This window comes from Rhipicephalus sanguineus, chromosome 3 (assembly GCF_013339695.2).
Source record: "Rhipicephalus sanguineus isolate Rsan-2018 chromosome 3, BIME_Rsan_1.4, whole genome shotgun sequence".
In the NCBI taxonomy this organism is placed as follows: Eukaryota; Metazoa; Arthropoda; class Arachnida; order Ixodida; family Ixodidae; genus Rhipicephalus; species Rhipicephalus sanguineus.
In genome coordinates, this window is record NC_051178.1 from 184,928,296 (window position 1) to 184,996,990 (window position 68,695).

At 46.3% G+C, this 68,695-nt stretch overlaps 3 protein-coding genes across 4 annotated transcripts in view; 1 reads left to right on the forward strand and 2 right to left on the reverse strand.

Annotated features, from left to right (window-relative positions):
• Positions 1–4,642: 4,642 nt before the first annotated feature.
• On the forward strand, positions 4,643–14,983 carry LOC119386171 (ornithine decarboxylase-like). 2 transcript variants are annotated; one of them, XR_007415613.1, is made up of 2 exons: positions 4,643–4,792; positions 9,125–9,229. XR_007415613.1 is itself a non-coding variant. In XM_049414364.1 (2 exons), exons 1-2 carry the CDS (start codon positions 4,790–4,792, stop codon positions 14,582–14,584), a joined length of 378 nt encoding a protein of 125 aa, XP_049270321.1. In that variant the 5' UTR covers positions 4,643–4,789; the 3' UTR covers positions 14,585–14,983. The 2 variants fall into 2 exon arrangements, 1 of the variants encoding a protein (XP_049270321.1); XM_049414364.1 differs by lacking the exon at positions 9,125–9,229 and adding an exon at positions 14,210–14,983.
• Positions 14,984–21,571: 6,588 nt separating this feature from the next.
• On the reverse strand, positions 21,572–35,309 carry LOC119386172 (ornithine decarboxylase-like). The gene is made up of 9 exons (XM_037653513.1): positions 35,226–35,309; positions 33,825–33,921; positions 33,573–33,649; positions 32,495–32,661; positions 31,226–31,360; positions 29,871–30,036; positions 28,899–29,052; positions 22,502–22,605; positions 21,572–21,919 (listed from the first exon to the last, which is right to left on the reverse strand). The coding sequence occupies exons 1-9, from the start codon at positions 35,307–35,309 to the stop codon at positions 21,572–21,574; spliced, it is 1,332 nt and encodes a 443-aa protein (XP_037509441.1).
• Positions 35,310–52,398: 17,089 nt separating this feature from the next.
• LOC119386173 (ornithine decarboxylase-like) overlaps positions 52,399–68,695 on the reverse strand; it is a 23,220-nt gene continuing 6,923 nt past the window's right edge. Inside the window, exons 3-6 of the mRNA XM_049414239.1 lie at positions 61,735–61,901; positions 60,769–60,903; positions 54,489–54,654; positions 52,399–52,578 (exon numbers count right to left, since the gene is read on the reverse strand). Of these exons, the coding sequence (XP_049270196.1) occupies positions 52,399–52,578; positions 54,489–54,654; positions 60,769–60,903; positions 61,735–61,877 (624 nt within the window). The 5' untranslated portion in view covers positions 61,878–61,901. The remainder of the gene's footprint in view (positions 52,579–54,488; positions 54,655–60,768; positions 60,904–61,734; positions 61,902–68,695) is intronic.

Genomic DNA, 68,695 nt, shown 5'->3' on the forward strand with positions numbered 1-68,695 from the left:
CTGCAGTCGAATAGCAAAAAGAAGCTTGGGGATGCCTGTAAAGCATTCCGTATAGAAGGAAGTGCCTGCAAGTTGTTAATAAAGGAAATATAAACAAAGTGTCCCTAATGGAAAATTTGAGTGCTGCTGTACGTGTGTTTTCATTTCGCTATATGTTGTTACACCGAAGGAAAAAAATGCACAAAGGAAGCAAGCACCGATACCTGCTTTTTGCGATACTGCTTCCAAACGGACTGCTTCCGTCGCAGGCCTTAAATCTAGCTTACAACATTATCAAAATATCTACTGTGGGCTCGGGGCCAGTGGTCGGCCAAAGCCCTCAGAGAACACATAGGCGACAAGAAAAACGCGTTTAATTTACGGAGGCCCGGCAACGATTTAGCGGCAGGGCGAGCGCGAGCCCCGGGCGTCATCACGCCCAGACTCATCATGGTTCTTTTTTTTTTTCTTCTCCTTCGCTAGCGTGCCCATACTATACAGCCCGCAAATTTCGAGGTATAGTAGGTTTCTAGCACATGCGGATCTCTTGCAGAGGCATCGTTTTTCTAAGTGCTCTAATAAAGGCGGCGTAAATCTACAGCAAAAAAAAAAAGCCCATTTTGAGAATCGATAGGCCCCGGCATTTACTTGGCCTCTCGCACACCTTGACCAGACATTTCCAAATCAGCGCGAGGTTAATAAAAGCGCAAAACCATTTTTTCCTCGCCACATGCAAGCTGCGCCAACAGCGCGGCAGCGTTTCCGATCCCAAGAAAGAGCGCCGCGGTGCGGAGAAAAGAGCGCGCCACGCCCACCTCGGGAAATACGCTCTCTCCGTGCGATTGGAACGGCCGGAGAAAAAACCCGCCGCGCGTCCGCCATCTCGGAGGCCATGGTTAAAGCGTCTCGATACCAGAGAGGTAGAGTGGCCGCGCTGGCGTCGCCGAGGTACAGTGTACTAGAAGGGGGCAGTGGAACGAACGAAGCGGCCGCGCCGCATCTCGGGTGATGCTCCGACGGGCGACCGTAGCGGCGGCGCTGTAGTCACTTTGTACTGAAGCTGTGGAGAGCGTCTGCATTTGGCGCGCGCTCGTCGCAGGCTACGAAAGCGTGTAATTGCGCGTATTGAGCGCGTTTAATGCATTACTGAGCTTCAATCGGTGTCTCAACGCCTGCTACGCGTCATGGTGCATGAGTGAATATGCAGGCGTGCCAAAATTGCGCCGAGATATTTCCTGTTCTTGGAGCCTGCCGACCCCCAAAGAAGGTGACAATCGGATTTTGCGCACATGCATCTAGCTGCTCACTGATTGCTGTGCGGTTTGCAAGCAGCACTTCGAGCCGCGCTACACTATAAGTGACTACGAACACTGACTACGAAGAACTAACGAACCAGCGACTAAAGCCTACAATTCTTCTGCCGGCAGTCTGTATACGATATATCCAGAGCATTGATCTCTGTATGAGCTCCAATGCGCTCGACTGTTTCATGAGTATAACCGGAGTACAAAGGACTCTATCGCAACATTTATATTAGTGACGGCTGAGTTCTGCCAGTTTTGCACTGTTTCTTAAATGCTGAAAGGCTATCTTGTTTTAACAGCATGCTTCCGCGGTTACGATGCATCGGTTATGCGACCTCTGAGGGCTTAACATACCAGGAAGCCGAGCCGAAGGCGCGTGTTCACCTCCTAGAAACAAACTTCATGCATCAGGGCTTATCTCAAGCGTATTCAAATTCGCAAATGTAAATATAGCCCGTCGGTATTCTGCCTAAATTCATTACAGCCAGTTCTCATTTTCAATGGACACCTTATATTGCACTTTTCCTGATCTTCTATCGATGCCATTAGAAAAACTTCTTTTTGACAACGTTTTGTATTATAATTTCATTGCTTTATCTGTAAAGTGTCAAAAGTGAAGCCAGGAGGGGCGGTGGTGCTCTATGCTTTGCGAGATTATGTTATATATATATCTATATATATATATATATATATATATATATATATATTTACACGCACAAATACGGATAGAAGTATCCCCTCCCCAACCGGCGCCTAGCAGTTAATAACAATATCCGTGCAAGGCACCTGAGGACGACCGTTATTTGTACCGGTCGAGTTAACTTTGAGTTCCAATACTTTTGAGACCTCGTAATGTCTAAGTCATATTTATACCGCATTTGTAAAGATACGCACCGTACACGCATGCAGCTTCACCAACGCGCGGTAAATGATCGGTGTGCTTTCGGCACAATATCAGCTCACAGCTTTCTGAGCACAGTTAAATTCCATTAGAGCAGCTCAGTTACTCTGAATAAGCTAGACGCCGAATCAGCACCAAAGAAAGCATTAGGGCAGAAGAAATCAGAATAAGACACGCCCTTTTTGTTTCCTCTGTCCTCTTTCTTCTGGCGGTCGTTCGGCGTCTAGTTAATTGAGAGTAATAAGTTCGGCTCAATTACACTGAGATCGTGAATATTCACGGTCGGTGTCAGCCCGTTTTCATTTTTATATTTTGCGTACTTTCCAGCAGTCACTTCGGCTACAACAACTGATTTGCAGTATCTCTCAAAGGCATATATGAAGCAAGCATCCATTAAAAGCTTTGAAGTTTCGTCCATCAAGGCTTACGACGACAATTCCTACGCTTAATAATGATAGACACGCAACGAAAGCCACATTAGTGCCGATTAGCCGGGTGCCGCCGACGCGTCCAGCAGTTCTAGCGGCCCGTTCTAGCGCGCCGCGCCGCGCGCCTTCAGTACCGAGCGACTGCAGCGCCGCCGCTACGGTCGACGCGGAAGGCATCAGGCGGCGAGGCGCGTTCACGCCACTCAACAGTTCTAGTACACTCTAGCCGAGGCACCCTTGACGCAGTTACGTTCTTTGTCTTTGGCTTCGTGTTAGCGTGCGTCGGCTCACCGGAGTAGTGCAGCTTCCACGTGCACGACGTGCACCAACGGGATTTCTCCGGCGCCGACTGCTTCAATTGCGAGAGCACCGACTAACAAAACTACTGCAATATGCGTTGCAGAAAGGACGCGATTTCGACGGGCGAATCTCGTGCCTTGGAGCGAGAGCAGCGCCTGCGAGACAGAGGCCAGCGGGACGCACGCGTTTGCGGCTCAGGCTACGAATCTCTACCTCCCGTGTTGCTGAAGCGCAGTGTGTGTTATGTATGCATGAGCACAGGCGTCGGCTACCCATTACTAGAAAGCGCACACCGTGCCGTTTCTCTCCTTAATTGACGCCGCTTTGAAGAAGTGCATACCGGGTACCAGTGTTGATTATGAGCTTGTTGATATCATCCTTACGCGGGATTCACGATTCGCTGTGTCCAAATATATGTTCACACCGTCAGCTACCACAACGGTTTAATCATGATCATGAGCGTTAGTCGTCGCGATAGAGACATGCTGTCAACATGGGTGCATCCACGTCAAACGGTGCTATAGCTGCCAAACACGAATAGACGTTGTACAAGCTCTCATATATCATTACACAATAAGCACTACTTCTGTGAAGACACATTTCACTTTCGTGTTATACCGATTCCTATGACGGAGGGATCAGCCATGTTTTTCTTTTACATTTGGGCAAAGTGTTTGTGGTGTCCCGACTTCTTTCTTGTGTCCGTGTTTGCACGCCCTGTCTTTTTTTTTTTTTTTTAGAATGAATACTTACCAACTAGCTCAGCTCTCTGTTACTCTAAGCTGTGTAACGAAGTACTTTTGAAGATCCCGAACACACGGTTACAAAGGCGTTCCACTCGCAGCTGTCACGTAATTGATATTATGCGCAGATGTTTGGTATATTCATATCAGGGAAAGTAATACTTCGAACGATGTAATTCCTATTGCAGCACAAATGGTGAAATGGTTACGGTTTGAACAATCACCGGGCGTAATTGTTGACGCGGCAAAAATAAATAAATAAAAATAATGAGCCCATGCTCTCACCAAAAGAACCACCAATAGATTTTCTTTATATAACACAAAACTTGCAAATGGTTCATATGCTTCTTTGGCGAGCAGGATCCTAAATAAATTCAGAAATTTCATGCGACGAAGCCACGGCATAATTATGAGGCACACCGTAGATTTATTTTTGATACGTGGGGTTTTTCCACGTGCACCTAAATCAATATTAACTCATGTTTGTTGCATTTCGCTGACTGGCCGGGAATGAAACCCATATCATCATTCTTAGCAGCGCATACCCCTTGCTGCTAAGCTAACATGACGTCTGGGATTAGGATACACTTAGGCGACCACATTCAAGTTTGTCCATTCTTTTACTTTACACTTTGACATACGCAAAAAATTGATTTATCCCCCCCCCCCCTACCGTCATCTTTATTTTTAATTCTGCGGATACTTTAGGGGCTGATTCATGTACTGAAGTTCCTCCATCGTTAAACATGAAGTTTCTTAACACATGCCAGTCATACTTCTTTATAGGAGAGGGTAATATTGCCTAATAAACAAATCTCTCGCGCTTTGAACACCGCTAAATTTCTGGGCAAACTATGCACGACAAAAGCCGGTCCTCACATTTGACGGAAAAATATGTGTCCAGTTCGAACGGACTTTCGCAGATGGTGACGTTCTGCTGGAAATGAAAAACTAACCTTAGGGTTGGCTTCATTTGTGTGCAGGTGTGCGAAAATATTCGTTCGGCGACTGATCTTCACTTCCCGGCATCGAGTGGTGTAAAGCTTATCGCAGAGCCAGGACAGTTTTTCGTCACCTCGTGCTACGCGCTTGTGGTGCGGGTCATTGGCAAAAGACGCAGAGATCTCATTGTCGATGGTATGTACATTCTCGTTCGCTGGTTCTTCCGTCTAGCTGCACGCTCTGATTACCTGAGCGTTCTCCTGACAAGCATATTCAATATATACAGTGAAACCTCTGTGATACGATCACAGCTCATACGAATTTCGGGGTGATACGAATTTTTCGTTGGTCCCGGCCAATACCTTTTGGACTGCAATGTAATGAAGTACGGTTGTTGCGAACCGATTTTCACACAGCGACGTTTGATACGAACGTACGCTACGGCCCAGGTGCAGGTGCTGTCCGCGCTGTCGCAGAAGACGCGCCAAGCACGTGCGAGCGCGGGAACGCAAGCGTGGGCATGCGCGCCGCACCGCCAAATCGTCAGAATCACGGTGTAAGAAAAGCACTTTTCTTACGGTCAGAATAAACCTTCAGAGACGCGTCACGGCCTCCGAGATTGTGTGCGCGAATCTTTGAGGCTCTTATGTGCCTGTGCCTCCGTGTGCCTTCGCGTTTAAGTTACGGAGGACATTAGCGCCATGTTTTCTTTTTTTCTAACGCGTCGACGCGGGCTGCTGTTGTTTTACTGTGTTTACACGTGCCTGCCTCGTGTATCGGATATCCTCTGAAAGGTGGACGAGGATCGAAAGAAGGCGAGGACGGTATTGGCGAAGGAGTCAGGCCTCACAACGTCAACATGCGCGACCGTTGATGTCACACTTGTGCGGGAACAGCCATAAATCTCCCAAAAAACATCCCCAACATCTCCGCGATAACAAAATCATAACGCAGGACCGTGGTTCTGTAATATTGTGGCCTTGATCCATCGCGTCAAAGCGCTTCTTTTGTTACTTTCGCTGCAGTACTCCAGTGTCATGAAAAAAAGCATACTAAAATTTGGAAGGGGCTATTGCTGTCGCCGGTCACAACGCACCTGGTTCATTAATTAAGTACGCGCGTACGGGCCGTATATTTATGAGTGCTGGTATGATTACCGATATCTAAAAACTTAACTGACAATCATTCAGGGTTCTTTCTGACGTTGCTGCGGCCTTGAAAAACAATAAATGAAAATGTACGCCAGCTCTTTTTTGTCGCATTCTAATTTTCTATGCTTTCTGGTGATAGGAATTTCCGATGATACGAACATTTCTCGTGGTCCCGTGAGATTCGTATCACCGAGGTTTCACTGCAGGATGTTTTACGATGAATTTATAACTGCTGTCTCATCTGACTTCACAAGAACAAGACAACAAGCCCTCAAAGCCACCCTCAAAATTTCATTTCGCTAAGGAAGTCATGAGCGGAGGAAAGGGGTCTGACACTGGCCGAGACCGTCTTCAGCACGGAAGACTTTGAGAGCGTTGTTGCGTCTCTTGCGGACTACTAGTCTTAGAGAGAGACTTTAAGCAGTGTCCTGTTCTTCTCTCTACCTTTTTTGTCATTCTTTACTTTTTTAACATCTCTTTTCTATTATCTTTTATCGCCCTTACCCTTTTCCCCAGCACAGGGTAGCCAGCCGGTCTGCGAGCTCGCTAACCTACCTGTCCTTCCGTCTATTTCTTCCTTCCTTCCTATTCATTTGATAAGGAAAGATAATAATTCGAGTTGTATATATCGTGGTGGCATAATAACCACTCTTCAAGTATCGACGGCCCAGATCATCTTTTCGCCAAATATTGAAAAGCACCATAAAGTGGAGCACTATATCATTTTCAAATTTGGGGAAGGTTTCTATCGGTGAAACTGGGGTGAAGAATACGATAAGTAAAAGGCAGGAAGGTTATCCAGGAATGAGCCCCATTAGCTGAACTGTACTGAGAGCGGTGAGTACAAGGCGGTGAGAGAAAAACAAAAATAAGCTCCACATTTTATGCCGATGTAGTGACAACACTGTGTTACATTTCACACACGGTCAGTCAGTCCGCTACTCTTCAAAGACCCCAGCAGCGCTTTCGCGGCGTTTTCTAGCAGCGAGGGGCACCGTATAGCCTCGAGATTTTGTTCAAGGTGAACGCTTTTACAGCGAAGCTGTTCACCTCTAGCACAAGCGCTCCAAGGGGGAGTATTCTGGGCAGCTCGCGTCCGTATGTAGACACTGTACGTAGAAATAAAGGATATAGATAAAAAACGGAGACAGCGCAGCTGGCGAAGCGCGCTGATGCGGCAGCGCTAGCCTCGGCGTTGTGTGGTGGCGCTGCAGTAGTGTGACAAAGCACTGCGAGAAACCGGAGAAGGCGAGACGCCGGGACAGCGCAGCGCGTTCACGCTGCAGAAAAGCAACTAATAAGATGGTTGATCTCTCTGTCATAGGAATCGGTATAACACGAAAGTGAAAACGTGCCGTCACAGAAGTAGTTCATTGCTTTAGTCCATTGGTATATCAGAGATGTGTATAATGTCTATCGTTGTTTGGCAGATACAGCACAGCCTGATGTGGACGCATTCACGTTGACACCTAGTGGCACATCTCCGACATCTCCGTACCGACGACTAACGCCCATGATCACGATTTAACCCTTGCGGTAGCTGAAGTTCTTAACATATACGTGGACACCGCCTATGGGGGGGGGGGGGTGAATCCCGCGCATATACGACATCAACAAGCACATAATAAACACTGATACTCGGTATGCACTTCTCCAAAGCGTCGTGAAACGCGAGAAGAAATGTTACGCGCGTTGTGTCCTCCCTATAGCCTGGCAATTAATTCTCACAGGGCGAGCGGGGAACGCGGTGCGACAGCCAGGGGAGCGTCAGAGAGCTATTCTTCTATATGGATGGACGCTATGAGTAAGGCTTGGGCTGAAGCCACCACCTCGTGGTGTGTTAAACGAAATTACACTTATATTGGAAACGCGACGAATGGGACGGTCGCAGCAACGGGGTGCTTTTTTGTTTTGTTTTTCGAGCCTGGTGGAACACATGGCACCACCCCGTTTTAAAGGGGACGCTCATAGCATCCATCCATTCATCCATGATAGATCACTGTGAGAGGAAAGTGTGAAAGATAAAAGGCGCGTACATGTAACCTCCGTTATGTGTTCGGCGGTAGCTCAATAAAGAAAAAAAGAAAGTTCGGCGGTAGCTCAGTGGGCTAAACGCCAGCCAGCTATCGTCGCGGGCCGTAAGGTCATGGGTTCGACTCCTGTGATCGGAACTTTTTCATATAGTCTTTTCTTTGCCATTTGATTGCGTTCATTTTGCTGACGTATTTCCGTGACGAAAATACGTCATGAAATTCTTGGTGGACCCCGGCATAAAACACTCTCATGTTAAAAAGTAAAGATGCGTCTACAGCAGCAACGCGAGCGGGACTATGAAAAAGGGGAGAATGCGTCGAAAGACCATGAGTCCGAGGAATATTGTCACCTTCTACAGTCGTCCACGCCGGAGAAACGAGTGGACAGGCGCCTACAGCAGAAACACGTGTACGTCTCCACTGGTTATCCGTTCCCATATGAATGTTGCGGCCCAACCCCACGAAATTTTCCGTTTGTATGGTCTGGAGGTGTGCGTAGATCAGGTATATTTTCAAAGAAGAGTTGTAAGCACAGGGGTGTTCTAGTCTCCGCGACACCGCATTTTGCACTGGGCGCTATAGGCCATTCCTAACAAAAACGAGTACGCATTGATGAATCACAAGTATAGGCTTAGACTGCATTCACTCTATTCTCACATCGGTGAAAAAGAAACGGATAACAGCCACAATTTTGAAATCGTAAAGTCAACTGGGTGCGAGCGCAATGTACTTCGTTATTTGCTCACACAGACAATGCCCCGCCATTAGCTTGAGCAGCACTGTTACTTGCCCATATAGGATCAAGCAATATGCCTAAAAGATGAACTTCCATTCACGACATCGCTATGCCTAGGACCTGTCTATTCCACCATCCTTACCCAAGTTGTCTGCTAATAAATCCTATCTCATATACTAAAAGACGTGTCTCTAAGGCACTTGAAATATCGTGATATGTCGTTGAGTTGTACTTATATGCTGAGGAATCGTAAAACTACTAAGATAAAGCTATAGATTTAGTTAGCAGTAGATGGCGGCGTATGTAGCCCTGACGAGCGAATGTGTCGCAGCAAGGATATTACGAATGTTAGCTCATATGCCCGGCTTGTAGTGTCAGTATTCGCTAGAAACGGGGCCCAAGCTATTAACATATAACGTGAACGACGCGGACACTTGCGTGCTGCGAAACATTATGGGAATACCGAAGATTCCCACGTTTTAATGAAAGTAATTCGTAAGGTTGTATCACATTTTCTTTATCGCATCCCGTATTGTCGAAGAATGATGTCTGTAAAATTCTCAGAGGTAAGATTTTCTTACCGCTGAAGCACTGAAATTCTGCGTAGGAGTCAGCCAACCTCACCAAGACGTGTTCATCAACGAGTCCAAGAACAACTGCGTATCGCGCCATCTTTACGACTTCTTGGACGTCAAATACTGGCCATTGGAGGTGAGCTTGCCGCGCTACTTATTAAAGACGATAGTCTTTCTTGTGATACTTAAGCGGAGAAATTTTGGTTTGTCTTTCTGTCTTTCTGTTTGTCGGCACGTCACTCGATTCAGCCACTCGGCCAAAGTTTAACCACTTGCCCAAGGGCCAGCCATCTTGAACGGCTGACTAGGTTCATGCTTGTGTACATTGTCGATCAAAAAGCAAACATTACGCATATCTGAGGCGCAACATCACTAGGTAAGTATTAGATGGTGTGTTCCTTTAATAGAAAATGCATACATACATAATTTTAAAGACCCTAGTTTCTTAAAGGGACCCTGAAACGGTATTGACGATTTTGTGCGAACACATTGAGCCGATAGAGCAAGTCCCAAGGATCATTTACAGACCGATTTAAGCTCTGTGCGTAAACTGTGTAATTTATTACAAGGCTTTAAAGCTGCGAATCGCCACCGATCACAGCGGCTCAGCCAAACGCGTTTTCAAACCACCCACTTCCAGTGCGCGTCGTATTGGAAGCGCGACGTCACGCAGGCGGCTGATCTGATTGGATATGTCCAGTACTCGTCACTGAACCTGCTGTGGGCAGCGAGCGTCGTCTGCCTGTGTTACAACGTACTCCGTGTTGACGTGAGCTGAGCGACATTATTTATCTCGAGGTTTCTTTTCTTGGACATATTTAATTGCCCTAGCCGTGTTGTGTACCACATATCTAGCAATTGGTGACTTGTAAAGCTGCGACATCGTGCAATGTTCGTGAGGCATCTGGCGAGCGGAATCCCTTCAGCTTGTCGCTGCAATGAGCGTCGTGCTCTCGCTATCCGTTCAACGCCACGATCCACGTTTTTGTGGCTGTAACTTCACCCCTTAAGACACAACCACATTGCCCGAGTTTACGCTTATCGGTGATCGTTCTCGAATTATTTTTGTCCGCATGCTTTTGCAGATTGTCGCCGTACAGGAGAATAAAATAAGATCTGCTGGTAGTGTGGCGGCACCTGTCGGAGCAGATATCAACCACTCCGCGAGCTTCGTCTTTGTTGGGCCTCCGAGATTGCGCGCAACCAGTCGGCGCACAATATTTGAGGCCATGACTGGGCGAAGCTCAAACCGTCGAGTGCGCTCATGAGAGCGCTGCGGTCGCCGACGATGTCAGGGTGTCTGTGAGTTGAGGGCGCAAGGCAGTGTAGACAGTGCGTCGCTTAATTTCTGATGCGAATGATTTGGGGATGCTCCTGCATAAACGCTGACAAAACTTCAAAAAACCGTTTCAGGGTCCCTTTAAGCTACGCTGAAAATGCGACTGCGCTGAAACTTACCTTCCTCCGTGCCCTCTGCACGAGCTCATTGTTGTGTTTCGGTTTCGGTTCTGTATTGCACTGTATGAAGGCCATGGGGCGCCGCTCTGGCATTCCTGTTTTACCCAGGCGACGTGTAAATAAAAGAGTGTGTGGAGAGCACTCGTTGAGTGCGGACGTTTCTTCTGCTTCAGCGCTTCGCGCCAAACCGCGTGTTCGGGCTGGCTGGCGTCCCCGGCGGTCGCGTTGGTCACCGGCGGTCTTCGCCTGCTGCTGCGCCGGGACTACCAGCCCGCAACACAGCCCTCATGTTTCCCGACGTATTGCCAGATGGCGTCCGTATCTCACGCAGCGCCTCTTCTATCGTCTTCAGACGACATTTGCAGCGAAGCACGCAGATACGCGGCCACTTTTTCAGAAATAAAACTTCAGAACACGATAAATTATAAAGACTGTTGGGCTGACGCTTCATTAGAATGTCCACAACGAAAATGTGGAAATAGAAAAAAGTCACAGTTTCGCCGCAACGGCGAAGCAATGAATGCGATAGCAACAAATTGGAATGTAACGAGAAGAACGGAAAGCAGCTCGAAATTGTCAGCGCGTCGCTCGAGCCCAAAGAACGCACCAAAAGAACGCGCACAGGACGAGCCCGAGCTATCATGCGTCACAGCTCGATACTTGAAGCGCACTGCTGAAACATAAAGCAGGACGCACGAAACGAACGAACAGGTATACACAGGACGAGCGCGAAATAAACGTCGCAGTTGTTACTTATTTCTGTTTGAACAGCGCGCTCCATTCGCAAACGCGGCGCTGTAGCGAGCGAAGTGACCGTCGTACGCTCTGTGACTTCAGCGTGGACATCGCGGGGAAAGCACAAGACATACAACCCCCCGCTCTAACCCGCGCTCGCCCCCCTTCTTTCCTTGAGATAAGCGCACGAAGGCGACCACGCCCTGTAGGGCAATGAGCATCGGCGTGCTCCTCGCCCAGCGCGCTCCTCTCTCCATATCGCTGGTAATGAAGAAACGCTTATAGGCGCCTGCCGTCTCAGGGTCCGGCCAGCGGTAAAGGGTGTGTATATAACGCCCGCCGTTAGCTACGTGGACGATCTGCGTTTTGTGGCGTAGTGGCTAGCGCAACGCGCTGCCGAGCGAGAGGTCCCTGGTTCGATTCCGCGCTTCAGAAGCATTTTTCTGAATTATTTTTCTTTGGGACGTTTATATATATATATATATATATATATATATATATATACATACTTATACATATACGGTGCATGACGGCGGCGGCGACGGGGACGGACAAAAACCAGCCGAGACTGTCCATATAATTGCTATCGCAATAAAATCACAACATTGGTTCTGTGGCGCGCCGACCACACACTGCATACTTCAGGTGTACCGCGCAGCGTAAGCAATGTGTTGACGCAAACGAAGCGCCGGATGTTCAGAGGCCTGTTTTATATTTTGCAAAACACAAAAGGAGGCATGCCAGTCGCAGAGCTAAACGGCCGTCGACCGGTCGTAAAGCTAAGCCTAATTGCTCGAGTAGCCCATGCACCACCGGCACGAAGCGCCGCCTTTTACGCGCATCAAAGCTCTCGCTGCGCGTTTTGATTACAAAACCGACATATATCAGTGGCAAATCACCGTGTTTGAAAACTGTACCATGAATAAAGCGCCGAGGTGCCCGTTAATGTCGTTTGAACTAGTTTCAACGCTGACGAGCATGAATTACCAGCGCTCCGCGCGTTCTGTCACAACGGGTCCGCAAATCGTGCAAATTTCATGGCGCGGGTCTTTAGTGCTGCTACCACGTGGGTCTCTCGCTACCAGCAGACACCCGCAGGCGTGCGATGGCTTTGTTCAATGCAAAACACAATGCAAATTTGCTTGTCTAAATAAATAAATTAGTTACTTATGGGGGGTAAAACTGGAGCGGGTTCAAGGAACCACTGGCTTCCGCGGAACCCAGTTTGAGAACCCATGCTTTAACCAGTCGAATACATGTGATGTAAAGAACTATAGCCGTTTTATCTCAATTGATGAAAGTTCGAAATCAAAAATCTTGTTTTGAGAAAATGTTGTACGGTCAATGAATTTGCTTATACCGTAACGAAGAGTAATTTAATCATACTTGTACGTTTTTCTTTCTTTCCGTAATGATTTACAAAGCAACTACCCAGTTCAGTCAGCATAAAGCGAGACTACTGTGTAAACGGTGGTTCGCATTAATTATCCAAGTAAAACAAAAAAATGAAATGGCAGCGCGAAGATTTCGCGAAGGGTGACAAATCCGCAAGTTACGTAACTTTTGATGGCTTTGCATGTAGTACATGTTGCGTTTGGAACTGAATTGTGTGATACATGTCATAGCGAATGTGGCTCTCGAGGAGCTAACGACGATGTCACGTAGAGGGATGAGCACCGCAGGATGTTTACGCATTGCAAGGGACACGTTTTTTACAGCGAAAGCTGTTATGAGATCATTTCACCGGCCGTTTTTGGCGCCGTGGTTGTCCGCCGCCGCCGCCGCCGCCGCCGCCGGTGTCCGTAACCAGTATCGCTCGAAATAAAAAAAAAACGAAATAAGAAAAAAATTCCATGGATGGAACGAGGTTCGAACCTGGGCCCTCTGCGTGGGAGCCCAGTATTCAACCTCCGAGCCATGCCGGTGCGTGAACCTGCTTTGCAAAAAGGTCCTATACAGGCTTCATGTCGGGAAGGAACCACATTAGCATATGCAATATAGCGTGGTAGAAGAGTAAAATAAGCACCAAGCGTCGCACAACGCGAATTCTGTAACTAGGCGTCACACAATGCGAATTGCGCAACGAGTAGGTTGTTGAATGCTTCCAACCCATTACAAAGGGCTCTGCCATAATTCTTCATCGTCATCAGACACAGCATCAACAAAGTGCGCATAATGCCTTACATGCGTTAGCAGCTACCAACGCTCTCCGTAGAATGACGAAAAATGGCACAGTGCCTGCTGCCCTACATCTCAAAAATTACAATGATTTATAGCGTAGTGGGTTCCTCGCAAGTGCACTTGTATTGGTTGCCAAGGAAGCCCATAAGCGCATGATCCACTTCCTCGTGGTCTCAGTAAAATACAATGATTTATAGCGTAGTGGGTTCCTCCCAAATGCACTTGTATTGGTTGCCAAGGAAGCCTATAAGCGCATGAGCCATTTGCGCATGTCGTCGCTTCAACAAAGTGCACATAATGCCTTACAGACGTGTAGCTGGTGCCTCGGTTCTCCGCAGAATGACGAATAATGGCTTAGTAGGTGCTTCGCAACTTGACAAAAATTGTGATTTATGGCGTAGTGGGTACCTTGCTAGTGTACTTTTATTAGTAGCCGCAAGAGAGCATGCAACGGGCTCTAGAAACGCCGCTCTTCCAGCTTTCGCTGTGACTGTGCTGCGGTTTCAGCGCAGGTCTGGCAATTTTTTACTGAATGACACTCTCTTTACCTGGCAGGGAAGTTCCGAACATTTCATGGAGCATTTAGAAGAGTAAAGTGAGAGAGAAGTCCCTGATCCTTTGCCTCTGTGTAGGGTCGCATACCGTTTATTCTAAACTGGTTAACACCCCTGCATTTACTCTCTCCCCTGTTTTCCTTTTTCTGAGAAACAGAGTGCGCGTTGAAATGACACTTTGTTACGCAGGAGCCACTGAACAGGCCGCATGGCATTCTGACTACTGTGTGGGGAGGCACCTGCGACCCCGTGGACTGCATGGAGATCACCAAGCCCTTTTTCGACGTCAACGTTGGCGAGTGGTTGCTAATGGACAACGTCGGCGCATACGCTCTCAACAACGCAACGGGCTTCAACGGCTCGCCGTTCCCGGCTGTGCATTACATCGCGCCGCAAGACCGCGTCAGCTTTGTGCGTCACATCATCGACGCCTCGCCTTTGCGTAGTGGCTACAGTCAGCCCGAAGGCGCGGTGAAGAAAGCCCTCCTGGATCTATGGAAAGAAGAAAAGGAAAGGCGTAACTCGTGGATTATTACGCCGTCCGCCCAGGCCAAGCCTTGTTAGCGTTAATATTGAATTAGTAATCTTTGTTTAAATTAGGAAGGCATCACTTCCAATGACTGCGGTCGTGGTGTGACCTGCTAATTTGAGGCCCTACGACTGCGGAAGGGTGATATGGGGAATAATATTTTTAATGTACTTGTCGGCGCGAAAGAATAAGAAACAAAAGTGTCCGGGATATCACGTTTTACCAGCCAAAGAGGTCAGGTATGCCGCCCTGTTATTGAATTCACATGCATGTTTTTTGTGTCGGGTGAAGCAGTAGTTCATAAAGTAATGATAGGGTGCAGACAAGTTATATCCATATCTGCTGTCGTATATTTCTATCCCTAGCTCACGGTCTATCTCAAGATTTTAAGCACCGCGGTCAATGGTGTTTCTTTGTGCAGTAATAAAAAGAACATGTGGTATGGAAGTGATTCGTTGGTTGGTATGTGAGGTTGAACGTGTCACAGTCACTCGGGCTATGAGATACGCCGTAGTGTATGTCTACGGATATTTTCGTGCACTGGGGGTTCTCTACAATGCACTGAAATCGCGCAGTACACGGGTCTCTAGCATTTCACCTCTATCGAAATGCGACCACAGCGGCCTGGATGGGACCCCCGCCTTTCGGGTCAGCAGCCGAGCACCGTAACCACCAGGCCACCGCGGCCGCAATTTGGCATGGAAATGAGATAGGACGAAGACAGAGAAAGTGCGACGCTAGTGATAAATCGGATTGCACGTTATCTAGCAAGTATCCTCGCAAGTTTCCTTACGGGTTTTTTCCTATTCAGTAATACCGGATTTTATTTGAGTTGTCCATTCACGAAGTCTGAGAATATGACGCTTACATAAGTGGACCTTAATTTTTTATTCCATCTATAATAGCTTACGTATAGATAAACATTTCCTGAGTTTACATAGCTCCTTCTATGCTCAAATTATTTTAAGGTCGTCGTAGGATATTAGGAAAAAAAAAACTGATTGTTTCCAAAACCTACAGATGCATTCGCCAGTGAATTTCGCTTGTGGCGTTGCACGTAAAATACTCTAGTCTTTCTGTACCGTACATCGCGCACCTGCCATGCTCGCAAAGTTACTGGCAAATAGCAACAATTAACACGCACATACGCAGCAGCGCACGAAACCAGAATTCGACATACGGATGTCTGCCAGCAAACTACGAAGCGATCCCTACTGAGTCTATCGTTGACTATATTTGTACCCAGGCGTCATGCCATGCAACTGCATTGACTTTCTACCACTGATCCTGTATTTTTTCTCGCATTATTGAGCATAGAAAATGTTAAGCAATAAAATTAAAAAAAAAGAACTTGTGAAGCTTGCACCGGAGGCGCAATGCTAAAGAGAGAGCGGAGCTTACGGGCACCTATGTAGTCCTGGCTTATTCTGTTTTGCTTAGTTTTGCAAATTTTCTCTTTCTTTCTTCCTCTATCTCTCCCCTCTTCTTATTCTATATATTTATTTCTCTCTCTCTCTCTATTTATATTTCATGCTCTTTCGATCTTTCATCTTTCGTCCCTTTCTTTCTCTCTCTCTCTCTCACCATTTCTCGCTTGCTTCCTCCTTCTTTCCATCCTTTCCTCTCCCTATCTTTCACTTTATTTCTTACTCTCTCTTTCTCTTTTTTTTTTGCCTTTCTGCATTTCTTTTTCTCTATTTCTCTATTTTTCTATTCGTCATTCTCTCTATGCTATGTTTTACTCTCTTCCCTCGCTTCCTTCCTCCTCATCACATCTCTGATTCTAACGCTCACTTCCCTTTTTCACCCCCTTTCTACGCTCTACTATACAAGGCTCTGCTAGCGTGCCTGGATAGCCGAGTGGTTAGGACGCTCGCCTTCGGATCGAGGGTACGCGAGTTTGAGTCCCGTCTCCTGAAGAATTTTTTCGCGAATAATCTCTCTCTTTCTTTTTTTCTATCTCTTTCTTTCTTTTTTTCTCTCTCTTTCTTTCTCTCTCTGTACTCGTCCTCGCACACGTCAGGGTTATTACAGGCCACGCCGGAAAAATCGGCGCACGTGTTCTGGGAGCGATGCAGAAGAGGACGAAGATGAAGAGGAGTTTGATAGCGCGTGCCGATTCGTGATGATGTTCATTTCTATCTCCGACAGACAAATTACGGCGAGCTTAAACAGTTTCGTTGTGAAGAACTCCGAAAGAAATGACTGCGTTGAGTTTTTCACTCGGCGCGCGGTTAATGTCCCAGCACAGGAGCCGATCCCTACGTGGGACTAGCCGGGTGGCGCGGGGTCTCCCCTGCGTCTTCTCTGGACCCCAATAAAGTTTGCATCATCATCATCATCATCATCATCATCATCATCATCATCATCACAGGAGCCGATGCTCTCCTTTACAAACGTCGTAAGATTAACAAAACTGGCGCGCATTAATTTAATGACAGTTAGAACTCGATCTAACAAAACCAGATTTTACGAATTTCCCTATCTAAAGAAGATAGCTAGATTCCCCAGCAGGTCCCCATAGGATTCAGTGTTTTCATCGTCTCGAAATAACGGTGTCATGGCAATAAACTGAATTTAAGGAAGTTTTTCCCGAAATAAGTCAGTAAAAATGCAGCGATTTCTTTCTAGTTTTGACACAGACGGGCTCTTCTTCGGGCGTGCGCGGTAACGCTATCGCTTTCAAACGTCTAGCCGCCCTAGTCACGACCGTAGATTTATTTTTAAGAGGCCATGCACGGAACAACGGACCTAACAGTCGGTAGCGCTTTTACGTACAAAACAGCGCAGGTGGTGGTGGTTTGTTGTCCCTCTAAATGCTCCCATAGAAACGCGGTGGTTGATTTCGTTATTTAAGCGGCGGATGGCACTTATCGTCTAACTTTCTTGCTCTCCTGCTCGCACAGTCACTGCATTCGTTCGCTCTGTCTTTACATATCGGCACCTTGCAATAGCTTCACCTCAGTCTCCCTCGCCTGTATTGCCCGGACATGGGAGGCTCCATGTTCGGGCTACCTTCGCGAACTCTTCACATGCGCAGGCCTGTGTCAGTGGCAAATTAATTGCCTTGGTAGCTTTTGGGTGTCGCTACGTTTCAGTTGCATATTTCGAAGAAGTAGAAAATCTCGTTCGCGATTCTACAAACTTGTCAATTTTAACAAAGTAATTTGAGTGCCCTAAATCGAGTTTCAACTGTAGTTGCATGACATAACATGGACACTGAAATTTGGCTATTAAGGCGAAAGCCCTAGATGCCCCATCAAACGCGAAAATAAACCTTCGGCGTCAACACGTGTGATGCAAAAGACCATGACGTGGTGACGTCACTATGCGACGTCATGATGACGTCCCGAATCGCCAGAATTTGCGACGCCACTATGACGTCACTATGGCCTCACTACGGCGTCACAATGACGTCACCACATGACATACTCGCTTGTTCAAAGGTGGGGAGATTACGGAGGCAGTGCAAAACTGTGTTAGGTGCAGAAAGCTTTCGGAAGGGGGCGGGGGAGGACCAATACATCTACTGAGAAGGAAAAGACCAAGAAGATGGTTTTCGCCTTCGAGTCGTCTTAGTCGAATGCATGACCCTGTGAGCTTTTTTTCAGACGTGAATGCAATATTGATTCACTGAAAATTTACAGACATTATACCCTAAAGGCAAGCGCTAGAAGACGTTAGCTGTGGCTTCATCAGGTCAGTCTCACTCCAGTTTTTATCAAATTCAAGTTCCGTGAAAAATGTTGAGAACATTCGAACTTGTGCCAGAAAGTGGAGCCTGCCTTTTAAATGTGAAAATTACTGTTTTAAATCCTTAAATAAATAATACGGCGTTTAGAATGCAATCGAATATGCACCCTGGTGGCCATCTCATTGCGTTGAAGTGTCTGAAATATGATCTCCGCGTCGTCATTATCTGCAGGCACGAGTGCAAAACACTAAATCTTTCTGTGTAAAAACAGAAAGCATCTACGTTTGTTTTCATGCATTGTGTTTCGAGCACCAATTGTAATGTGGGGTAGAGAGCACACATGTTATAACAAGATTTTTCTTCTTTACGATACGGTAAAATTCCTTTGTTGTAACCAGTCCAAAAGAGGCGTAAAAAGCGACCTAGATGACACGTTTCATGCTCGGAAGTCAAGGTCTTATTTGCGCGTTAGATTTTACCTTCAATTTCAACTTTCAATAGCTCCTTTCGAGCAATTTCGTTCATGGGGTCGCATATTATAAAGACGTATTTCAGAGTGGTACTTTTAAAACATTATATGCCATGTGTGTTTGTTCCAGTTAAATACTGTAGTTTTGTGTTAATGATGTGCTGCATACGGCTGCTGGATGTGTTCAACACAAAGCAACTAAAAAATGTCTTGGCACAGAGTATCAGCACGAGCGCAAAGTGAGATGGTATTTATGCAAACATAAAAGTGAGAGTTTTACCGCAAGGACGAAGCAATGAAGGCGATAGCAACAAATTGGAATGTTATACGAAGTAAGCCTAGCAGCTCACTTCTTTAGCATCCGATGTGACGTAACTAAAGAAAGCGCTGGTGTAAGGAGACGTGGTCGGTGCAGCTAGCGAAACAACCTTAGCGCTGTTTGTCGCTCCAACGGAAACTCAGCCGTGAGAACGCAGCATGTACAGCCATCGCTAATACCTGTCAAAATAAAATAAATAAAGCGCGCACGCACGCACGCACACACACATGCGCGCGCACGCACACGCACACACACATAATACCCGGGAACCGTCATGGGCATTTGTCGCGACGGAAGACGGCCGGCTCGTTTCCTCTTCGCTTGAGTCGCGACCGTCGTCTGTCCTCGTGCGCTTTCACTCGCACATAGATCATAAGACGCGCGGGGCGATGTGATCGCCCTTGAACTTTATGTGGAACGCCACTGCGACGGCGGCGAAAAGAATACGCATGGAGCGACCATATAATTGCTATCGCAGCAAGAATGATTTAAAGGGGTCATGAAGCACCCCTTGGGCTTGTTGAAAAAAATGCTGCAGTGGCTTAGCTCCGCTATGCCAGGACAACGTAGCGTTAGCAAAGGTTCAGCTAATTATTCTTAGCTTTGATGATTGCCTAGGATTAGCTTGATTATCATGCTTACTGCTGCTCCGATGACACACACACGGTATACGTATTATGTGGCACATGTATATTTATTTTGCCAGGCAACTACTTCGGGATGCGTTGAGTTAAGTTTCTCCGCTCTTCGGCGCCGTTAAACAGCACTTGCGCTCTCCTTCTCCATGGCTATACCACATTGGCAAACGCCAGACAGAGGCGCTATCAAGCGGCTCCAGCGCAGTGTCAGACGGCGACTGCTCAGCGAAGGAGAGCAGTCGCCGTCTGCGCGCGCTCCGGCACCCTATATATGGGCACCTGCGCGGGAATGTAACTTTCTTCTTTAGATCGTGAAATTCGTAACATCGGGTTTCGTTAGATCGAGTTCTAACTGTCGTTATATTAATGAGTCTGCGCGCGCTCCGGCGCCAATACGTCTGCCAAGGCTACGACGTCACTCCTCTGGAAAGCGCAGACCGGTGGCGGCGAGTCGCGCGCGGCGTCGGCGGAGTGCGAGGGAGGTGCCGGCTTCGGTGCGTGACATCACTGATGATCGCGCATGCGCAGCACGCCTGTTGAGGATCCGCGCGAAACTGGCTCGGCTAGGCCAGTGTAGCTAACGCTGCAAAGCACATCCTGCGGAAAGCTGACACGGCTATGAGCAGCTCAGCCAAATATTGCAGTCGTGTGCGCCGCATAAAGGCTGCAAGCGGAGCGCGAGGTTGCTGTTTTCTCAGGCGCCCTTTTTTCAAACAGAGGCCGGTTCTCACTCTCATCGGTGGGCGGAGCGCCTGCCGTTTGACGTCGCGTATCTGCTTCTTCGCGTCGCAAAATACATAGCATCCTCATTGGCCGATAGCCGATATAAATCGAGAGCGGCGTGCAGACCAGATGCGCTTCTTGGCACGGGTTGCCGCCACGTGCCGGCGCCGCACTCCTCAGTCTGCTAACTTTACATGGTAGCCACACTCACACAAGCGAATCACAGCGGGAAAGCGATCTCGTTTCACGACGCGCGCTGACGTAACTTCTTTCCCCTGTGCCATCGCTCCCTGTGTAGCTTCCAGCGCGCTTGTTGTGATGAGAAAAGAGAGAAAACGCTGAGAGCGTGCGCCGAACCCCTGTAACTCCGCTCGTTCTTGACGGATTCGAGAAATTTTGCGGCAATCGATTCGGGAGGCAGTAAACTCTGATACTGAGGTCATTAGATCATTACTTGGAAAAGTGGTTTATGGCCCCTTTAATGAAATTAGGAACTTGCCCTTCCATAATATATATAAACACATTTCTTGCCGCGAGAAGACGCGTGCTAAACCAGGAAAGGCACAAAGCACAAACCTCACGGCGACGATTACAGCAAAAATGCGACTGGAGTTTCCATATATAGTTTCCGGACTATGGCCATTGTTTGACGCACGAAATGCTCCTGACCTCTCACAGAGGTGTTTTACAGCCAGTAATATTAAATTCAACACGAGCTGTTTGAAATCCTATTGCAGGTAATCATGGAAAATATAATGAAGATCATTTGGAATCTATAAGGGTGTTCCAGCTAACGTCAGCCGATCTGTTTCTTTTTATGATTTCCTTCTTCTACATGGGGCCGAGCGAGTTTGCAAAAAATCAGTTCTGCGGAATCCTGCAACGTTCAGCACTGTTCACGGAAAAAAAAAACATCAATCCATTCGTAGCCCGAAGCTAGAAGGGAATCCGTACGAATTTCTCAAAAAAAAAAAAAAAACACAGCTTCTTTGTTGACCCAAAATTTCATTCATGATGAAGGACCACACCTGATGGAAACCAAAAAGACCCTGACGTGCGTCGGTAGTCGAAATTAGTTAAGATCAAGTGTGTTTTGTGGTCTGATGATTTTTATTGCAAGTGTTTGATGCGAGGAAATAAGTGCTTGCTGTTACTTGTAACGGCTATGACGTCACAAAGTCACAAAGCTGTATAAATTTTCGCGTTGACGAGTTCTTGTTTGTCGCGCGACAGCCTGACCTTGAGAGATTCCTGTGGCTGGAGGTAGCCACTGCGTACGGGAGAACGTTCGACTGTTCGGCGTACCAGATCAATGGTCGACGGTGACGCTATGTAGTGAACAGTTGGGAAACCGGTTCCGTTGAAGCCGCAAACAAAGCTGAACGTGTAGGCGCCCATGTTGTCCATAACAAGCCACTCGTCGACATCCACGTCGAAGAAGGGCTTCATAGAATCGATGCGGTCGAGGGGATTGCACGTGCCACCCCACAGTGTGGTCAGCACGTCCATGGGCCTCTCCCGTGGTTCCTGCAGTGCCATCATTGAGTAGAATAATATGACGAAAAAATAGTTTGAAACAGTTTCTTATCATATCGAAAGTCAGTCACGACTATACACTCTCGTGCAAGAGGAATTTTGATCGTAGCATGTGTGCGAAATTTTCATTAGTATTCGTTGAAGGCACAGGCAAAGAGTACGAAGGGGGTATTCTCTTTATGCTACATCAGGTGAAATCGTTAATGGAACTTTACAAATATAAGTATTGCTGATCCTAATGTGAAGTAAACCTTTTTATTTACAGGCCGTGAATATCTTTAGAGATCGCTCGTTATATTCAACCTTCAATGCGCAACACTGCATCGTATTTACTCGGAATCTTGTTGCGCGCCTTACTTGTTACTGTATGTTCTGGTACCTGAAGTTCTAGCCGATTTAACCAGAGACAGTTTTTGTTGTTTACTCAAGTGAACAGATTTTAAAGGTGTGTTGACCTTCAAAATTTGCTGTCGGAAATCAACCAGCGAGAAAACTTGCCATTGTTTTGGAGCCTACTGAGCAGACTAATTGTTAGATCTGTCGGGACACACGATTTTGGGATGGTAGACGTACCTCTAACGGCGTTATCCTCATGTCGAAGAAGTCGTACATGTAGCGGGAAATGCAGTTGTCCTTGCTCTCATTCAGAAAAACGTCCTCGTGTCGACGAGATACTCCTGGTTAAAATATAATCAAAGAAACATGAGCATATAGTAAAAAAAAAAATTACATTGTCTGCTGAACCGTTGCCGCCACGATTAGCTCCAGCATCACGCCGTAGCTACGGCGCGCTGCCGGAGCTGGTCGCGGAGGCCGCGGATGAACTGTTGCAATCGAAACCTAGCAGAAATTAGCAGCAGCAAAACGTTTCAAGGCTCTTCGAATGCGGCTGTGCACTCCGCGAAATGGGACGTGCACTGCGTTTTAGAAGCACGCAAAAAGAGTAGCGAACGTTCTACTGAATTTTAGGTTGCCGGCTACGTTACAAAGTTTGAAAATTGATGACGCTCTCCGAACTCTTGCTCGGGATCTGCATAGAATACGTTTCGTTTTTATGTCAATGTGCGCCATGCCGCTTTGTAATCAGGGTTGTGGATATATTTATAAAAAAAATTAGGAGCCCTTCCATCGGGAAAATGGGAGCAAGCGAAGCATGGCCCCATTATCTTTCCTAATGATAATTTTATTTCCTCCTTTCTTTCTTTCCCCGGCAGAAAGAAAAACAGAAAGACAGACAGACCAAAATTTCTCCGTCTAAGTATCCCAAGAAAGACTATCGTCCCCACGTGGGAGCGGCCCGCGGTGTCAGCCTAAGGGGTGTCACTTCTCCGGATCTTTAAATAAAGTTCTCCGTACCGTACCGTACCTCACCGTGAGGGAGGACGAAAAAGTTGACGTTTGTTGGGAAACGCCACTTTCAAACGCGCCGTGCATCACAGATGCCCGACATAGAGCGCCATCTCGTCGAGCTCGAGTAAAGTAATGCTCTCCACGCGAGAAATTCAAGTTGAAGGTAAAAAATATTTGCTTCAGAATAAGTTTCGCTTGCTCGAACCAGTGGCCCCAAATGGTGTCACCGGGACTGAAGAGGACATAGGCCAAGGTTAAAGGCTTTACACGTGCCGCAATACAATGCTCGTTTTTCTGTTTGCTCAGCCTTGACATAGTTCAAAGTGCTGCGGAGGATAGAAAAGAGGGTGGCCGTGCTTGACGACATGTGTGAAGCCTAGTTTGAATTTAATTGTGACCTGTTGAGCTCGGATGACCGCAACAGCTGCGCAGCGGGAAATCGCGTTGTAACCGTGCGTAAATAGACACATGACCTCTGTACTTATGGGCCGACAGGAGGGGATCGCTTTACAAACACGGCTGCGACACATCAAGAAAAATGAACATCCCACTTAGTCCGAAACAACGAAGAACTGCTAAGGGTAACTTGTCGAGAACCTGACGGCCTTAAATATGTTCTTTGGGAATATCGTTTCTTTAAACCTGTGCATTTTCTCACGCCGACCATGAGAGATTTACCAAGAATCGGATGGATTTAGATAATCAGACATATGTAGAATGCACCGTCAATGGCAAATTTCACTTAGATCAAATGAACAGAACGGGTTAGCAAAATTAGCGCGGAAATCCAGTGCTGGGCAGTATCGAAGATACATGTATCTTAGATAACATCTTAGATACTCTTTGGGTATGTTGTATCTGTATCGCGATATGTTTCGCAAGACGTGTATCAGTATCTGTATTTCCGATACATTCAATAATGTATCGTGTATCTTAATATACAAGATACTGCATCGCAACACCCCCGTGCGAAACAATAAACGCTGGCTGAAGTCAGTTTCTCATGGTGATACTGCTGCCGCTAAAACAGCTGAATAAAACTAAACGCAGTAACAGTCTATGATCTTTCCGCCAGAGTCTTCTAGCGAGACCAGACGAAGGTGTCTCCGCGTCCCTATTGGTGGAGCACAGTCACATGGTGGCGATCGCGCCGTCTCGGAAAAAACCAAGTGCGCGAACGTCTACGCCCTGCTGACCTTTTGTTTTCCAGATTTTATTCCTATTTAGTTTTGTCAGTGCCATGACACTTGCTGTGCTGCGTACTCCGATGCGTGCGGCGTCTTTCACGCAAATCTTGTTGCCGCTGTAGAGTCGTTATCGAAGTTTCTCTTACGTGGTGCTTCGTTACGATGTCTTACGAATCGAAGAATGGGGTTGGTCTGCGTCTCGTGGCTTTCACACATCAGCGATCTGAAGGATCTCGTGATCTAATTTTGACTTATACATTAGATGAGATTGACTTATACGAAAAAGAGATTTTAACAATTATCGTACCCGATGCTAGATGTAATAAAAATGATTTACCTAAGAGATAACATCTTGGCGTACCGTATCTTTTTCTTCCCGCTATCTTATTCAAATACTTTCTAAAATCATTAGTGCTTTCTTTGCTGTCCTTCTTTTGAATGACATACATTACTCAGGTCTCTCTATTCTTCACTGTCTGTTTACAGGAATATGTCTTGTAACGTGCTGCCGAAATAAGCTATTGGCTATATTCTTAGTTTTAACTGTCTGCGCCATTTCTGCTGCTGTTTGATTATTTACATTCTATCGAGTTTACTTATATGTCAAGGCGATGTTGAAAACAGATATATAATAACACGGGGGTGCCTGGAGTGTACAGTAACAAAACTTCTGCTCACCACATCGTAAAATAGCGAAATTGAGTTTCAGGTACTATGGAAATCATTATAAACCATCTTGAAAACGTTGGGAAGAAGATTCGAGAAGCATTGTTATACCAAATGCACCCTTTTTTAACATAAGCGTCCTAACGAGCTGTGTTATGATATTTTCCATAGTCAATGAGTTTTCTCTTGTCTAGCCTGGGCAGGTAAGTTGACGATAATTGATGCCTAATTGTCATGGCTAGTAGGTGTGCCACCTGTATCGTGTCTCTGTTCTTATTCTCTCTGATAGTTTGGCAACAGCCTTTCTATTTTACTTAGATATATATTTGTTTTCCTTTTTTAGGTCTTCTCAATTTCTTTTTTTTTTGTTTCCTGTTATTAATCATCAAGTGATGGGAGCTTTAAGTGACAAGAGTGTGAATAGCGGTGGTGTCCTGTGATTCTTTGTGCAACTATACAACGCGTCTGCAACGTTTCTAGCTCAGCACATGCTGTGTCGTAGAAGAATAAATGTTAAAAGACTGCACGTTAGTGAGTATGTCGTTAACCGCCCTGGCTGCTGTGCCCCTGTCCGGTGATCCGGTACAGCGAATGCGGTAATGCGTTTACGGACAAGGTACAGCACATCGGTATTTGCGCCATCGTGTGGAGGCTTCCTATTGAAGTGCTTATAATAATATGGTAGCCCCCTAGCTGGTCGGCAAGCACAGCAGCGACTCCCATGAGTTATGAAAGCGACAAGCAAAAACCACTGACAGCGCAGTGTATAAACAGATGCCACGTTAAGATCCTAAAACAACCCCAATAAGTTGTTTCGGAAGGAAACTAATATACTTTGAGCAAGAAATACAGAACTTTTGAGATATCAATAGACATTTCGTTCAAATGAAACAAAGTTGGTCGCAGTTAAGAAATTTTCAATGCAAATATTTTGTGCACATACATTTGATGCAACGATATAGATGGTGATCAGAATTAAGCTTTATGGTTTTCCTAAAATTCACCACGGGGAGGCACGTGAAGATTACATTTCCACAAAAGTTACGTGTCTAGGGGGACACAAAATGGGATGATAATTATCGCCGACAGCCGCCCAGTTATCTAAGATTACTCAATGAACTTTTTAGTGGCTGCAGTAAGTGGGCACGTTTGTATTGAAAAGTTAGAGTAAGTTGTGTTTTCACTCAGTTCCACTTGGCAGAATTCTTCTAGCATGTCCGTGCCCCTAGATATCCAGCCGCGAAGTTTAATTGCGGTTCGCACGATTACGCACGCAAGACAGTATACAGACTGGCGCAAAGCAACGCCCCAAGGTGCCGCGGAAGTTTCGTGCGGCGTTTATGCAAAGATGACAGTTACCCTTTTATTACCAACTGGCGATATGAAAGAATGACTGCGCGTCACATAACTTAGAAACCTTGCGCCAATCCTCGTTGTATTGCATGCGTAGTCATTCGAACCACAATTTGAACTTTGGATATGTCGGAGCACCCATGTACTAGAACAATCTTTTCACCTTGATCTGTGTAGAAGAGCGACTGCCTCTAAATTTTCCATACAAACATGCATGCTCCCTGCACCAAATAAAAAGTCCGTCGTTGCATGTAAGCTGGGCGGCTGACAGCGATAATTCCCATCTCATTTTCTGTCCACCTGACCACACAACTTATATGCAGAGGTTGCATTGTAAGAAAATCATCAAGGTTAAATTTGATTGCCCCGTATTGATCTATAATAGCAAATTTGCGAATGTATCGAAGTATCTTAAGATACAATTACAAAGTATCGTATCGCGATACAATTTCAAAGTATCTTTGCGCAGCGCTGCGGAAATCGAATCATGTTTAATTATTACCTTTTCAACAGCTGCGCAGTGATCCGTTGGGCGATATTTTAGCGAATAACATGTATCTCAAAACTCCCTTGCGATCCCCTCAGTTCGTAGTCCGAGATACATGCTCAATTGCCACCACTATCAGAGCCTGAAATACACACCAGGCACAAGAAACCGCACACTGGCTAGCGCGAACGCGGCGCGGTGGCGCGGTGTCTATGGCGTGCAGCTTGCGACTGCATTGCCATGGATTCCGAAGGTTCTAGTTCTAGCGGTAGACAGAGTAGTTTGGCATTATTTCGCTCTATGGCAACGGTGGAGCTAAAAACACGAGAACATCGCCTGACGAAAGCGACACCGACGACGACTGCTGTTGTCGGCGTAAGAGAATTAGGGAACGGATTTATGGGTACATAAACCTTGTTCGTTGCTTTCGTGTGTTGCGGCATACAGAAAAATGACGCTATAAAACAGTATGAACTTGCCACATCTTTATTAAAGGGAGCCTAAAACGGTTTTTGAACTTTTGTCAGCGTTTAGTCTACAGCATTGTCAAATCATTCTCATCACAAATTAAGCGACACACCGTGTACGAAGGCAGCTACGGCCAATTATATATATTTATGCCCTCCTTCTCACCACTGCATCGCCCCCTCACCTTATCGAACACCCAGACGTCGCTGGCGACTGTAGCGCACTCAACGGGAAGAGACCCGTCCAGTGCGCCCGACAGCGCGCCTGGCGCGCGCCGTCTCACAACAGAAACGAAGCTCCCGGAGTGGTTGCGATCTGCTTTGCCAGGTGCCGCTATACTACCAGTCGTTATTTTATGCAGAAGCATGCGGACAAACAAAACGTGTTTGAGAACGACCACCGATACGCGTAAACTCGGAGAATGTGGTTGTGTCTTCAGGGGTGAAGTTCCAGCCGCAGAAGCGTGGATTCTGGCGTTGATCAGATAGCGAGAGCCCGACGCTCAGTGCAGCAACGAGCTAAAGCGACACGGCTCGCCAGATGCCCTACAAGCCTTACATGATATTGCAGCTTTACAAGTCGGAAACCGCTAGACTTGCAGAACAAGACTCAGCTAGAGCCATTCATGGTGTCCAAGAAAAGAAACCTCGATATAAGCACTGTCGCGCAGCTCACGTCGACACGGAGCACATTGTAACAGACAGATGATGCTCGCTGTCCATAGGAGGTTCAGTGAAGTCTACTGAACATACCCACTCAGATCGGTCACCGGGCACTAAGTAGAGAGGAATAATGCTACGCAAGGAGTACGCGGGAAGTTGAAAACTCGTTCTGCGGAGCCGCTGCGATGTGTAGTGATTCGCATGTTTAGTCTCCTAATATATTACACACCTGACGCAGTTAGCTTAAATGATTCTTAGGGCTTGCTTTACCTGCTCAATGCGGTCACACAAAATCGTCAAAGACGTTTCAAGATCCTCCTTTAATGCAAATACCGGAGAAGCAAAGGCATGCCTTATAAAGGGTGATGGCTTGAATTCACTCGGGATGTTTCCGTACATATATATAGCGCGGAGGCTTGCTCCAATGAAGGCTCCATGCCGATAAATGTGGAATCACATGACAGACCGAATTCCGGTTAATATAATGGGGCGACTGAGCCACCGCGAACTCCGGGAGTTCAGTGGAATGCACTGAGTCACGTCACGTTCGTCCGTGTGAACCAAACTTCGGCATCTATGACTGGACCTTGACTTTTTTTTCTGATTTGTATTTTTCCGTAATGTTAAATACGCCCACGATACTACGAACTTCTACGTGTTTGAGACGCTGTTCTTTGTGGGAAATATATCGCATGTTCTTGTCGCCTGCTTCATCTCTAGCTTTCACTGCAAGCTAACGAGCCCGCTTTAGACAGTAATAATTCGAATAATTCAGAACAAAGAACTCTCCCACTCACCATCGATAAGCACGTCGCTGCGTCTCTTGCCGACTACCCTGACGACGAGGGAGTACGCTGATGTGCAAAAAAATTGGCCTGGCTCCGCAATGATCTGCACGCCGCTCGTGACCGGGAAGTGTTCATCTACTGCCCGCTGGATAATCTCGCAGGCCTGTTTCAGAAGAAGAGATGAGAAGTCAGCATACAAACCGAACGAAGCTTGTTCGACGTGTTGAGACCATTTGTGGGGTCATTTGTAGGTAGTTCGCTTTAGCATAGAACAAATTCCAACAGATCCCACGCACTGTGGGATAGAGAGAGAGAGAGATAATAATCTTTAATGAAACTCCCGGAGAGGTTAGCCTGGTTTGTGGCCTGACTTGCTACTCCGGGTGTCAGGTGATGACTACGGTACATACAATGAATCACATGTACAAACAAACGGTGCGTACGTTATGCGAATCAGTCAGCAAGGATCTGGCTAAGCTTGACTTGGAGCCAGCTGTTACGAGGCGCACGCACGACTTTGTGCAAATGGAGTAGTTTCTGGCGTACGCCGCTCGTCACCAGGCGCGGCGGGACAATATTCCGTAAGGCCGTCGCTACAGAGGTACTTCATCAAGGAGTTCAGTGCTAGCATGAGGCTTGGTTGCGCCAATGCAACCTCTCCTCCATATGTGCACTGTCTGTTTTAGAGGACTGCCCTTTGCGACCTCTGTCACCACGTTTCTTATTCAATTCAACTCTTAAGCGCTAGCAACATTTTATGCATTGGTGTGAGAAGAAAACTGAAATATTCTGATGGTACACATAGCCGGATATGTTTACGGCAATACCTTTCCACCGTTCTTCCCTTAACGTTGGGTAATACTTTACCGCTGGAGGTCACTGAAAGAGAACTAAGTAGCAAATATATATAGGTTGCATAATTTACTCTTCGCACATCAGTAAGGAAATGCGATGTCATACGAAAGATACTTTAATATTAACCTGTATAATCTTATGGTGGCTGCGCACTCCGCCCGGAAATCCACCTCCGAGGTCCAACACCGTCATGGGTTTTCCTATGTCTGCCGCTATGTCGAACACAATCCTGGCCATCTCTATTGTGCGGCGAAATATATCCGGGTGTTCATAGACAGATCCCACGTGAAACCTAAAATAAAAAAGCCCAAGTTAGAGAACATACAGTAAAAAGGTACAGCATAACCGGTTTCTGCACGATTCCCATGTTTAACGCTTGATCACCGTAGTTTAGCTTCACACCAAATATTCTAGTGGACTTCATATATGCCGTATAAAGATTCACGCACACGGCTAGAAGTACCAGTATTACAGCTGTTCTCATGATATGAAGAATTGCTTGTTTTCGTCTCCCTGCTAATGTAGTGCTTGAGTTATGTTAAACGGCTCATTAAGCCGAAAGCCTCATATGTCTCGTTAGTCGAAAAATCCGAAGCAGTTGACGTCAGCGCCTATGATCCAAAAAAATGTCGCAATGAAAGAAATGCCGCATGACGTCATCACTGACGCCACGAAACGCGGAAATTTCTCACTCTATCATGACGTTATTGATGACGTCATGAACGACGTCATGCAGCGACGCCATCTGATGACGTTATCACATAACATCCTCGCATGGCCAAAGGTGGGCCGATTCTGGAGGTCAAAGTAGTTTAACGAGCGTCTCGTAACAGCATAAGCTTTGGCCTGTGCTATCCTGACTGTATACGTTTCTATATTCCATATTGCATTGAGGTAGCGATTGGATATTGAAGCCATAGTCTGCCGCTGAAAAGACGCCCACAAACTAGGCCAAGAAGTTGTCCTCCAGCTTGGATATCACTTACGACAGAAGGAACCAATGAGGCATGCCAAACATCTTCGACGAGTTGAGGAGTTTTGCGCGCAGATTGAGAAATCAATGAATTTTTCAACGGATATAGGTTAATCGGAAATGGTAGTAGAATGAGGGAGGGACAATATTTCATCGGGTAACAAGGGAGGAAAAAAAATGACGCATGCCTCTTTTTAACTTGAAAACGTATTGCTCGATAAATATTTCGTGGAAGCCACCCAAGTATTGAGTCATTTCCCTTAAACAGGTAGACGAAATCATCGAAAATACTTTGCACCACCTTAATTTTTTTTTGCAGTGTATGTTCCTGTAAGGTGTGTTCAATTTTAACAACTCAAACAATACTAAATGACATCTGGTTGTTTGTTTACCAGAAGGATTTGCCGTAGGACACTTCGCAGTGAAAGCCTTCTTAGAATCGTAAAAGACATCCACATTTTTAGCGTTTTTTAAGTTCAAGTTAAGGAAAGCATCCATGTACACTTACGTGACTCCAATAACTTTGATATTAAGCACGACGGCTGTCTCCAAAATATGTCTTGCATCATCCACGGAGACGCCGAACTTTCGATTAAACGATATTTGGCAGCCTCTGTCGTCGGCCTTTATTCGAAGAAGCAACCTGCAGAAGAAAACAACCGAGGCCTTTTAACTCAACAGCTGCTTCAGCAGCCAGTGGGAAACTTGCGATCATGCCAGCCACTGATGAAGGCTTCAGAGAGGGGAGTCGAAGTATATTTAATCACGGAACATTACAGGATTCTTCCACGCTGTCAGGACTGCATTCACATAGCGTTTCCTTCTTTACAGTGACCTATATAACAGCCCTCCTAAGAAATACCTGCGATCCAGCAATTGCAGCACCTTGTTCTGTTTAAGTACTAAGGAATTTTACTCTGGAAGCATAAAGAGCATGTGCTTACTTTATATTTGCTGACCTTAACCATCACATAACTCTTTAACGCCACTATAGCTTGCGGATATAAAGTACAGATTTCCGCAAAAGGCACGATGACTGATTATGACGGATAGAAATACAAAGAGTACTTGTAGCCATAGGCGTTCTAACCATAGCGGGGGGGGGGGGGGAGTTTTACTGCAGCGCCCGACCTTTTCCGCATTGGTCGAGTCCGAAAGAAAGTATGCTTCGCACTGGATGCAAAGCTAAAAATTAAGCAACGACGTGCTGCTCACAACAGCCTGCCTTTGCTTTCCAGTGGTAAAAGCTGGAAGTATATCATTCTTGGCATGCGACATCATAGGTCCTCTGCGGCCGTTATCGTACAAAACCTGCATTGGCATAACTACTTACATGAAAATATGACGGGACAGATCAGACTGAGTAGAGGGCTGACCAACAAGACTTCGACGGGGGCTAGTTGGTATGGCATCGTTCTTTTGCTGCGCTATACTGAAACACCAGGACAAAACGAGAAGACAGTACAGATATTGCGCACATATGCGCCCTGTCTTCTCGTTTTGTCCTTGTGTTTCAGTACAGCGCAGCAAAAGAACGATATAAGGCTGACTTGGCACCCTCTTGGATGATTGGGAGAGGGAGGGGGGCACTACACCTTACCTGACCACCTTGTGCTCCTGTGTTTCTAACCGAGAATAGTATTGATTTATTGTAGTGAGTACATTAGATTATAACCACCAGCAGCGCTTCGTAAAAGACGAAAAAAAAAAAACGATATGCTGCTGTTGCGTGCAGTGATGATTAAGAACACAAATCTGAGTATAAGCGAACCCGTACCTGGCCCTCTTGTCCTTCACCTTGTGCAGTTCCTCGATGCAATCAAAAGTCATCAGCGTGACGCCGTGTTCTTCAGCGAACTTCATGTGAGATGTGCTTTTCATGGTGTGGGCGTAAATGATGCGATTGGGTTCGACACCCATATCAAGAATCGCCCTCATTTCGTTCTAAGTGGAGGAATGACATCATTGGGCAAGGGTAAATTTGTGAACAGCACATTGGCGAGCAATGCAATTGAATCAGCGCCGTGCGCATCCAGAAATATGAGGAAAATTAATAATGCACAGCTAAAAAACATATACGTTGTTTAATATACGGGTCATATCAAAGCAAGTGGTAGCGAGCGTTGAACTTACAAGAAAATAAATTCTACGCATGAGACAATAACTTCCAATATTAATTTACGACACCGAGAGCAATGCTCCAAATGACAAGGTCATTTGTAATTACACGCTTTTTCCCTTGCATCTCAAGCGCTAGTCTACATTACAAGTCCGCATATACTATATTTAGCGGGTGCCGAGACCTAGTAAAAGCACAGATATTTGTCTTTATCCATCATCTATATGTGAAATAAGTAAAAAATATTAAATCAGAAAGTTCAGGTATGCAGTACACAATTAAACGAGCTTAAATGAGAAAAACCAACCTAGCTTTCTGTTATATTTTTTGGCATGTTGTCAAACCGTTTTACTAGACAACTGTTAGTTTCTCAGTCCATCATGAGTATACACTTAGTTTTTGTGGTAGTCTCGAAAACTTCACATTCATGCAAATATCATTTCGCACCAGGCTCGGTATACTTACTTACTTGAAGTGTTTATTATTATTTTTTTTACTTTGAATACTACAATCCCGTGGCTTTATCGATACGAATAAAAAATGTAAGAATGGGCTTTTTTGTCAAAAAAATATTCAAGTTCTTCCTTTTTGCGGGAGCGCAGGAAATTTGCTTGACAAATATCCGCTAAACGCCTCTGTGCAATATGTATCTCTACGCCTATGAAAAAAAAAATACCTGCAGTATTTTGGAGTTTGTTGGATATAAAAATGAATACTTTTTTGTATTCGTTCTTACCGTGTTTGAACAATCAAAGTTCACTCCCAGGGATGCTAGCACCGCAATGATAACGGGATCTCCGCATGTCTTGATGGCTAGAAGCAAGGAGCGGACAGGGGACGTAAGCCATAACGCTGCTACTCCATGAAACAGGTACCGAGTAGCACCAGAACACGAACAAAATATTCGTGCATGGTTGGCAAGAAGCAACTTTCGGTTCGTTGGTACTGTTTAAAATGAAAACATATGAAAGGGAACCAAGTACTGTACCGTAGAAAGGCGTTACACGTGGCAGACACTTGCGCCAAAGCTCCACCTTCCGGACGATGTCCCTGACGTCGCCGACAAAGAATGCGTCGTCTTCTTTCTGCAACAAACATTGGTAAGATGTGTTCGCTTGCCTTAATATAAAACATGGCGACTCATGCAAAAAAAACAAAAAAAAACAAACGAACAAACGAACACTCTCAAAGATACTAAAATAGATTCTTGCTCAGTTACTACAGTAATATAGCAGGTACTGCCGGTGATGCTTACTTAGCATTTGCGCCTGAACCCATGACCGTTGTACTTAGATTCTGGCAATCAAGAGAGACTAAATGTACAATTGCCCACAGTCTGCTGTGCGAACAAATCGGTTTTGCGAGATTGATGTCCTGGGAACTCTCCCATTGCGTTGACCTTTATGCCTTCATTCTGAGACTTTTAGTATGCGAGTGTTTGTCTCTGCGTTTATTTGTCCCTTCGTATATTTTTGTGGTTGTCGGCAGTTATACGAACACTATGTAGGAAAAGAGGAGCAGGCAGCGCTACACACTGGCGCCAACCTCATCTCAATAAATTTGGTAAAAAAGAGAGGAATCATGTGCAAATGAGTACGCACTCAGATCTTCTGTGCTTTTCTTAGCGAGGTAGCGCTAAACGAGCGTCACCTTTTTAAACATATGCACGAAAAGCGCAGTTGAGGAAAGATGCCGCCTTGGGACAGCTTGATGAAGCCTGCAGCTCTACAGCTGTGCATAGACACAGCAGGGCACGGCTTATCGATGACGCAAGGAAGTCATTACACATATGAAGTGGCCGTTGCGTTACCGGTACACCGTGAGCTACTTTCGAAGTGTATTGCGTGACATTATTATGTCTATTTCTTTTTATTTATTTTTTTACGTACGACACTAAATCTACTGACTCGCTACTTGCCGCTTCGTGGTGGCTTCATTTCGTCTATGTTGGCATAGCCATTGACAAGTAAGTTTATTCATTGCAAGGTTAGCATAACGCGCTCCCAGGTGATAATTTCCGTCATATTTAGAGACCGGGTTTCGCGTAAACCATGTGCGTTCGCTTTGACCAGTTTTGTATCTTTGTTTCATACCCCGTTCATCGAAACACGCACATTCAACATATGATGCGATGACACGGTAAGGGTCTCTGTACGGTTAAAGAGATCAACTTGTTAAAGCACGAATAAGGAGATCAACTTGTTCATGTTTTGCTCTTAATTTAAGCTATATCTTTAGGTGGGAAATCGCCGCTACAAGTGTAACAAACCGTCTCGCTGAAAAACACTTATACGTAATTTCTCTGGCATTTGAAGATGAATTTCGAAAGTTGTAGTTAATCAAGAAACTATCACCAGCACTTTTCCGCTTTAAGAGTAGTGGACGTTACCTGTTTTTGTACAATGTCCCTCGCTGCTTCGTGAACTGTGCCTCGCGTGAAGTAGAATGTCTCACCGCTGCCTCCAGGAAGCATTGCTCTGTGCATAATGCAGACCTTAACGTCAATCAAGGTGCGTCTATTACTATAGGTACAGCAGAGGGCCTGCACGAAACTAAGGGAACAAATCTTATGGCTGAATTGTTCATATCTGCTACAAGCCATGACCCTTCTCTTGCAGTATCCCTATGTAAAATTTGTACATATCGCAGTATGCATACACATATTTCGCATGACAAAATAGAGCTGTTTCGTAGAGTATTTCTCCCATCAGGATCGGCGATTCGGGAATGGTAAGTGGTAAAAAAGGAATTAAATTAAAAAAAAAGTTATATCAAAGTGACCTCACTCTGATGATCACACTACCGTAAAAAAAGTAGAAACGTTGATTTCACTCTAATTCTTGTGTGTTTCATGTTGAGAGACTGCTGACCCGAAGGTCGCGGGATCGAATCCCGGCTGCGGCGGCCGCATTTCGATGGAGGCGAAATGCTGGAGGATAGCCTACTTAGATTTAGATGCACGTTAAAGAACGCCAGGTGGTCGAAGTGTTCGGAGCCCTCCGCTACGACGTCCCTCATTATCATATCGTGGTTTTGGGACGTAAAACCCCTACAAATAAAATTGATGCTGAGAGAAGTAACAATTGCGTTTCCGCTGCTCAAAGCGGGACGAAAGTTGCACGGTGAAAGCCACCGCAGTTTCAAAAGAAGATAACCCACCTAAGACACGAAGAGTAAAAGCCAGGTATAGTAACGCTACTGCTGCAACGGCGGCAAGAAAAGTGTTGCAAGATAGAGCTGTAGGATGCGAATGGCTGCCTAACTGGGCTTCATATATGTAGACTTGTATACTTTCCTTGTAGCTTCGTCTAATTTAAAGCTGCAATCAACTCAGGTTCTCTGGCTCTTTCTAATTTGCGTTTACAGGAAATAGGAAATAGAGACATAGGAGTTACGAAATTGCCAAATAGATAAGGTTGCATGCAGAGAGAGAAAAGGAAAACAAAGAGGTTAGCCAGAGCATGTTGAACTTGGCTAACAGACATAGTAGTAGACTGCCCTGACAATATCCCTGAGAGATAATGAGGCAGTGCGAGACCCCGTCACTCATGATCCAGGAAGCGTTCCGAAACATTCAGAACATGTCAACCACCTGAGGTTCCTTGCAATACTGCTTGTGCGCGTTTTAAGGAAGTAATTAAACAGCTATGAAGTACCTGCCCTTCGCACTATGTCTTCTGGTCATGTACAGGCACATACGCAGAAGAGCGTAGGTGCATTTATGCGCTCACCGTAAACAAGAACGAGTGAACAATAATAAAGTAGTAAACACGTCCATGCCAGGGAATTCGTACAGAGTCACAGTCATATTTACAACAAAGCTATTTCCGAGCAGGTTTATTAAAATTTAAGCAGTCTGCGAATAAACCCTATTGTTTTGATGCATTACCCACATATGACAGGAAGCGTATGGACTGATCAATTTCGTGCTAACAAACATTCGTGCGGTGTCACGTTCCGTTGTCTGAGCGCAATTGGATGATGCGCATTTTCGAGTAACTCCTTAATTAGGTCACACAAATGCCCGACCCCCTTCCGCCTACTTGCTTGTACAAAGCATTATGTCAGTGTCGCTTTCACTTCTTCCTGGATATGGTGAAATCATTCTGTGTATGAAAACTTAGGGAACACGAGAATTAGGTTGTTATCTGCAAAGCTCATAATTAACGCAGAGAGAAGGAACTGCCGCAGCAAAGAGCCCGTAACATGCTCGCCATTTGCACCGGATATAAGCCATAGGCAGGTGTCAAGTAAGCTTTCCACTGGTATGGGAAATCATTGAAAATAATGTCCGTGCTGCGCTTTCGAGCATTTTAATTGCCCGCTGTCGACTGCTGATGTTCTTAGACCGGCTGGACAACGCACGCAATGGTAACCGATGTCCGCACGTTCTTCTCAACCCTCAGTACGAGACTACGACCCAACAAATGTCTGGCAGTCTGTATCTCAGGTAAGTAAATAACTGACCTAAGATACAGACCGTCAGACATTACTCGAGGATCTTACAGTGACATCGAGGAGTCGTCATTCGCATTTACGTTTTCCTAATCCAATTGTCACGTAGCATTTTATCATCAGTTTACACGTTGTTGCACTGTGCAGTCAGAAATAGGAAGTACGTCTTCAATTATTTAGCGCTTTAAAATAAAAGACGCAGAATTTGCACGGCTAAAGCCACTGCAGCCGCATGAGATGAAAACGCACCTGATATGCGACGAATAAAGCCAGGTAGCAACGCTGCGCCAGCAACAAGAAACGTATTGTGAAAAATAGTCGCAGGATGCGGATGCCTGCCTCACAGCTATTCAGAAGTAGATTTATATGCTTTCCTCGGAGCTTCATACAATATACTACCACTGTAAATATATCCCGTTCTATATGTTTTCTAATTAGCGTATTAAGACAAAAATGATGAACTATCTATAGTCCCATGAGACAGGCAGAAAGAAGGGTATGGTTTAGCAAGAGCCATTACACATTGCTGTCCTCAATAGTAGCAGGATCACATCACAAGATGACTAAAGAATGAGGCAGTCTGAAAACCTGTCACTCACAATCCATGAAGCGTTCGGAAACCTTCGCAGTACGTCGATCGTTAAAGATTTTTTAGGTAAATACCCCGGCTATATATTAAGGGAATAGTTAAATAGCTCGGTCGTACCTGTGTTTTGAACTCTGTGTTGTCGGGGCATTCACATTAACCATATTTTTCAATTTTTCCTAAATTACTTTTTCTTTAAATTCTGTATTCTGTTTATTATTCCTCGTCCCCAAGTGGAGGATGGCCAATGGAGCATCGGCGTTGTTAACCTTCCGGCCAATGCCCTTCGTTTTTACAGCCAGGCCGTATATGGCGTAGCGAAAGCAAAATTCATCCGTCCTATGTACGCAAAAGCCCCTAGTGCGTATGTGCAACGGTAATTGGGCAAATCCCACTGCCCACCACTGGTCCATTAATAATGAAGAAAGTAACACACGGGCGGTCAACACCACTGAATATTTCTGGACAGACGTAACCAATAATTAAGGAAGACTTTAATGAACGAGATTAACCCAGTGATGAACACTGGGGCCGCCCGTTTGCAGCTTCGCTGGTTGACCGTCTGTACGGAGTGCTTGTCCGGTGTTTTTTAGGGGCGAAACACCTTAAGGCATGTCTGTCCGTGTGGCGTCCGTGTCCGTGCTTACACAACTATACTCGCCATGATTCACTTAGTGGAGATGCGTGGTTTTAACAATAGGCTTAACAACAGACTAATACCCGTCATAATTTTCACGAAGCAATGTAAAACACCCGCAAGCACAAACCCTTTATACTAGTCGACGACTTCAACGTACACATTATGGACCTTAGGACCCAGCTTTGTCGTCGACCGTTTATGTCGCTTTATGTCACCCAATTTACATTATATAAGGCAACGCTCGGGTAACGTACGGTTACTCACCAATACGATACCCAGAGCTTCGCCCACTTGCCATGGTTCACTTCGTGGAGATGCGTGGATTTTTTTTCATCATTCTCTGTCTCGGTTTGTTCTGTGTACTTAGAGGCACAGACGCAGAAGGGTGTAGGCGCACAGATTGATTGTAGTGTACACCTTACAGAAGAAGAAGGAAATATTTTCGAGTCGGTTTGCTGTTAATTGAAGTTCGCCGCAACTAAACTGCAGGTTTCAAAGTTTTACCTTCATCTGACACCAATCTATCACTTAAATGACCGGTCCATTACACGAAAACTTGCACACAGTCTCACGTTTCGTTCCCTCAACTTAATAGCATGGCGTGTGTTTTTGAAGAACGCCTTAATTAGGCTGCGCATATTAAACTCTGCTTAGCTACTCCCCCTACGCCATAGGTCATATCAGGCGTCTTGCCCCGACGCGTATGTGATGAACAATAAATTGAGTATAGGCCGTCTCAAAAGCCGCTTGAAGAGGAGCCATACTTATGGTGCGCTCACGAGTACATTCATTATGCTTAGGCCAACTCCTGCCGAGATTTCAATATGACTTCCGCAGAGCTAGTGTGAACGATGCCCTGAGATTGAGGAGTCGCAAGGGCGGTACCACAGCGCATCTGTATGTAAGTTACGCTTTGGTTTCGTCAGGCACGGCCTGAATAGCGATGTTTGTGATCGCGATCTATTATAATCAGGATTATCACGGTGAAAACAGAACGACGAACGAAGTGCAGACAAAAATCAGTAAAAAAAAATGCTTCAGTGCTCCCCACCAGCAATGGCGGTCTACATATAGTGGTTACGGTGCTCGACTGCTAAACCGAAGGTCGCGGGATCGAATCCCGGCCGCGGCGGCCGTATTTCGAATGAGGCGAAAGACGGCCGCCGCGTACTTAGATTTATTAATGTGTGGGATCTTACGTCCCAGAACCACGATATGATTATGAGGCACACCGTATTGGAGGGCTCCGGAAATTATGACCATCTGCTGTTCTTTAACGTGCACCTAAATTTGAGTACACGGGCCTTAAACCTTTTCGCCTCCATCGAAAATGCAGCCGCCGCGGCCGGAATTCGATCCCGCGACCTTCGCGTCAGCAGTCGAGCGCCATAACCACTAGACCACCGTGGCGGGGCTGCCTAATTCGTTCTGGAAGGCAGGAACTAGAAGAACTCAGGGAAGGAAAATCGGAACGCACCCAAATGCTCGAAGAAACAAGTACGATGCCGTCGGCTTGTAAACGAGAACAAACTGGTGAGGTGGCGAGAACAGGCTGCAGTGAGGTTTGCTCATAAGAGTGAGACAGCGCCCTCGGTAATGATGATGCTCCTTAGTAGTCTGCTTAACGACCAATGGAATCTTGGCTGCCCAGTCAGCTGAACAGGCATTCCACTCTAACTAAATTTCCGAGTAAACTTCCGCAACAGATGGTGAAGGACGTTACACAGTGAAAAGCAGTTATCGTTCCGGACAAGTTTTTGCTGCGAACCTTCACGTAGACAACATACTAATTCCTATAGCATCATAAAAAAAGCTCTTGCAAGCAGCGTTTCCGCAGTTTAAATTGTATTCTTTTTTGTATTATTGGCTCATGAGTGGCATAGAATTACATCGCAAAAAAGGAGGATATCCGAGATGTAACACTTTGTAGGAAATTGCCAGCGATAGCTGATGACGTCCGGTGCAATTTCATGTTGTTCAGCAAGAGTGAGAGCAAAGTACTCCGCTTTGATGTAGTTGCTTAAGGTTGAAACTGACGTGGCTTCGACAAGTATGAAAATAGTTAAGTCTGCGAAGGGCATTATCACAGCCTGCGTAAAAGCGACTCATCACAAAGCTTTCCCACGTCATGTGCTCCCTTACTTGTAAGCGCAGCTTACTCGTATCGGGAAACATGGAAGAGAAGAAGGAAAGAACGACCATGAAGTGTTTTTAATTAATTGCTTCATCCATGTACCTAAGAGCATGGCAGCATAATATACAGGAGGGTGTCCCAAAATTCTGTTCTTTAGGAAACCTCCTCCACAACCTAAACAAGGACAAGACAAATCGCGTTAGGGCCAATACAGCAAAAATTCGACAGATCCCACGCACTGTGGGAATCGATGTAATGCGAAGCAGCCAGCAAAGAGCTGCATACATCGCCTTGTTTGTCTTTGAGCCAAATAAAATCATTCATGCCATGGCATCTAGTCCACCATATATCGCATGTTTGCCATGCACGCATGCATGCACAATCTAGTGTACACCACGAAAATGAAACGCATATTCTGGTATATAAATGCATCACCTGTCGTTTATGTTCATCACGCACTCGTGTCACGCCATACCAATTTTGATATATATCACGTTAACAAAACGGCCGGAAGCGCACCATGACAGTGGCATGTAAATCATACCGTACATGACATGCATAACATGATTCGCATGTCAAGACCTCATTTATGTTCGTCATATAGTCACATCTGGCAATACCAATTTTGGTGTATATCAAAGGAGCGAAATGGCCGCGAGTGCACCATGAGTAGAGCATGTAAATCATGCCATACATGACATGAATATTATGGTTTTTCATGTTACCTCCTGTTACTAATGTTCATCATACAGTCTCATTGCGCAGTACCAGTTTTGGTGTATATCAAGCTATCGAAACGGCTGCGAATGCACCATGAGCGTGGCATGTAAGTCATGACATACATGGCATGCATGTCATAGTTTTCATGTTACCACTTGTTATTCATGTTCTTCATACAGTCGCATCGCGCAATACCAATTTTGGTGCATATCTATCTAGCGAAACGGCCACGAGTGCGCGAATGAGCATGGCATGTAAATCATCTCGTACATTTCATGCATGTCATGATTATCATGTTACCACCTTTCATTTACGTTCGTCATACAGTGGCGTCGCGCAATACCAATTTGTTGTATACCAAGCTAGTGAAACGGCCGGGAATGCACAATGAGCGCGGCATGTAAATCATGACATACATAACCTGCATGTCATGATTTCCATGTTACCACCTCTCATTTACGTTCGTCATGCAGTCGCGTCGCGCAATACCAATTTTGGTGTATGTCAAGCAAGCGAAACGGCACGAGTGCGTCATGAGCATGACATGTAAATCATGTCGTGCATGTCATGAATATCATGATTTTCATGTTACCACGTCTCATTTACCTTCGTCATACAGTCGCTTCGCGCAATACCAATTTTGGTGTACATCGAGCTAGCGGAGCGGCCGCGAATGCATCATGAGCGTGGCAATTAAATCATGACATACATGACATGCATGTCATGGTTTTCATCTTACCAACTGTCATTCATGTTCTTCGTACAGTCACATCGCGCAATACCAATTTTGGTGTATATCAATCTACTGAAACTGCCGCTAGCGCATCATGAGCGTGGCATTTAAATCAGGTCGTACATGACTTGCATGTCATGATTTTCATGCTACCACGTCTCACTTACGTTCGTCATACTGTCGTGTCGCATAACACCAATTTTGGTGTATATCACGCAAGTGAAACGGACGCGAATGCACCATGAGCGTGGCATGTAAATCATGACATACATGTCATGGTTGTCATGGTTTTCATGCTACCACCTCTTATTCATGTTCTTCATAAAGTCACATCGCACAGTACCAATCTTGGTGTATATCAATCTAGCGAAACGGCTGCGAGTGCGCCATGAGCGTGGCATGTAAATCATGTCATACATGACATGCATATCATGATTTTCATGTTATCACGTGTCAGTTATGTTCGTCATACAGAAATGTCTCGTCATACCAGTTTTCGTATGTATCCCTTCATTTAAACGGCCGCGAGCGCCCCGAGACCATGTGATGTAAATCATGCTGCACATGACATGCGCGTCATGATTTGCATGTTAGGACCTGTCATTATGTTCGTCATGAAGTCTTGTCACGCCGTACCAATTTTGGTATATATGAAATTAACGGAAAGGCCGCAAGAGCCCAAAGGCCGTGGAATGTAAATCATGCTGTTCATGACATGCGTGTCATGATTTTCATGATATGACCTGTCATTTATGCTCGTGAAAAGGCCATGTTATGACACACCAATTTTGGTACACATCCGATTAACGGAACCACCAGGGAGCCCAAAGGCCGTGGAATGTAAATCATGCTGTTCATGACATGCGTGTCATGATTTTCATGATATGACCTGTCATTTATGTTCGTAATAAGGCTATGTTATGACACACCAATTTTGGTATGCATCCGATTAACGAAACGGCCAGGAGAGCACAAAGTCGTAGGCGGCTAGATAGATAGATAGATAGATAGATAGATAGATAGATAGATAGATAGATAGATAGATAGATAGATAGATAGATAGATAGATAGATAGATAGATAGATAGATAGATAGATAGATACGCTCAAAGTCGCAGAAGTTCGCTAAGAAATGCTTCGCATTTAAAAGGTTAGGTTCTTATCCCGTACTAGCACAACAAAACAAGTTGCCTGACACATGGCATGATATTTTTCAGAAACAATTAGTGACACGTAAACAAAGCAAACGAAGCATTGCAAATGTCATCTCAGGAACCCCAAGTTAAGTAAGTATGAATAAAAAAAAGCTTTAGAACTCGCTGTACTATGAGACACCTTTATGTCATTCGGAACACTGTTCCATGAGCATAATGTTGTCAAGACAGGAGTGAATTTTCTACAATTATATTCTTAGGTAATAAGAAACTTTTTGTTGTCGATGATTAAGCTGTATTGTGATTAGCGCTGTGGGGTACACCTCTGTCGTTTTATTAAGAATTTTTCCAGTTGTATAATCATTCATTTTTTCACTCGTACATTCAACAGCGCCGTGTTGTCCGTTTCCTTCTCTTTTGTCCTCGTGTGTTGCGCTGTTCCCGAGTGAAAAAATGAATCCCAACCAACTGGCCCAACTTACCGTTTTGCTGTATAATCATTGTCATAGCTTTATTGAATAAGAATGAGCTTTGGACACGATGGCCTAAAAAGCAAGCCGCCTTCGATTACGTAAAACGAGTGCTTCTTCAACCACCGACATTGGTTCATTTCGATGACCCTTCAGTTGCCATTTTGCGCGCGGATTCCAGTTCAGCGAAATTTAATGCGGTGCTTCTATCAACATGACCCTTCCAGAGAGCGGCACGTTCTGTCATACCGCAGGCATCTGACGTAGAGCGCCGTGGCCATTCCTGAGTGCCTCACCATTATATGGGCAATGGAGAAATTTCGCCCTTACCCACATGCATGGCCGCCAGATTAGTGTTGTCACAGACAACAGCACGTTTATGTGGCTGCAATCTGCAAAACGTTTGCTCAAAAATTGTCCCCGATGTCGCTGATGTAAGTCCCTGATGTTGCAAAACTCGTACTGTTGTCCACCGTTATGGTTGCCGGCATCTCCGTTTCGCCATCCCCATACCTTGGCCATGATTGATCAATTCGGAGAGCACAATCAGATTATTCCTAAAGCACAAGCAATATATGTCTTCTAATGGGCATAGCCATGGCAAACTGCACTCACGTTGACTCAAAATCCGTCGCTTCTACCATGTTACGTAATAGCTGCACATTTGCTGGTTCCGCGGCAGGGCCGTAGCCAAGGGAAGGGGGGTGTTGAGGGGTTCAAACTCCCCGAAAAATTTCAAGTTCGCTTGCGTATATACACAAGCACACATACAGACGAAAAAAATCACAGCATATCCACGGAGTGAATGATGATGAGTGGGCGAAGCTGCGGAGGTTCATCGGTAAACCGTGAATCTTCCGTGAATTCTGCCCAGTACATCATCACCGACGTGAGATCGGGCGCGTTTATACTAAAGGTTCGATGAGAGTTATGACGACTTGCAGCTCACTTTAATTTTACATGTACGCTGTGAATTTTCATTGTTTAGAAAACCATTGCTTTAGAAAACGTCTGGCGTCTTTCGTTAAGCAGCTGGCGTCTTTTCGTTTTGCTTTAGAAACATCTGGCGTCTTTTCGTTTTGCTTTTAGAAAACATCTGACGTCTTTCGTTGGTTTATTTCATCAATCAACGGCGTTTTGAACAAAATTTTTATTGTTTAATCACGTACAGGAGAAATCTCACCAGGCACTACCTTGGAGGTAAACAATGGCTGCTAATGGGAATGAGAGACAGAAGAAGTCGGCTTTTAGCTAACACTTCTACTTCTACTTCTACTAACGTTTCCTACTGGAACATGCCAATGGCTGCTAATGGGGAATGAGAGACAGAAGAATTCGGCTTTTAGTTAACGCGCACGCTGCGAATTTTTTATTGTTCAACAACGCACAGGAGAAATCTCCCACCGGCACCACTTTGGAGGTCAAGATCTGGTACTAGCGTTAAGACTGGTTACGCACTACGACGGGGGCGAACGGGTGCCGCTTTAAGGAGCTTCGACCCTGTTCCGAGGCCCACATGCTGTCGGCCTACCCGTCGCGTCGCGCGCTCTCCAACAGGACCTGCTGGAATCGCTGCACGATGCTTCTATGATTATAATATTGTCACGTGATCGTGAGGGTGAAGAAGGCTGCATCAAGACTGCGAAATACAGAACTCTTTATTTGGATGAACTTGTGCCCGCAAAATGAAAGGTCAAGGTACAAGCAATTTGTGCTGTACACTGATAGCGGCATGATCAGTCGTGGGCCGTCGAGCAATCTCACCAGGAGTAAAGCACATCGGCATTTCATACCTGTGGCATCAAAAGTTCCAGCGTTATTGTTGGTGGCCGGGATAGATCCAGAACAAATTCTACCTCGTCGAGTTGCGCGCTCAAGCTTATCAGAAGATTCTAAAATAATCTGGAAGGTTTACAAACATTCGGGCGCGGTTTGCTCAAGGCAGTGATTACACGTGTAACGGACCGGTTACATAAAAACACTAGAATAAGCGCGCGTGGCATTATAATATCTGGGGTTCCATGTGCCGAAACCCCGACATGATTACGAGGCACGCTGTAATAGAGGGCTCGGGAAATTGCGACCATCTGGTGTTATTTAACGTGCCCAGACATGGCAAAATGTACAGGCCTCTATAGCATTTCGCCTCCATCGACATGCAACCGCCGCAGTGGGGATCGAGCCCGCGACAGCCGGGGTTCAGAGCATTCCCCCTCCTGTACACAATATGGAAGTCATCGCCATATGCCGGACACTCGCCATACTTCATGCTAAATCGTTCCCAGAAGCTCATTGTAGGAACGGGAACTTACTTGTGGCTGTTGACAGCTTCACCAAGTGAGTGGAAGCTGACACTGCCCCTGGTAGATCTACCCAACATGCTGTAAAATTTCTGAGACGTCAGCAAATTCTAGGCCAAGGAACATCTCACCAGTTAATTACAGACCATGGCAGCTGATGCACATCGAACAAGTTCAGGCGTGCCATGGCTTACCTTGATACACAGCATACAATTACATCGGTGAATTACTCGCAGAGCGACAGGCTAGTCGAGCGCGCTGACATATGTTGGCAATATACGCGAACTCGTCCTATACAAACTGGGAACGTTTTCTAGCTGATGCCGTTTTTGCTATAAACAGTGCCGTGCAAGAGACCACAAGGACGCCGCCGTTTTTCTGTTTCCCAAGCACGTTTCTCACCAAGCCCTATACGTCCCTTGCATAAGACTCTTACGACAGAGTGGCCAAATTTGAGCGGATGCGTAGTTGCGTGCCTGGCTTCATCGAGCCTGGGTTCGATCAAAAGACCTCCTTTAAGATTACCATGAAAACCAATCATGCATTGCACAAGCTTGCGGCACTGCGATTCAGAGCCTACTCCTCCCCCTTCTGACGGAAAGACGACAAGGCCAATAAGACGTCAAGAGAATGCCAACAGCACACTTGCCGAAGAGAGGAGGATTAAGAGATTGCCACCGATGCTCGAGCGGGACGATGATGCATTGCAAATAAAAACATTTACTTTTTTCCGAATTTGCTCCTCTCAATATATCGAGTGTCCTGCTCGCAAGCGATGGTAAAGTCGTTCTATGATACAGATATTTTACATTTTATTTACTGTGATCAATCACATGTATCAAGGCTTCAGCATGACTGCAACAAAAAAAAAAAAGACATGGACAACAGAGAAGAAGACACACCAAGCGCAAACATTGAACTAAATTTATTTTTCGACTGAATCTCTTTATATGCTGACACAGTATTGAGCAATTTATTGATGAGTTCCGCGCTGTCTCCTTCCAAGGCGAGGCAGGAATTTCATGCAGTAAGATTTTTAACCTTTTACACTTTTATCTAAATTTCACTTTTATCACCTGAGATCGCCAATACTTTTTGCAGAAGAGCGGTGTTTGTATTCGCTCCTGCATCGCTACCATTTCTAGCGACTTGTTTTTATCCCGTTTAGACTATGGGATTTTACTTCAAGTGCTAGTCGCTGCGGTTTTTTTAAATTTTTAGATACGTTGACGACTTCCTTATATTTATTGACTGCCCTTGAGACCGTTTTGTTTTAGAAGCAAGCAAAGCGTTGGACACGATTCAAAAGTGCCTTGTTCCCCTCCAAGTTACACATGAGCTGCCGGTAAAAGGTTCTGTTCGTTTCCTTGATCTTAGCCTAAGCTTTCAGGATAGCCACACGTGTTGGTCGTACGAGCCGCAAGCCAACAAACCACTTTTGCCGTACACGTCCGCACATTCCAAAGCGGACCATTGTCAGTTTGAGCTTCCAGAATGCTCTCAGAAAGTCTTGCTGTCACGTGGTGGGCGCAAGTTTTGAGCAGCAAACTGAAGCTTTGTCCTCGGCTGGATATCCCAAACATGTGCTGGTGTGTGTTGCTGAACGAATTTTTAGTGAAGCGCGACCCAGTGCGCAAAATCCGGTTGTTCATGTTGCTTCCGGCAAGCGCCCCAAAGTAGGTGTTGTACCCTACATGCACGGGATATCCCATAACTTGAAGAAGATAGTCCAGAAGGCAAACGTAAAGGTTGTGTTGTCGGCTACCAACAAGCTCGAGAAAATATGTAAGCTGACCGATCCAAATGTCGTCCCGCCAGAGAAGTGCACTAAGCGGCACCGAAACAAGTTCGTTAAGTGTGTCGAACATGTGGTGTACAACCTCCCAGTTTCGTGTGGGACCAGCAATACACTGGCAAACGGGGCGATACCTCAATGACCGGCTATGTGAACACCATAATAATGTAAGAAATGGCACCGCTGGTTTTTCGGCCATTCATTGTCGAGATTGTTGCTGTCTACCTTTCTTTAATCTTCGCACGAGTGTGGCAGAAAGCAGCTGATTCGCGAAGTCACTGAGGCTGAGGCGATTGCGAAATTGGGTAATAAGTGTGTTAGTTCACCTTCACTGGCCCTCACCGACAAAGAACTGGCATTCTTGGCGGCGGCATCTTCCAACTCGTAACTGTTGTTCCACGCATGTGCAGATGTGCAGTCTTTTTTGCGCCCATATACACGTATGCGTAATGTATACTGTGTCAGTAGATAAATAGATTCAATGGCGCAATAAATTTAGTTGAAAGTTTGCGCTTGGTGTGTCTTCTTCACTGTTGTCCGTGTCTTTTTTTTTTTTTTGAGCAGTCGTACTGAAGTTATGAATTGCCAACTTGCCCAACATGCTGCTCTCATGTATCAAGGAGTTGGCGACGCCTGCGTAGTCTTGCTTCTTGTGCTACTCAGTGTATTGTTTCGCGCAAGACTACAGCCGTCAAGCAAATGAATGGACAGTTTGCAAATTTCCATTTATTATAAGCCGCAATGCATCTGTTTACAACCAATTTATCACTTAGCGTCGAAGCTTGGGCTTGTTGGTGAAACATTGGTGGGAACACAGCGCAAGATAAGACGGGTACAAGGAAGGCGACGCGCACACAGCGCTCCAACGTTTAATTACATTGACAGCATAGGCGTGCACACGGAGGGGGGAGGTCAGGGGTGGCGGCCGCCCCCCAATTCCCATAAAAGGGGGGGGGGGCGCAATGTCAGCCCCACACATTGACATAATAGGGAGGGCGAGCGCTGCGACACGGGGGGGGGGGGGCGCAGTGTCAGCGCCATACATTGACCTAATTGGGTGGGAGGGGGCGCTGCGACGAACCTTCGCCCCCCTTGAAGGGGAACCCTGCGCACGCCTATGATTGACAGTGAATTAAAGTAGCAATTAAATTGCCGTGCTGTGGCTCGCAACAAAGCTATCTACTGAAATCGGTAATAGGAAATGAAGCGTGCAATCGCGCAAGTGTTATGTTGGTCGTCTTATGACAACAACTATCGGACAAGCAACAAAATTGAAGCAGAACTATAAATAATACATGAAGCAACTTATTTAAAAAAAACGGTTGAGAGAACGACACAACGTGCACTGAGAAGTGAGGTGCTGGCTTAATAATGAGCTGAAGATAGCGTGAATTGTGAATTCGGTGAGTACCTCGACGCATTACACGATTAAAGGTCCGTTGTGTACTCCATCGAGGTAGTCGTGACAACACAAGTCAACGACCATTGCAGCTTAGATCGCTACCAGAACGTTCTTGCTTGCGTGACACAAAGTCTCTACTAAGGGCCTTCTCAGGTTGGCTGTATCCGCTTCGCAGGGCTGAGCGCTCTATTACTTGACTGACAGAAGAGACTGTAGCCGCTGGGACGATGTAATGAACAATCGGGAATCCAGTTCCATTAAAGCCACAGGCGAAGCTCAGCGTGTAGGCTCCCATGTTGTCCATTAGTAGCCACTCATCGACGTTCACGTCAAAGAACATCTTTTTAGAATCAATGAGGTCAAGAGGGTTGCAGGTGCCACCCCACAACGTTGTCAGTATGTCCCGCTTTCTCTCTCGTGGGTCCTACAGCAAGGGGAGACAAAATAAGGTAAGCAATGCTGTTAGAGTAATAACGAGTATTCTTTAAACTTGTCTTGACACCCACCTCTATTAGTATGCATACGCTCCTTTTATTGAAATAAAAATAAATGAAGGAGTTGCTGTTGCCTTTTCTTGTTGACGGCTAGCCCTTTCCACTTGGTTCTTAGGGTAAACAATAAAAAAAAAGATTACGAAAGAAAAATAATACGTATGCATATGTACTGTCCCGCAATTGGTCAGTTCAAAAGTTCTAGCCTTAATAAAGCATGGTGCACACTTCGATGTAGTTCGCTGAATACTGAATGCAAATATTAGTGTCTTCAAAAAAAAACGTTGAAGCACTTTCATTGCTTTGCGATTTATTGCTGACGGTCACGGGCCTAGTATTTTCGCTGATGGAAAAGTTCGCTCTTAGTCCAGCGAGTGGAGTTCCTGTTCGAGTCGCTATGTGTGTCGTGCTTGGGACAGTCGCTCGTCGTCGTGGCCGCACGAACATGTTCACGATGGCGCACGCTGAATTCGGAATAAAAAGTGATTTGTGTAAGCAGTTCGCATACGCTTATTCGTAGCTTTAGACGTGGCAGTAGGCACGTCCATAGGCGTATGCAGCATGCTTCTGGCTACACAGTTCAACACACCGTTAGATGACTGGCGCTTTCTTGGCGACATTCGTGGTGAAAATCTCGCATGCTTCAGGACCCTTTCTTTGAAACGTGTGCAAAATACCCGTCTCATGACTTTTCACTGTAAGAATGCCTCCAACAATATGGCCTGAAATCGACAAACAACGCTCCGTCACATTAATAAATATCCGTTCGCATACAGAAACTTTCAGGAACTGATACGATTTCCCACATTATAAATGCGGTCCCGCGGTAAAAAATGCACCTGGCTCAAACCACGAATATTTGTAACTTGAGGCCATTGTAACATCACAGCTTGGTTAATTCAGTGTTCAACAAAGAATTTTGAGCTTGAAAGGTGTTAAACCCAAGTACAACTGAAGTTCTTCAAATTTTTATTGCTATTATAGAAGGAGATGTCCGCATGTAAATATGGCGCCTGATTTTTTTGGGCTCTTCACTGGGTGGTACACACGACTTATAATTACGTCCTCGCCCACAAGTCAAAGTACACACTCTGAGTCACCGTACTTCCGCCACAGCACAGAGCACCTCTGTATATTAAAGACCAGAGACGGCGTTGTACTGCAGTGGCAGCCAGCTCACTGCGGTATAAAAGACAATGTTCGTGCTGACTCCGCTGCCAGAGCCGCGCATAATGCTACATCTGATAAAATTGATATTCATGTTCTTGCTAAGGGACTCATCTCTAATTAAAGCTCCGAAAACTATTTTTTTTTCAATTTTAAATACGACATGAGAATTGTTTATATCAAAAACTACGTCATCTCAAAATGTAGAATAATCGAATATCTTTTTTTTAGGATAGGAGATATTTTGATTTCAAAACTCCTGCATCCCTTTATTGTGCAGTATTCCTTCGTAGTCAGAACCCATTACATGCTAAGAAATATTTCATAGAAGCTGACATCCTCAACTTAAACAATATACTTACCTCTCATCAATTTCACCGACTTAAACTTCACTTCGTTCCCTCTAAAAACACAAACTCTAAAAATTACAGATTGCCACGGCATTATTCGTGAATGTGCCAGATATAGAGACATACTCGTAGCTTGATTCACGTCAAGCGTCTTCACGAAGAGAGCACGTTCGAAAAGTCAATTCATGTAAAATTTAGTTAGATTGGGAAATGGAAGAGGCCACACATGTTCTGTTGCTTTGCTGTGGCATTGTCTTTAGGACAGAAACAAGACAACATTGGCAATTTACGTTTGTCTTAACAAAACGCTAGCAATGTCATTACAGGGTTTGTCCCCACGATGGTCAATAATTGTACTCAAAGCGCCCGTAGCCATTCACTCACCTCTAAGGGTACGACGTCACGTCAGAGAATTCGTACAGGTGGCGGGAAACGCAAGTTATCTCTACTCCGTTCAGAAATACGTCCTTGGTGTGTTTTGAACGACACCTGTAATACAGATGGCAACAAGGTTATTGCATCTTTGAATTATGAGTATTAGTGGTCTCTACAGAAGCAGATGTTTGTCATGCTTTTCTTACATTGCTTTCACAAAGGATCATTGCATTGACCAGTCTTGCGGGTTGGGGGGGGGGGGTGGGTGCATAGTTTAAGCTTCAGCGCAGGTGAGCTCAACTCGATAGACTGATCGGGAAGAAGCTTGGTGAAAAAAGGAAAACAAGGAACGACAACTAAAATGAAAAGGTGTCCAACAGTAAGACGGTTCGATGTGAACAAGGGATCCGTAAGGAAGCCGAAACGTCTTATTGCTTTTTAAACCTTTTCATTTTGGTCACCGTTCCTTGATTCCTTTCTCAGAGGTGAGTTGAGGGTATATGGGCGCCATTGCTGATTGCCGTATGCGCCTATAATGTGATGTACTCAACTCACAAGCTACCGTCAGAACTTCGGCTGCAGCCTGCCGAATGCTGTTTGGACCGCAACCGCCGAGGACGGCTGGTGCGAAACTCGTGCCTTGGAAGAAGCTCTCAGCAACCCAAAAATTACGTAATTCTGAAGACATTTTCTTACGTTATAGGTTATTTACATGTCACAAAATATGACTGCTGAATTATTGAGCCACAGAGAAACCCTTGCACAAAATACTCGTACTCGATAACGAAAGGTTAGAAAGCAGGCTTAATATACCTACCATCAATGACAATGTCCCTGCGTCTTTTGCCAACGACTCGGACAGCGAGGTGATAGGCTGACGCGACGAAGAACTGGCCAGGCTCAGCGATGATCTGCACTCCACTCGACGGGGGAAAGTGCTCAGCGGTTGCACGCCGGACCGACTCGCACACCTGTATGAGAAGTTCAGCGTTGCAGTCGGCGTATCTGGTGCTTTGTTTTGTCAACAGAAATCTAACGTTGAAATTTTTACAGCAAGGCTGCAGATGGCTAATATACGGGGTTTCGTAGTGTCGTCCGTGTGCAAGAAGTCCAGTGTGCAGCAAGTGGCTATTTTTCTCGGGCTCCACGACGTGGCCGTAGTCGTCCACATAGGAGCACAATGAAATGAAACCTGAAGATACCGCGTTCGCGCTCGGCTGGGACATGTACGCGCCTCTGGGCGATCGCAAAAAAGATTAATAAAGTATTAAAAATGGTCATAGGGCCTCGCATTGGGCAAAAGTCGCCGTAGCTGTCCTGTACGTAAATTCCAAAAGCGCGGATTGAATCTGCTGACTTTTTTTTTCAATGGAGACTGTTAAGTTTATACGAACGTCACACGTAGCTGCAAACACTTTTGCAAAAGTAGTCGTGTGAGAATATTCGAAAATTTCGGATAACGAATCGGATAGCGTTCTATTCGAGTCGGCACTCGAATCGAATAGTGCTTACTAAAAATACCGAATATTTTTCGAGTACATTTAGAATAATAAGCACCGATGAAAAAACCTCAGAGAAACGAAACGTTGCAACAGAGACGGGTAACGTTTCTTGTTTTAATCATCGAATTATAAGGATGCATGCCGCCCAAGGTTTTGCGGGACTATCGACGCTACAATGATCACAGGATGAAGGCGTTTTTGCTCAAAGCTCCAATGTCTCCAGTGCGACAGAGTCATCAATCCACTATCATCATCATGACAATCAGTATGATCTTGACTCACGAATGATGTTTAATATTTATGTATCAGTTTTATTAAAAAGCTATTGACAAAGTGCCACCTTGAATACTGTAGTCACGGCTGTATTTCAACCTTCAGTTACGAAATATTTCTAAGGCTCGAGTTGCTGCTGTGTACGAGCTTGCCTCAGTTTACATAATTGTGGTATTTCTTGTCGGTTAAGATTAATCGCAATGTTTCTGTGTTAAAGCTCGTTCCAAGTAAAATGTTTCAAATAAAATTGTTTCTTATAAAATTATGTGCAATCCTTGGTCTGTTTCAAAAATGGTTATACAATGTCATTTTAGGGCTGGTTTGGAAATGGTTGCCTTACTATTCGAAAACTATTCGAATAGCATTCGATTTGTCTTCGTATTCGATTCGGTGTCATGACTATTCGATTCGTATTATTCTAAATTTTTCTATTCGCACACCCTTATCGCAAATACATGTTTCAACTTTCGTATTATGACCGCCTCCTACGAAAGAGGGAGCAATTTTTTTAAAGAAAATAAATTCCTTGACCCCTTGCACGCGCATTCTGCAGCGGTTAACAATGCCCGGTTTCTGGTGGAAAATACGGGCCACATAGCCTCTTGCTAAGTCACGTGACTAACTACTAGGTTTACTTGCCCCCTCACTACCAGCATTCGCTAGCATGGTGTAAGCTTGACTGCATTGTGACTAATGACACCTAGCGTTGACTAGTGTTACCTAAATGGTGGCTAATGTTAGCTGCAGTGCTAGCTAATACCGGCTAAAGACGATTACTATTATTGTTAAATTGGCTAGCTGCGTTTACAACACGGAATATTTTTCATTTCGATCTCGATTCAACCATTTAGATGTGTGCTTTTTTTTTTTTTACAATGACTCTTTGAAATTTAACATTGCGGGACAATTGAGGCCACAACTGTCATTCTTAGGCTCAGGGATTGTTAGTTTTTGTGGCTGAATATGTTCTACGTGGTGCTTTTTGGTTACACACATTCGTCGTAAAAGCTTGGAAATGTAGAGGATTCATGTACTTTTTAGGGCTTCTTGTGCAATTTGCGAAGGAAAGGGCCGATAAAAAGTATTTGTAGTTAAATTGACTGAACCTGCTTGAATGTGCAGATGCTGCGTACTCCACCTGGGAAGCCGCCTCCTATATTGAGGATCGTCATGGGCTTTCCGAGCTCCGTTGCCATGTCGAACACCATCTTGGCCATCTGTATAGTGCGAGAGAAGATCCGTGGGTTTTGGTAGGCAGCACCGACGTGGAAACTGCGAGAAGAAGCGTCAATATGCTTACCTATTACTGCGCAATGCACGGGGTTCGACTGCTGAATAAAAAAGTCACAGTTTCGCCGTAACGGCGAAGCAATGAACGCGATAGCAATAAATTGGACTGTAACGCGAAGAACGGAAAGCAGCTCGAAATGCCAACGCGTCGCTCGAGCCCAAAGGACGCACGAAAAGAACGCACACAGGACGAGCGCGATCATGCGTCACAGCTCGACACTGGAAGCGCACTACTTAAACATCAAGCAGGACGCACGAAACGAACGAACAGGTACACACAGGACGAGCGCGAACTAACTGTCCCAGTTGTTACTTATTTCTGTTTGAACAGCGCGCTCCTATCGCAAACGCGGCCGCTGCAGCGAGCGAAGCGACGTTAGTACGCTCTGTGACTTCAGCGCGGACATCGCAGCGAAAGCACAAGACATACAACCCCCCGCCCCCCCCCCCCCCCTCCAGCCGCCCCCTTCTTTCCTCGAGATAAGCGCACGAAGGCGACCACGCCCTGTAGGTCGAAGAGCAACGGCGTTCGCATGAACGGGGCGACGATCTTTAAAGCGCGCCACGCGTGCACATCGCGCCATCTATGTGGTAACAAAGAAAGCATGCTGATGTAAGTGGTGTATATAAATAGCTCGCCGGTAGCAGGCTGAAATACGGTGCGGCTGGTGGCCTAACTGTCTAACGCCGCGCGCTGGAAAGCTGGAGGTCGCCCGCTCGATTCCGCGTGTCGGAAAGTTTTCCTGAATTATTTTTCTTTGTGGCTTTGATATATATATATATATATATATATATATATATATATATATATATATATATACATATATATATATAATATATATATATATATATATATAGATGCTCAAGTCAAGTGGACGAACTAACGAAAACGATGCTTTATTGCCAACGTTGCGGCCGGGGACCGGCCTGCGTCAGGGCACACATGCGTATGACTGTAATGCGTACTTCTTAAATCGTACGCATTATCATTTCAGACGTACGCATTACAGTCATGTGCATGTGTGCCCTGACGAAGGCGGTCCCCGGCCGCAACGTTGGCAATAAAGCATCGTTTTTCGTTCGTTCGTCAGGAAGACCTATATATATATATATATATATATATATATATATAATATATATATATATATATATATATATATATATATATATATATATATATATATATATATATACACAGGGTGTTTCACGAAATGTGTCCAGTATTTTTTAAAAATCACAGAAAGGAGGTGTCTGCGTGGTACCTGCGGCGTTACCTTTACTGTGGGAGAGGGCATTTTGAGATGCGTACAAACATTAATTGCGGCAGTAATTATAGAAATTAGGAAAATTAAATTTTTAACCAGTGGAAATAAGTGGTCGAGTCAAATGGGCGAATGGAAGCCCTTCCTGAGAATAGCCCATAGCCGCTTTGAAATTTCTGAAAGGCGGCCACTGGTAATCACCGCGGAGCGATGAAATCTGGCTCATTTTGCTGGCGATACCGAAACCTACGCACCAAAAAGCGCGTCTGCCATTCACTGCGGAAACGCCCTCAGTTACGACACTGTTTCCCTCGCACGCGGTGGGGGGGAGGAGGAGGATAAGCGAGCGCCGTTATCATCCATTGATCTAGATACTTCGTTTCATGGCAACGCTTATCCTCCTCCCTCCCCCCCCCTTCCCCGTATATATATATATATATATATATATATATATATATATATATATATATATATATATGTGTATGTATATATATATATGCGGTGCATGAGGCGGCGACGGTTAAAATCAGCCGAGACTGTCCATATAATTGCTATCGCAATAAAAGAAGTCGCATGTTTTGCCTTTGACGTAATTGTGAGTGGATCTTAGTCTTATTTATGAATGGTAATGTGGAGCTTCCGCAAGATATTAACGCACTTATTCAGCGTAAGCTAGTTTTCTAAGCTTTCCTTGAATTGGCGATGTGGTTTACCTAAATTACCTTTCTGCCATTCATTAAAACGTATCAACGCTGTACAACGCTGGGCAGGGCACTAGTTAAGTAAGCGCCACGCTTACGCGTTTTAAGAGGGAGCAAATAAATAAAGGCAGCTGGAAGAGGGAAACACAGCGCAATGTGTGACGCACGTCTACACTGGTAGCAAGAGCTGAATCCCATATTTTCCCGCGATAACGTTAAAGAGCTCGTTTCGCAGAAATTCCGGTGTCGGCGTCGGCGACGGCTTGAGCGAGAAATCGGCGTTGTCTGTGGGTGAAAATTCAAGATATATGCAAATAAATAAATAAATAAATAAATAAAAATCTTTGGTCCGAGTGAGAATCGAACACAGACCTTCTGCGTGGCAAGCATGTGTTCTACCATAGAGTCCTGACTGTGCTTGAAACTGCTTGGTAAAAATAGGTAGGCAGTAAACTTTATTCTGGTCCGGAAGAATCTTCGCCCCGTTTTTATAGGGGCAAGACTGCGGGCTGCTCCATGTCGGACCTGTAAGCCAAGCCTCACCGCCGCGTCGTGGGCCTTCTGGACATCCCGGAGTTGATCAAACCAGTCGTGGCTCTTGAGAAATGAATAAAATGCTTCCCCCGTTAATCCGTGGTCCACGTGCTGCTGTAAAGAGAGGCACTCCCACAGCATGTGCTAAAATCGCTAACCGCACCACAGTCGGGACACAGAGAATAGACTTCCGTGTACCTACTGAAGATGGAACGTGTGGGATACGACTTTGTTTGCAAGAGCCTGAGAGTCACGGCCTGAGGCCTCGTCAGATTTCGATGTGGTAAGGGGAAAGCCCTGCGTCTCAGATAGCAGTCTAGTGATCTCATTGAAGGTGGAGAGAATGCCCCTGAAGCGAGGGGAGTCGGCCTCCGAAAAGCTCGGGCCAAGCCCGTCGCCGGTCCCACCCGGCACACCGTCTTCCAGTGCCCGGCGCGGCCGGCAAGACCTCGCGTCCGGGCATGGGCCAACTCATTAACGTTGGCTAGCCCCCCACTTCGGCGCTCTCGTGCACCGGGAACCATGTAATGACGTGATGAGTAAGCACTTCCTCAAGTGCCCTAGCAACCTCCTCACAAGCAGCCCCAGTCGAAAAAGCTCGACGGGCTGATCTCGAGCCCGTATAAATTCTTCCCTGTCCTACCTAAGGAGCGCCAGCGCAATGGCCAACTGCTCCGCCTTGCAAGCCGACGACGTCCTGATTGACGCGGCCGTTAATACTTGGCCCTTCATGTCCACAACGTTAGCAACAAAACGAGTGGAGTCGCCGTCGTACTGGGCAGCATCCACAAATCATGACAGTGCCTCGTGCGCATGCGCGTACTGCAGAAGCGCGGATGCGCGAGCCGTTCTCCTGCCAGTGTTGAACGTTGGATACACGTTCCTCGGAATGGGGGAGACCGTAACAGCTGCCGCACTGTCCGAAAGCTGAACACGCCTATCCCTTAACGTCGTAGGATTGATCCGACCTTAGTCAGGATCCCCCTTCCCGCCTCCGTAGACAAGAGTATAGCAACATGTGCGGACTGCTGCGCTTCGATCACTTCCTCTAATGTGTGTGTGTACGCCGAGGTGCGCTAGGTTCTCTGTGCTTGTGCGCATTGGGAGTACCAGGACTCTCTCAAACTATTTCTAATGAGTGTGTTCAGCTTGTTCATTTCAAGTTTCTGCCAGCTGTGCATGGGAGTGACATAATTCACTTGTCTCACGAGAACGCGTGAAATAGTCTCAGGAGATTATCTTTCATAAACCCTCCTTTTCTGCTCGAAACCCTTGCAGTGTGTCCAATTATCCTTCAGCATGCCCTGTAAGCTTATCTATAGTACGCCCGTGCTGAGCGTTAGCTTCAGTGATCATGCCTAGCACCCGGAGAGAACGAACCCTGGAGATCTCGCGCCCGCACGACGTCCGCACGCCTATATATTTCATCGGGAGTCCTACACCCTATAGGCTTGGGTCCCCTTCTAGTGGGGGGATATAGCAGCCCCTCAAATTTAGAGGGCGAGAGCCGGAGACCCATCTGACTGACATGCCCTGGCACCTTGCCCAAACAAGACGTGAGGAAGGTTGTCCTGTGGTTCTCAGCCCAGGGGCTGGGCCCAGGCTTAGGAATGAGAATCACAGACGCAACATTTCACTCATCTAGAAATATACTTGATTCCCAAATGCGGTTGATCTCAGTGGTTTTGACTTGAATGGACCTGTCATCTAAATTGCGCAGCATTTGTTAGTTACGCCATCCGGTCCCGGGGCTGATCTGCTATTGAATTCTGTAGGGTTTCGCGGACGTCCGCCTCCTGAAACGGCCTATCTAGGCCCTCCGCAGATTTGCCCTCATATCGTGGGCAGTCGTCCCCGGGGGCCGAGCATCGTCCGCCAGGGGAAGATACCTCCGTATTCCAAGCGCGTGGCGGTTTCATCATCGTCATGGTCTTGTCCTGCTGCCTTTCCGCATGTAGAATTCTGTCCACCACCCGATTCTGATTGGTTTTGGTCTTATCCTCGTTGAGCAGGTGCTAGAGTAGGTTCCATTTACCACCTATTCGCATCCGCCCATCCACCATGTTACACACCTCATGCCATTGCTGTCTCTCTAGCTCTTGGCAATGTGCCATAATTTCCTTGTTTAGCTCGGCTAGCCTCATTCTAAGCCTACGATTGAGCATTTGTTTTCCACCGAGACAGAGGGGGTTCCTTGGCCTCTATCAAGTGTGCTAATCAGCTATCCATTTCATTTACCTCTAGCTCCGTGTGTATCGACTTGGTTGCTTCTTCTGCATCCTTTTTGACTCTATCCAACCATTCTTGTAAGTTCTCCGGAGATTCGCCCCCTCTTTCCTCCCTGATCTTGCGGAAATGATCCGAGCCTATGTATTTGAATGTCCTGGAAGGCTTTCTGCCTGCCTGCAGCACTGTGCTAACAATATGATGATCACTTCCCAATACGCAAGACAGATCATTCATGCTTTGACTGTGAATTCCTTAATAACGAACTCGAGTACTGGAAGTTTAGGTATCGGCTAAGCAGCGTAACATTCAAATAACTCGTATTATTTCCCAGTCAAGAGCATGTTAGGCGAACTTTGTAGATATCGGAGCTTCTGATGAACTTGTTGGAATAAATCTATGCAAGAATAAAATGCTGAGACGAAATCGTGTACGAATATTTCATATGGTCTAGGTGTGACAGCAACGTTTCGAAGCTAATGAAGTCTACACGAATAGAATATTCGATAGTCGTGGAGATAGAAAAAATTCGGCCGAACCATGTACCACCGTGGGAATCGATGTTATGCGAAGCATGCGGTGGGAAGGTGATTGTGTAGTAATTTTTACATTGAGCGAAACGTTACCAAATGACGCTAAAGATATGTTAAAATGGTATACGCGCGCACATATGTTGAAGAGTCGCACATGTGTTATATAAGCAGTTGTTTACAGCTGCGTAACGATGCCAACAGCAACATGGGTATTAACGACATAAGACGCGGTAAGCAGATATGTAGTGCTTATACTTGTCCGTTATGGTGGAGGACGCACGCACGTTTCATGAACCCGTGTGCATGTGTGGAAGGAATTCCTAGGAGTTCTCAGGTAGATGGCGGCGAGCGGAATGTCTTTGCTATTGTAACTGATGTGCGCAACGCACACCTCGCCGATTCCGCTGCTTGTCTGTGTGTGTTCTGTATCTGGCGGCCGGCGAAGTGGGATGCGGCCTACGGTGAAGTTGCGCATCGCCGTGTTATAGGTGCCCACGCCTTCACACCTGCAATCAAAGCCGCTTGCTGTGGAAGACATACTGGCTGCTCCGCCACGGTGATCTAGTGGTTCTAAGTAGAATCGCGCTCGACTGTTGCGCTCGACTGCTGCGCTCGACTAGTAGAATCGCGCTCGACTGCTGACCTTCGGGACCACTTTTCGAAACCACTTTTGTTGAAAATCGAAGTAATGTGTGCTGTTCTAGGTTTCTCTTACTTCCAAGGTGATGTTATTGATGTGTTGCTTTATATATGCCTAATCATTGCAGAATCTGGTTGTTTTTATTCTTGCACTAAAGGAGCAAGAAAACAAATCAACTTAAAAATTAAGGCATCACTCACCATACACCAACTACGTTGCAGTGGAGATCTCGTGCAGTTTCCAGAATATGTCTCGCTTCATCCACGCTGCAACCAAATTTCTGATCGAATGAAATCTTGCAACCATCACTATCGCCTTTTATTCGAAGCAATAACCTGAAAAGAAAAAGCAGTCGCGTCAGTTGTTGATTTTTATTCTCTTTTTTTCAGATTAGGAGCGTAGCTTGTTGCGCAATGAGACACACATTTATGACAAGTAAACTAAAACTGATGAAAAAGAAGCCACGTAGAAAAATATATTGAGACACATCGCTGCTCTTGTGTTACATTTTTCAAGACATATTATATAGCAAACGAAGAAAATCAAGAGCAGGGCCTGTATGTACAGATATACATGGTCAAGCTGTTCAAAAAAATGTTGTACAATACAATTGTGTTTTAAAGAAGATTCTTACCTAATGTGAACGCCAAATGGAAATATGCGTTTACAAATCAACAAAAAGTTTTAAGGCGAAAGCCTCCAGCACCTCCTTCGACGCCGGCCCTTAAAAGGTGGCGTCCGGTAAGAAAACTCCCATGTACTCTTAAGTGTGAACTTAGAAAACAGGGTTCGAGCGGAGATCGACGTCACACTGATAAAGCGAAACTATAGTCACAGTGACCGGAAAGTATCGAGCGCGAAGTGTTAAGGAAATGAACGACACACCGCCGACAATAAGAATGATGGTTGGCGGCAACATATGCCCTAAATGGTGCAATTTTAACACGAAAGTGTTTATGCCGGGGTCCACCAAAATTTTCGTGCCGTCACGGAAACACGTGAGCAAAATGAACGCCGCCAAATGGCAAAGAAAAAACTTTTAAGAAAAAAGTTCCGTAGACAGGAGTCGAACCCATGACCTCAATCGACGATTCGATGGCCGGAGGTCGTTTAGCCCACTGAGCTACCGCCAAACACAGACGCAGAATGGTAACCGTTATGCTCACCTGGCGTTCTTGTCTACGACTTTCTGCAGCTCTTCGACACAGTCGAACGTCATCAACGTCACGCCGTGTGCGGCGGCGAACTTCATGTGGGACGTGCTTTTCACAGGGTGGGCGTAGATTATGCGGTCTGGGTCAACACCCATTTCAAGTATTGTCTGTATCTCTGTCTGGAAATAAAAATTACTTCTCATTGGCTTTTAGACGAATACAAAAAAATTTTTAGTGGCTTATCGGCTATGCCAGGATATACGTAGCGTGAGCTAAGGTTCAGCTGATTATTCTGAGCTCTCCTGGTTGTCTAGGATTAGCTTGATTATCGTGCTTACTGCTGCTTCAATCACACACACATGGTATACGCATTATGTGACATAAGTATATTTTTGCTCAACGCCGTTTCTCTATTGCCACAAAGACGGCTCGGTGGTCAGTGTAATACACGCTGCCGTCTCTATTGCCCCAACACCCGGCGGAGCGTCAGGCGGCCACTGCGCAACGGAGGCACATAGCTGGGCTCGCGCCGGCGCCAGTATGTCTGCCACGGCTATGAAGTCACTCCTCTGGAATGCGCAGATCGGCGAGGCGCGTGCGGTGGCGGTGGAGCGCGCGGCGGCAGCGGCTCCGGTGCGCCAGTGTCGCGCCGTGTGACGTCACTGCTCCTCGCGCATGCGCAGCACGGCTCTCGGACTGCCACGCAAAACTGCTCGAGCTCGGCCAGTGTAGCTAACGCTACAAAAAACGTCCCGCGCCCAATATGTATCCCAGGAACGCCCATACGAGATTGCAGAGAGGAAGCTCTACCCCGAAGCATGACGGACTTTTCGGGATCTATACAATGAGGCGTTGAAGCCGAACGTAATCCGGGAACATGTAGTTCGTAGCATAGCGAAGCGGTTATGTGCCACAGAAATTGGGCAAGTCCACTATTCACCTCCGGCCACCTGAAAATGAAGGAGCTTTCTATAACTAGCCTAGCGGGTATGGACTCTTTTCCTGCCGGGAAAGTGCCGCCCTTGGGTGTGTAGCCTACAGGTACCACCCATTTCCCCTGAATTTGCCCAAGCTGAATGAGGGTGATGAACGACTTGACATTTCCGACGACGTTGCAAAAAGAAACCGCTCAACCACTTTATGTCGTGCAAACCAATCTACTTGCTTCGAAATGCTTTGGAACGCTTGTGAAGTTTCGTGAAGCTTAGCACTTCGACGGAAAACGCTGTCTCATCAGCCTTTGCGACGTTAAGTGAAGCTGACCCCATAGCTCCGGTGTACATTGGTCTTTACGACGTTAAGTGAATTAAAGCCGGATATTTTTTTTTGGGTACAAAGTAGACTTCCTGTGACAGAGCTTCGGGTATGTTTCACTCACATTATTTGAGCAGTCGAAGTTGACGTTCTGGGCGTTCAACTCCGCCAGCACCACAGGGTCTCCGCAAGCCTTTATTGCTGAAAAATAACGTACAAAGATGGAAGCGGTTTCTTCAAAAAACTAAAGCGAACCATGGAAGCAGTGTTCAGCTTTGCTTTCACATACGGTGTCAGTCATATCATACCGAAGAATGGCGTCACACGGGGCAGACACTGGTGCCAGAGCTCCACCTTCCGGGTGATGTCCAGAAGATCACAGACAAAAAAAGCTTCGTCTTCATCCTTGAGTGGATAAAATCAAACGGTTCCGAAATCATTTTTAAATGCCAAGTATTTCTTAGCGAACCTAAGCGACTTTGAGCGTTTCTATCTATCTATCTATCTAATTATCTATCTATCTATCTATCTATCTATCTATCTATCTATCTATCTATCTATCTATCTATCTATCTATCTATCTATCTATTATCTTATCCGTCCCGTAAGTCGTCAAACCCTTTCCTCCAGACACGTGTGCCACATACGCGTACAGGCAGCGTACGAGTACGCGCCACGGTGATTGATTTATATTGTCGCGGTGCAACGCGAACAAAGGACAAGAACAACTTGCAACAGCGAGACAGCGTGTTCAAAAGCAGCTGTACAGCCGAACGTCTTCTTTGTCTTTCTTCTTGAAACCTCCTGCCCCACTAGCTAGAGTCTCTAAAAACTCCCCATCGTCATTGTCTTTTATCTATACAGCCGTGTCACTTGCCTCTTCTTAAAAGAGCATCGCCCCGATGCTAAACGAGGACCACCGTTTATGGGAACGCACAGTCAGTCGCTCACATACGGCTTCATGCGTACTACATGCCCAAGTTCCGGCCTGTGCTGGCGACGCCTCATGCAGTACGGACTGTCAGGGACGACCTCGTATGTGACGTCACTCAGCTGTCGCGATACGCGATATGGTCCGAAGTATCGCCTTAACAGTTTCTCGGAGAGTCCACGTTTTCGTATGGGCGTCCAAACCCACACTCTGTCGCCGGTTTCGTAGGTTACTGTCCTGCGGTGGGCATTATAGCGGCCTGCGTCGTAGTCTTGTTGCTGGCGGATCCGCAAGCGTGCGAGCTGCCTAGCTTCTTCTGCGCGTTGAGTAAACATATCGGCGTCCGTGTCAGTGTCGTCCCATTCGTGTAGTAACATCGCATCCAACATCGTCCGTACCTCCCGTCCGTGAACGAGGCTGAATGGAGTCATGCGAGTCGTTTCTTGTTTAGCTGTATTGTATGCGAACGTGATATAGGGCAAGATTTCGTCCCAATTTTTGTGTTGGACATCCACGTACATCGAAAGCATGTCTTCGATCGTCTTGTTTAGGCGCTCTGTTAGCCCGTTTGTTTGCGGGTGGTAGGCGGTGGTCTTACGGTGAGTCGTTCCACTTAGCATCAAGACGTCGTCTAAAAGGGCTGCCGTGAATGCGGTTCCACGGTCCGTTATCACGACGCTTGGTGCACCATGTCGCAGTACAACATTTTCGATGAAAAATCTCGCTACCTCCGCTGCTGTGCTTCTTTGGATAGCCTTTGTTTCGGCGTACCGGGTCAGATAATGTTGCGACGATAACCCAGCGGTTCCCTGCAGTAGAAGTAGGAAGTGGACCCAAAATATCCATTCCGATCTGGTCAAACGGCATTCGTGGGACTTGAACAGGTTGCAGCAGACCGGCTGGTTTCGTCGGAGGCGACTTGCGCCGCTGGCAGTCGAGGCAAGTACGAATGTGGTGCTTCACGGATGTCGGGAGTCTTGGCCAGTAGTATCTTGTCGAACTCTTGCCAACGTGCGCGTGTAGCCTAAGTGGCCAGAAGTCACCTCGTTGTGGCATGCTTGAAGCACTTCAGTACGAAGGGTTGCAGGAATGACGAGCAAATAGGGAGATCCGATCGATGAAAAGTTTCTTTTATAAAGGATGCTGTTTCGTAGACAAACGACGACAATATTCTTGCAAAAACTCTTGGTGCACTCTGAGACCGTCCGTCTAAGTAATTAATTAAACCAAGCAACTCGGGGTCATCACGTTGTTGTTGGACGATGGTGGAAGTGCCGAGGACACCAAGGAATGGAGCTTCATCCTCATCAGGTAGAGAAGCCGACTGTATTGGTGATCGGGACAGGCAGTCGGCGTCCATATGTCGCTTCCCTGACTTGTGTATGACCGTCATATCAAACTCTTGCAGCCTGAGACTCCAACGCGCTAATCGGCCGGTGGGATCTTTGAGATTAGTCAACCAACAAAGTGAATGATGGTCGCTAATAACTTTGAAGGGGCGGCCATACAAATACGGGCGAAATTTCATAACTGCCCATACCACGGCGAGGCATTCTTTCTCTGTTGTCGAATAATTAGCCTCTGCGCGTGTTAGCGTTCTGCTTGCGTAGGCAATCACTCTTTCTGTGTCCTCCTGCCGCTGCACTAGCACAGCTCCCAGACCTACATTGCTAGCGTCAGTGTGAAGCATCGTGGGGCTTCCTCGTCGAAGTGGGCTAGCACTGGGGGTGTTTGAAGACGTTGGCGCAGATCATTAAACGCAGCTTCCTGTTCGTCGTTCCACTCGAAGGCAACGTCGTCTCTCGTCAGGCGAGTCAAAGGTGACGCGATGCGTGCGAAGTCTGCGATAAACCGTCGATAATAGGCACAAAGGCCCAGAAAGCGTCTGACAGCCTTCTTATCGGACGGTACCGGGAACTGTGCAACGGCGGCAATTTTTTCAGGATCGGGCCGAACACCTGCGTGGCTGACGACGTGACCAAGAAACTGCAGTTCTTCAAAACAAAAGTGACATTTCTCTGGCTTCAACGTGAGGCCCGCAGACCGTATGGCTCGTAAAACAACTTGCAGCCTTCTGAGGTGCTCGTCAAAAGTTGCCGAAAACACTATGACGTCGTCAAGGTAAACTAAACAGGTTTTCCACTTCAAACCTGAAAGTACGGTATCCATGAGCTTTGAAAAGTAGCGGGCGCTGAGCACAAACCGAATGGCAGAACTTTAAATTCGTATAAACCATCTGGCGTCACAAAAGCGGTTTTCTCCCGGTCTCTCGGGTCTACCTCAATTTGCCAGTATCCGCTCCTCAAGTCCATCGAAGAAGTAGCGAGCGTGTCGAAGTCTGTCAAGGGAGTCATCGATACGTGGAAGTGGGTACACATCTCTCTTGGTCACCTGATTCAGCTTCCTGTAGTCCACGCAAAAACGCAGGGTGCCGTCCTTTTTCTTGACTAGCACTACAGGTGACGCCCAGGGACTCTGTGATGGCTGAATCACGTCGTCTTCAAGCATTTTCGCTACTTGTTGCTGTATCACTTCACGTTCCTTCAGAGCCACGCGATAAGGATTCTGGTGAATAGGTCTCGCTGTGTCTTCAGTAATTATTCGATGCTTGGTTAGCGGCGTGCGACCAACTCGTGATGTAGATGAAAAGCAGTCTTGGAATTCGGCTAGCAACTCAACAAGTCGCTTTCGCTCGTCCTTTGGCAAAGTAGTGCCAACGTCAAGAACGGGTACTGATTCTTGTTTAGGCGATACGTCCAGTACCGATAAACAGCCTTCTACTTCTACAATATTGTCGAAGTAGGCGACGGCTGTGCCCTTCGGAAGATGCCGGCGCTCAGCACTAAAGTTGGTGAGGAGTAAGTTCGTGCGCCCAGCAGTGATATTGACAATAGCTCGTGCAACTGAAATGCCATGGCTAAATAGCAGCGAGCTGATTTGGTCGGCAATGCCTTCGCCGTCAAACAGTGCGTCCCCTGCCACCGAAACAAGAGTGCATGACCGTGGCGGGACGACCACGTCATCGTCAGTTAGACGCAAAGGGGTATTTCTCGCCTCTGAACACTCGACTATATCAGGGCTGTTCTGGAACGTAATTAAACTGTCCGGGATGTTGATGACGGCGCCATATTCTCTCAAGAAATCCATCCCAATAATTAGCTCTTTGCAACATGAGGTGAGAACAACGAACGCCGCCACGAAAGAAGAACCACCGATGTCGATCCTCGCTGTGCACATTCCTATAGCCATAAGTAACTGGCCGCCTGCAGTCCTTAGGTGAGGTCTCTTCCACGGCGTCTTTACTTTCTTGAGGCGTACGGCGAGGTCTTCACTTATAATAGAAAAGTCGGCACCAGTGTCGACTAAGGCTGTCACTTGCTGTCCGTCCACAAAAACGGTAAGGTCTGCGGTGACAGTTTCGTCGGTGTTACGTCTTGTCGGCTTTACGGCGTCCTGTGGTGACAGTAATGGGGGCTTTTTTCGGCGTCTTGACGGCCTGCAACCTTACCCCCGGAGGTCGCCGCCTTCAGTTTCCCCGGCGTGGGCTGGGTGACCTCCTTCCTCTGAGGTCAGAAAAAGTGCGGCGGTGCGATGAAGGTGAGTTGGCCGGAGACGGAGACCGTGGTCGATGTCCCAAGCCCGACTGGTAATCAGGCATGCTCTCGTCATTGTCGGTACGGCGGTCGGCGAAATGGGGCCGTGACAATGGAGGTCCTTGAGAAGAAGCGTCGTCGCGGCGCCATTCGTAGCCGTCGTTGGCGCGCCGACTGTCAGACCATGGCCTGAGAGGGCGAAACGAATCGACTCGGTGCCAGCAATGACGGGAAATGTGGCCTACACCTCCGCAGTTGAAGCAAAGTGGACGCCTATCTACAGTGCGCCAGGCGTCTGTCTTGCGAAGCTGTGGACGTCGCAACGACTCCTCTTGGAACGAAGGCCGTGGCATGCCAGCAGACGGCTGGTCGTATGGCGGCTGGACGGCAGGGCACCTCGGTGTGTCCTCTTGCGGCGGTGAACAAGGAATGGCTGCAGACGCCTGGCGGTACGACGGCGGGACGGGTGGGGAGCGCCGAAGGGCGGCTGCGTAACTCATGGGACGCTGCTCGTGAGCAGTGTCAGCCGCCGAGAATGCTTGGCGGATTTCGTCGCGGACGACTTCAACTACAGACGCCATGGGTGTTTCCACTACCGGCGTCCGTAACTTCTGCAGTTCCTCCCGAACAATCTCTCTTATCAAGTCACGCAAGGAGTCATGATTGTCAAATGTCATGGCGGCGGCATGAATTTGGGCGCTGCTGGACAAGCGATCGTACTGCCGGCATCGTTGGTGAAGTGCCCGCTCGATAGCCGTAGCTTCCTTGATAAAGTCCGCTACGGTGCTTGGCGGGTGCGCAGAAGTCCAGCGAACAACTGCTCTTTTACGCCGCGCATGAGGTAGCGCAACTTCTTATCATCAGTCATCTGCGGGTCGGCTCTACGAAAGAGACGGGCCATGTCCTCGGCAAACATCGCGACTGATTCATTGGGTTTTTGAACCCGTAACTCTAGTAGTTGCTGGGCACGGTCCCGTCGGTCGACATTGGCAAAGGTGTCAATCATCTGCTGTCGAAAGTTGCTCCATGTTGACAGACTGCCTTCTCTGTTTTCATACCACGTACGAGCGCTGTCGTCAAGGTAGAAATAGGCACGGGAGAGCTTCTGCTCAGCAGACCACTGGTTAATCTGGCAACACGTTCATAGTGCTCAAGCCAGTCTTCAACGTTCATGTGCGCCACCTCCAAAACCGAT

Bases quoted from the DNA above. Each gene is read 5' to 3' on its own strand.
- LOC119386172 (XM_037653513.1), bottom strand. From the start codon at position 35,309: ATGCTTCCTGGAGGCAGCGGTGAGACATTCTACTTCACGCGAGGCACA. The intron at 33,650-33,824 runs GTACAGTACTTG...CCTTGCTTCTAG, and splicing joins ACGTGTAACGCCTTTCTACG to CCATCAAGACATGCGGAGAT. The intron at 31,361-32,494 runs GTACGGGTTCGC...TTTCTTCTGCAG, and splicing joins GTGAAGGACAAGAGGGCCAG to GTTGCTTCTTCGAATAAAGG.